The following is a 72,089-nucleotide window of genomic DNA, read 5'->3' on the forward strand; positions in this document are numbered from 1 at the left end:
TCTGGGCTATGGGGCTGGCGATGGGCAGGAGTGTTTCCTGTCCACCAGGATGGTGGCTGTGAGCGGACACCCCCCTTTTCTTGGGAAGTTGTGGTGTTTAGTGAATTTTCTCAGCCACTGTATTATTGCCTTTTGTCTCAGAGCTCTCCTAGTTCTGCTCTTGACTTGACCTGCCCAAATTGCAGGTCTTTGAAGCTTTCTGTATTGGGCTTCTTAGAATAATTGTTTTAGAAAAAGAAAAAAGGATTAAAAAAAAAAAAAAAAAACGGACCCTCCTCAGAGATCTAATGGGTTATTGAAATGCTAAGAGATAAAGCAACCAGGGCCATTAAGGAAAGGTCCACAGGGCAGAGAGATCAGCTTTTCTTCGGGATTTGCATATGCGCCTCAGGGCCTGAGCTCGGGCCTGGGCTCTGCCCTTCCCCCTTCTATGTTCACCAGAACTCCAAAAATCCTCCGCTTTTATTTTGGAGTTTTTCGTGTTGTTTTTTTCTATGCCTGTCTCGTCTCTGCTGGGCTGGCTGCTTTCAGATTCTCTGGTGTCTGGTCTCCGTCTATCTATGGTTGGAGTTTGGATCAGCAGAATGAGTTTCCGATAAGGGCTGCCACTGCAGTTCTCCCTTCTCCTTCCTGGAGCTGGCAGCCCCTCCTCCCACGGGACTGAGCCTGGCAGGGTGGGGCACGGGTCCCCTGGCCGCAAAAACTTACAGATTTCGCTGATCTCAGCAGTTCCACGTTTTCATGAGTGTTGTATGAAGTATGCCCAAAGTCAGATTGCTCTGTGGTGTCCAGTCCACGCAGTTCCTGGCTTTCTACCTACTTTCCTCCTGACTGTGTTTTAAAACTTCAACTTCCATGTGAGACCAAGGGAAAAGATATTTATTTGGTGTAGGATCTATAGTTTCTAAACAATATAACTTCTACAGTTTGTTCAAACAGTACAATTACATGGAACTTTGAACAGGAAGTGAGTCATGGTAGGTCTGTATAGATTAGGATGAAATAGCAACACATCCTATAGTAATTTGGGTGGAGAATACAAATATGTATTCGGGGCCCCCCTGAAGAGCTGGGGGAAAATTCAGGGGTGTTGGACTTCCTCACCTGGATTGTTGCTGATGTTTTCATGAATATTGGGGATTGATGGCTTGTTGTGCTAAGCCCTCTGTCTTGGAGCTGGCCCCTATGAAGCTTAGTGCTGCAATGAGAGTCTGGGCCTGCTTATTATAATTGTGCCAAAGAGTCTCCCCCTGAGTGCCTCTTTGTTGCTGAGATGTGGCCCTCTCTCTCTAGCTAATCCACATTGGCAGGTGAAATCACTGCCCTCCCCCCATGTGGGATCTGACCCCCAAGGGTGTAAATCTCCCTAACAACATGGGATATGGCTCCCAAGGATGAATCTGGATCCCAACATCATGGGATTGAAACATCTTCTTGACAAAAAGGGGATGCAAAATGAAATAAAGTAAAGTTTCAGGGACTGAGAGATTTCAAATGAAGTCAAGAGGTCACTCTGATGGGCACTTTTACACACTATATAGATAACCCTTTTTTAGGTTTTAATGTATTGGAATAGCTAGAAGTAAATACCTGAAATTATCAAACTGCAATCCACTAGCCTTGACTCTTAAAGACAATTGTATAACAATGTAGCTTACAAGCAGTGACTGTGATTGAGAAAGCCTTGTGAATTACACTCCCTTTTTCTGGTGTATGTATGGATGAGTAGAAAAATAGGGACAAAAACTAAATGAAATTAGGGTGGGGGGATGATTTGTGTGTTCTTTTTTTAGTTTTATTTTTTATTCTTATTTTTACTTTTTCTGGTATAAAGAAAATTTTCAAAAATAGACTGAGATGATAAATGCACAACTATATGATGATACTGTGAACAGTTGATTGTACACCATGGATGATTGCATGATATGTGAATATATCTCAATAAAACTGAATTTTAAAAAAAGACATTTTAAGGAAAATAGGAAAAAATGAAATGTTTAATTGTATCATGAATAAATGGAAACAGATTTGTCTGTCAAAAATTAAATAGCAATATTGTTTAATTAATATCAAAATTGAATCTAAAATAGTTTTAACCATTTGATACAGGTAACACCTGTGCTTAAATATAATTTTGTCTCCCTGTTCTAGCATGACTGTTAGTTACCTACCCAATGTATTTTAACATTTTAGTTAATAAATATGTCAAGCTTTTACCATGGTGTTCTTTTTGCAGTGTTGTGAATTTGTAATTAGTTTTAGATTTACAACATGGTGGCAGACAGTGCTGTACAAATAGAAGTTAAACACACAATTTACATATTAATTTCATGATTCATTTATTCAATGATTTATGTGGGTATAGAATTTATTTAATCTCTTTGCTGTAGTTGTTTCAGGCATGATGAACAGAATCACTATACCAGCAGAGAAGTAATGATGTCTGTATTGAACTACAAGAAGTTAAGGAGAAAATAAGAAAGGTTTAGAAATGCAATGATTCATTATCTTTAATACTCTCCATGAGGCAAGTAAAAAGCAATAATGGATTTTTAAAAGGAAAACATCTGACAATACTGAGTGTGGGGAAGGAAAGGAATTAACTGGCTAGCACAGTGCCTTTCACTAAAATAGTTGTTAAATTTGAAATGACTTGCAGTTGAGGATCATAATATATTTTTAACACTGCATAAAACTTAAGTTAAACTGTGAGATGCTTTAAGCAAATCTCTTTTAACTGATTTGTATTAATTGGCCTTGTTTCCTCATGAAAAGTCCCACATTTAAAAAATTCTATTCTTATTCATTCCTGTAGTTTCAGTTGATATTCTTGTCCATATTTATGTAAAGTCAGACATAGATTACAGTAAATTAGAGTTTTTATGTTTATTTTTATAGAGACATGATATACATGAAGGATTGAAATAGTCTATTTCGTGTAATGAAAAAAACCCATCAATTTTGTAGTGGACATAGGTCAGCTTTAAATTGATCTAATTAAAGTTTTCATAATACTTCAAAAATGATCTATACAAATTAGCTAAATGCTTATAATACCTCATCTTTTTTTTATGGTACCACACCTTATTATTAAGCAGTTTAAATCAAGCAAAACTTCTTACATGCAAAACTTATTAGTTACCATGCTATTCCTGGAGCAATTGTGGTCTTCAATCTGACCTCAGTTTTCCCCTTTTAAACAGCAGTTATTGTGGGGAATCCTTAATTCAGTGCCTGAAGGTTGACTTCCTCATTATGTTCTTGAGAAGGAGATCATGTCCTACAGCCTCACATTCTCAAGAACCTCTCCTATGTGAATGCACAGATATAAAACCCATTAATGCTTAACAAGGACTGTGGAATACTTTCACAAGCCACTGAGTTAGGTAGTCCCGGTAGGTAAATATCTTGGCATTAGGCATTTATTTGTTCAAATCATTAGGGTTAACATTCAGTGCAAGACAACTGGAATTTTTAAAATGGAATTTTTGTGGCTTAAAATAATCCCAAAACTCAGCCACCATTTATTTAATTGCTACATTATATCAGGTGTACTCAAAGGATCTCGTTAGTCCTCACATACCCCACAATGAGGTACTAGTAAGTTCATTTTGCAGATAAAAAATATGAACCTCTGAAAGGTTATATGGCTTGATGGAGGGCCAGTTTATGAGGATTTGAGCTCAAATGTGTCTAGTTACAAAGACTTACCTCTTCTTACATGTCATGCTGTTTCCTGTTAAAGGAAGGAGTTAATATATTTGCAAATGTACATAAAGTATCCCAAGAAGTAAGAGTTGAGGATCTAAGCCAAGCTGCTTAATATACACTTTTGGGAACATTGGTTCCTCTCATACTCAATGTTGCCCAATCTAATAGTGTCTATGATGATTCCAGTAGTTTTAGCTGCTTTAGTTAGTAGACACTCTTGATGACTCAAATGTTGCTTGTGATGCTTTTTATCAATGGTTTGACTCCAACTGTTTGTCATGTTCAGAGCTCCTATATACATTAGAAAATTCTAAGAGCCAAGGGGTTTGACTAATAAGTAAATATTCACACCGTTTCATAATTTTTCACTCAGTAGTGTCTCAATATTTTTCTCTAATGTAGCATTTACATGTTATTTCACTTGAAAGAGAGCAAAACCTATTTCCAGTGAAGATAAGTTACAAATCTATGACATACATAGTGCTCCTGAATTAATCTAATGACATAATATAGGAAATTTAGTGGAAAATAGTGCCATAGCATCAATACAATTGGTGGTAAAGCAAACAAAAATATTCTCAAACCAATCTTCCATTCTTCTTTCCCCAAAGCTTCTTATTCCCTTTCTTCTCCACTCCATTTTCCAGGTCATGCTGCTTTCCAAAAAGTGAGGCAGGAATTAAGACTTGACTTCATCTGAAGATATGTTCTGTCTATTTAAAATTCACAGCAAAACTGGTGGACAGAAAATGGTCAAGAATGATTGACTAAGGGTGGAGAATGGAGGGGAATTCCTGAGAGGAAAATGCTTAAAGGAGTATATTGCATTTTTGGGCCCATTATTAAAATGATAACTATACCAACTTGTTGAGCACTTATTAGGAACTTTTAAAATTGAACAAATGAAGGTGAAAGAAACAGGTTCCTTCCCACTGTGAAAAGTTAGGTTATTATAGTCTTTTGCTCTGTGAACTGTGAGCAGTGCCATCAAGAGCATGTATATCAGAGGAAAATTGAAGGAGAGTGAATGAACTGATCATTTTCAACAGTAGTTTGTCTAGTAAAAGGCCATATTATGATTGAATAGGCAGGTATTCTAGGCTAGATTTCAAATATAGTCTCAAAAATAAACACTTGAAAGCTGAGAGCAGGTTAGCATGCTGAGGCATAAATATTCTTCTACCATGTAGACCAACAAAACTTAATCAATTGTATTTTCATTTGTTTAAATAATTTGCATATCAGCATTGTATTCTCACCTTGGTTTATGGGTGGGTTCTTTTTTCTCATTAGACATAGAGTGAAATCTTACTTTTAAATTCCTTGAAATATAATATGATGAGTAGCTGATTATAGGGAGCAGATGCCAAAGAATATTTAAATGACATCTTCAAAAAAATAAATATTGAACCACCCTGTCACTTTGGTGAGAGAAAAATCTGCTCAAAAATCCCATTCATTGAGTATCTACTCTGACATTTTTTCTTCAGGAATTATTTGCAGTTTATCTTCTGAACTGGAGCCCTTTATCAGCACAGCAGTTGAATAATAGTGTAAAAAATGGTAATTGAGTGTTTTATTAAACACTTCTAACAAAATAGACTTTGCAAGTTGTAAATGAAGACTAAAACCGTTGCTGGCAGGGATGAACAAATTGAAATGATTTATTATCTGAAATATCAATATGTCACTGTTATGAAATAAAATAAAAAGAAACAACCCAGCTTCCCTCCACATTAACACACCCCTCCCCCTCCACACTCTGATACTTCTGTACCCAAAGCACCCTTAGTGGTAGTCAAAGCAGTGGAAGTTAAGTACATTTTAATTATTTGTGCTAGCAAGACCCCTAAAGAAAAAGGTAGTAGGAAAAGCATCATAATAATAGGCCAGCTGCTGCAGGACATTATGTAAGGAAAAGAGACAGCAATAAAAGAACCATGTCAAAAGAAAGCAACTATGAATGTGTACTTCAGTGCTCCTGATTATCAAAGGATGATTAAATATAATAAATGGGGCAATTTAGAAAAGTGAATTCATTGCTTATTTTTAACACTTAAGTAGCCAAGACTTTTAGAATGGGCTCTATCTCACTTATCCAAAATAACTTTAAAGAATGTTGTTAGAAGAAAATTCATTGTAGGAGTATTTTGTCTTAATTAGTTTAACTTTGGAATGATTTGGATTAAATGCAGCATGTATTTGTATTCAGACTTCAGCTGCAAAGTAGACTAAAGAATAGGAAAATTGTTTGTATTGAAATTTCTGTGATTTTCTTCATTTTATAAAATTTAATATTAAGGGTTTTTGAAGGAAAAATGTTAGAAATAAGTTGAGTAAAATTCCCCTTTTTTGTGATAGTACAAGCTGCTAAAATTGTATCTTAACTTTAGGGTTGTCATTGAATAAGAATACTTAGCTTGGTTCCAGGCTGTCAGCAGGATGCCATTGTCTTTGCTGTTCATTCTCTGTGTGAATCTATGCGTTTGCTATCCATGACAACTCATTAAATACAAATCAAATGAGTTTACATAAGATAAAAACCCAGGCTGGGACCTTCATAAGGCATTTGAAAAACAATTAAGTACAGCTCTTTCATTTGGATAAAGCTTCATTCTCTTATCTTTCCTTATTGTCCCAAAGCTTCCATTGCTTTTAGGTCTTTTTATTGTAAAATACAAGAGGGAATTGGTTGTTACATGTCAAACCTTTTATATATATAATTTTATAAAGAAGTCACAGATGATTGAATGATATTTTAAAAATCTAAGAAATCTTCTCTCTTGCTTTTTCAATTTACACGGAAAGCAAATGATTAAATGTAAGTTTAAAATATTTCTCTGGTTCAGATGTTGCAAGCAAGTTGAAAAACTGGTTTAATCTAAATAGGTGCACCTAGATTTTAACGAAGTTGACAAATTTGTATAACAAAACAAAAGGTAAAATCAGATGTACTAACTTGGACTTGGGAGAGGATAGTTTGAATTAATGAAAATTTGAATTACAGGATATTTTTAAAGTTTGCATTATTTCATATAGATTCTGTAACCAGTGTAGCTACCCTAGACTATTATAATGAATAGATATTTGCACACATTTATTTTGGGAATATCCTCAAGTAGCTTGCTCTGTCAGGTCAGTTCAATCAACTCAGCCACCAGTTTATTTGCACCTGTAATAAGCTTTGCAAACTCATTGTTATTAGATAGTACAAAGATACTCAGCATTTTATGTGTGAACACTGGAGATGAATCCTCTATAATAAGACCTGATATCTCCATTAGTCCTGTCCAATCCAGATTAAATGGGTAGTTCAAACTCATTCACAGGCTTTTTAAAACCTAAAGATTTTACAAAACTGTTCTCTTACATTTGAACCAAAACATTTTACTATGTGATGTGTGTCTATTTGTGTGACGATGCCAAATATTGCCCAAGATTTATAGTGTCTTTTTTTTTTTTTAAAAAACTGGGAATATTACAAACAGTTTTTTTTTTTTAAGCATGGCATTATGGTGTTATAAAAGGACTAGTTGGATGGTCATCATATGTGGGTTCTGCTGCTAACTGGCCATGTGACTGGAGTAAGCTAACCTTTCTAGGCTTCTGTTTTCTAATTTGTAATATAAGAAAAATTTGTTAGATTATTCCCTTTAACTCTTATCAATTTGGGACTTGCCTGAAACTTGGACTAAAACCTTGGTCTCCTGTTCTACAGTTCATGGTACTATGCTATAGACTTGTCCGTCACTTCAAAAGCCAATCAAGCAAGATGGCAGACTGGTGAGCTGTAAGTTATAGTTACTCCTCCAGGAAAGTAGGTAGAAAGCCAGGAACTGCGTGGACTGGACACCACAGAGCAATCTGTCTTTGGGCATACTTCATACAACACTCATGAAAATGTCGAACTGCTGAGATCAGTGAAATCTGTAAGTTTTTGCGGCCAGGGGACCCGCGCCCCTCCCTACCAGGCACAGTCCCGTGGGAGGAGGGGCTGCCAGCTCCGGGAAGGAGAAGGGAGAACTGCAGTGGCAGCCCTTATCGGAAACTCATTCAACTGAACCATACTCCAACCATAGATAGACTGAGACCAAACACCAGAGAATCTGAGAGCTGCCAGCCCAGCAGAGAGGAGACAGGCATAGAAAAAAAAAAACAACATGAAAAACTCCAAAATAAAAGCAGAGGATTTTTGGAGTTCTGGTGAACACAGAAAGGGGAAGGGCGGAGCTCAGGCCTTGAGGCGCATATGCAAATCCCGAAGAAAAGCTGATCTCTCTGCCCTGTGGACCTTTCCTTAATGGCCCTGGTTGCTTTGTCTATTAGCATTTCAATAACCCATTAGATCTCTGAGGAGGGCCTTTTTTTTTTTTTTTTAATCCTTTTTTCTTTTTCTAAAACAATTACTCTAAGAAGCCCAATACAGAAAGCTTCAAAGAATTGCAATTTGGGCACGTCAAGACAAGAGCAGAACTAAGAGAGCTCTGAGACAAAAGGCAATAATCCAGTGGCTGAGAAAATTCACTAAACACCACAACTACCCAAGAAAAGGGGGGTGTCTGCTCACAGCCACCATCCTGGTGGACAGGAAACATTCCTGCCCATCGCCAGCCCCATAGCCCAGAGCTGCCCCAGACAACCCAGTGTGACGGAAGTGCTTCAAATAACAGGCACACACCAGAAAACTGGGCGTGGACATTAGCCTTCCCTGCAACCTCAGCTGATTGTCCCAGAGTTGGGAAGGTGGAGCAGTGTGAATTAATAAACCCCTATTCAGCCATCATTTCAGCAGACTGGGAGCCTCCCTACACAGCCCAGCAGCCCAGAACTGCCCTGGGGGGACGGCACTCACCTGTGACATAGCACAGTCATCCCTCAACAGAGGACCCGGGGTGCACAGCCTGGAACAGGGGCCCACTTGCAAGTCTCAGGAGCCATACGCCAATACCAAGGACTTCTGGGTCAGTGGCAGAGACAAACTGTGGCAGGACTGAACTGAAGGATTAGACTATTGCAGCAGCTTTAAAACTCTAGGATCATCAGGGAGATTTGATTGTTAGGGCCACCCCCCCTCCCCGACTGCCCAGAAACACGCCCCACATACAGGGCAGGCAACACCAACTACACACGCAAGCTTGGTACACCAATTGGGCCCCACAAGACTCACTCCCCCACTCACCAAAAAGGCTAAGCAGGGGAGAACTGGCTTGTGGAGAACAGGTGGCTCGTGGATGCCACCTGCTGGTTAGTTAGAGAAAGTGTACTCCACGAAGCTGTAGATCTGATAAATTAGAGATAAGGACTTCAACTGGTCTACAAACCCTAAAAGAACCCTATCAAGTTCAGCAAATGCCACGAGGCCAAAAACAATAGAAAATTATAAAGCATATGAAAAAACCAGACGATATGGATAACCCAAGCCCAAGCACCCAAATCAAAAGATCAGAAGAGACACAGCACCTAGAGCAGCTACTCAAAGAACTAAAGATGAACAATGAGACCATAGTACGGGAGACAAAGGAAATCAAGAAGACCCTAGAAGAGCATAAAGAAGACATTGCAAGACTAAATAAAAAAAATGGATGATCTTATGGAAATTAAAGAAACTGTTGACCAAATTAAAAAGATTCTGGACACTCATAGTACAAGACTAGAGGAAGTTGAACAACAAATCAGTGACCTCGAAGATGACAGAATGGAAAATGAAAGCATAAAAGAAAGAATGGGGAAAAAAATTGAAAAAATAGAAATGGATCTCAGGGATATGATAGATAATATGAAACGTCCGAATATAAGACTCATTGGTGTCCCAGAAGGGGAAGAAAAGGGTAAAGGTCTAGGAAGAGTATTCAAAGAAATTGTTGGGGAAAACTTCCCAAATCTTCTAAACAACATAAATACACAAATCATAAATGCTCAGCGAACTCCAAATAGAATAAATCCAAATAAACCCACTCCGAGACATATACTGATCACACTGTCAAACACAGAAGAGAAGGAGCAAGTTCTGAAAGCAGCAAGAGAAAAGCAATTCACCACATACAAAGGAAACAGCATAAGACTAAGTAGTGACTACTCAGCAGCCACCATGGAGGCAAGAAGGCAGTGGCACGATATATTTAAAATTCTGAGTGAGAAAAATTTCCAGCCAAGAATACTTTATCCAGCAAAGCTCTCCTTCAAATTTGAGGGAGAGCTTAAATTTTTCACAGACAAACAAATGCTGAGAGAATTTGCTAACAAGAGACCTGCCCTACTGGAGATGCTCAAGGGAGCCCTACAGACAGAGAAACAAAGACAGGACAGAGAGACTTGGAGAAAGGTTCAGTACTAAAGAGATTCGGTATGGGTACAATAAAGGATATTAATAGAGAGAGGGAAAAATATGGCAAACATAAACCAAAGGATAAGATGGCCGATTCAAGAAATGCCTTCACGGTTATAACGTTGAATGTAAATGGATTAAACTCCCCAATTAAAAGATATAGATTCGCAGAATGGATCAAAAAAAAATGAACCATCAATATGTTGCATACAAGAGACTCATCTTAGACACAGGGACACAAAGAAATTGAAAGTGAAAGGATGGAAAAAAATATTTCATGCCAGCTACAGCCAAAAGAAAGCAGGTGTAGCAATATTAATCTCAGATAAAATAGACTTCAAATGCAGGGATGTTTTGAGAGACAAAGAAGGCCACTACATACTAATAAAAGGGGCAATTCAGCAAGAAGAAATAACAATCGTAAATGTCTATGCACCCAATCAAGGTGCCACAAAATACATGAGAGAAACACTGGAAAAACTAAAGGAAGCAATTGATGTTTCCACAATAATTGTGGGAGACTTCAACACATCACTCTCTCCTATAGATAGATCAACCAGACACAAGACCAATAAGGAAATTGAAAACCTAAACAATCTGATAAATGAATTAGATTTAACAGACATATACAGGACATTACATCCCAAATAACCAGGATACACATACTTTTCTAGTGCTCACGGAACTTTCTCCAGAATAGATCATATGCTGGGACATAAAACAAGCCTCAGTAAATTTAAAAAGATTGAAATTATTCAAAGCACATTCTCTGACCACAATGGAATACAATTAGAAGTCAATAACCATCAGAGACTTAGAAAATTCACAAATACCTGGAGGTTAAACAGCACACTCCTAAAGAATCAGTGGGTTAAAGAAGAAATAGCAAGAGAAATTGCTAAATATATAGAGACGAATGAAAATGAGAACACAACATACCAAAACCTATGGGATGCAGGAAAAGTAGTGCAAAGGGGGAAATTTATAGCACTAAACGCATATATTAAAAAGGAAGAAAGAGCCAAAATCAAAGAACTAATGGATCAACTGAAGAAGCTAGAAAATGAACAGCAAACCAATCCTAAACCAAGCAGAAGAAAATAAATAACAAGGATTAAAGCAGAAATAAATGACATAGAGAACAAAAAAACAATAGAGAGGATAAATATCACCAAAAGTTGGTTCTTTGAGAAGATCAACAAGATTGACAAGCCCCTAGCTGGACTGACAAAATCAAAAAGAGAGAAGACCCATATAAACAAAATAATGAATGAAAAAGGTGACATAACTGCAGATCCTGAAGAAATTAAAAAAATTATAAGAGGATATTATGAACAACTGTATGGCAACAAACTGGATAATGTAGAGGAAATGGACAATTTCCTGGAAACATATGAACAACCTAGACTGACCAGAGAAGAAATAGAAGACCTCAACCAACACATCACAAGCAAAGAGATCCAATCAGTCATCAAAAATCTTCCCACAAATAAATGCCCAGGGCCTGATGGCTTCACAGGGGAATTCTACCAAACTTTCCAGAAAGAACTGACACCAATCTTACTCAAACTCTTTCAAAACATTGAAGAAAATGGAACACTACCTAACTCATTTTATGAAGCTAACATCAATCTAATACCAAAACCAGGCAAAGATGCTACAAAAATAGGAAAACTACCGGCCAATCTCCCTAATGAATATAGATGCAAAAATCCTCAACAAAATACTTGCAAATCGAATCCAAAGACACATTAAAAAAATCATACACCATGACCAAGTGGGGTTCATTCCAGGCATGCAAGGATGGTTCAACATAAGAAAATCAATCAATGTATTACAACACATTAAAAACTCGAAAGGGAAAAATCAATTGATCATCTCAATAGATGCTGAAAAAGCATTTGACAAAATCCAACATCCCTTTTTGATAAAAACACGTCAAAAGGTAGGAATTGAAGGAAACTTCCTCAACATGATAAAGAGCATATATGAAAAACCCGCAGCCAGCATAGTACTCAATGGTGAGAGACTGAAAGCCTTCCCTCTAAGATCAGGAACAAGACAAGGATGCCCGCTGTCACCACTGTTATTCAACATTGTGCTGGAAGTGCTAGCCAGGGCAATCCAGCAAGACAAAGAAATAAAAGGCATCCAAATTGGAAAAGAAGAAGTAAAACTGTCATTGTTTGCAGATGATATGATCTTATATCGAGAAAACCCTGAGAAATCGACGATACAGCTACTAGAGCTAATAAACAAATTTAGCCAAGTAGCGGGATACAAGATTAATGCACATAAGTCAGTAATGTTTCTATATGCTAGAAATGAACAAACTGAAGAGACACTCAAGAAAAAGATACCATTTTCAATAGCAACTAAAAAAATCAAGTACCTAGGAATAAACTTAACCAAAGATGTAAAAGACCTATACAAAGAAAACTACATAACTCTACTAAAAGAAATAGAAGGGGACCTTAAAAGATGGAAAAATATTCCATGTTCATGGATAGGAAGGCTAAATGTCATTAAGATGTCAATTCTACCCAAACTCATCTACAGATTCAATGCAATCCCAATCAAAATTCCAACAACCTACTTTGCAGACTTGGAAAAGCTAGTTATCAAATTTATTTGGAAAGGGAAGATGCCTCGAATTGCTAAAGACACTCTAAAAAAGAAAAACGAAGTGGGAGGACTTACACTCCCTGACTTTGAAGCTTATTATAAAGCCACAGTTGCCAAAACAGCATGGTACTGGCACAAAGATAGACATATAGATCAATGGAATCGAATTGAGAATTCGGAGATAGACCCTCAGATCTATGGCCGACTGATCTTTGATAAGGCCCCCAAAGTCACTGAACTGAGCCATAATGGTCTTTTTCAACAAATGGGGCTGGGAGAGTTGGATATCCATATCCAAAAGAATGAAAGAGGACCCCTACCTCACCCCCTACACAAAAATTAACTCAAAATGGACCAAAGATCTCAATATAAAAGAAAGTACCATAAAACTCCTAGAAGATAATGTAGGAAAACATCCTCAAGACCTTATATTAGTCGGCCACTTCCTAGACTTTACACCCAAAGCACAAGCAACAAGAGAGAAAATAGATAAATGGGAACTCCTCAAGCTTAGAAGTTTCTGCACCTCAAAGGAATTTCTCAAAAAGGTAAAGAGGCAGCCAACTCAATGGGAAAAAATTTTTGGAAACCATGTATCTGACAAAAGACTGATATCTTGCATATATAAAGAAATCCTACAACTCAATGACAATAGTACAGACGGCCCAATTATAAAATGGGCAAAAGATATGAAAAGACAGTTCTCTGAAGAGGAAATACAAATGGTCAAGAAACACATGAAAAAATGTTCAGCTTCACTAGCTATTAGAGAGATGCAAATTAAGACCACAATGAGATACCATCTAACACCGGTTAGAATGGCTGCCATTAAACAAACAGGAAACTACAAATGCTGGAGGGGATGTGGAGAAATTGGAACTCTTATTCATTGTTGGTGGGACTGTATAATGGTTCAGCCACTCTGGAAGTCAGTCTGGCAGTTCCTTAGAAAACTAGATATAGAGCTACCATTCGATCCAGCGATTGCACTTCTCGGTATATACCCGGAAGATCGGAAAGCAGTGACACGAACAGATATCTGCACGCCAATGTTCATAGCAGCATTATTCACAATTGCCAAGAGATGGAAACAACCCAAATGTCCTTCAACAGATGAGTGGGTAAAGAAAATGTGGTATATACACACGATGGAATACTACGCGGCAGTAAGAAGGAACGATCTCGTGAAACATATGACAACATGGATGAACCTTGAAGACATAATGCTGAGCGAAATAAGCCAGGCACAAAAAGAGAAATATTATATGCTACCACTAATGTGAACTTTGAAAAATGTAAAACAAATGGTTTATAATGTAGAATGTAGGGGAACTAGCAGTAGAGACCAATTAAGGAAGGGGGAACAATAATCCAAGAAGAACGGATAGGCTGTTTGGCGTTCTGGGGATGCCCAGAAATGTCTATGGTCTGTTAATTTCTGATGGATATAGTAAGAACAAGTTTACAGAAATTTTGCTATATTATGTAACTTTCTTGGGGTAAAGTAGGAACATGTTGGAAGTTAAGCAGTTATCTTAGGTTAGTTGTCTTTTTCTTACTCCCTTGTTATGGTCTCTTTGAAATGTTCTTTTATTGTATGTTTGTTTTCTTTTTAACTTTTTTTTTTCATACAGTTGATTTAAAAAAAAAGGGAAAGTTAAAAAAAAAAAGAAAAACAAGGAAAAAAAAAAGATGTAGTGCCCCCTTGAGGAGCCTGTGGAGAATGCAGGGGTATTCGCCTACCCCACCTCCATGGTTGCTAACATGACCACAGACATAGGGGACTTGTGGTTTGATGGGTTGAGCCCTCTACCATAAGTTTTACCCTTGGGAAGACGGTTGCTGCAAAGGAGAGGCTAGGCCTCCCTATATTTGTGCCTAAGAGTCTCCTCCGGAATGCCTCTTTGTTGCTCAGATGTGGCCCTCTCTCTCTGGCTAAGCCAACTTGAAAGGTGAAATCACTGCCCTCCCCTCTACGTGGGATCAGACACCCAGGGGAGTGAATCTCCCTGGCAACGTGGAATATGACTCCCGGGGAGGAATGTAGACCTGGCATCGTGGGACGGAGAACATCTTCTTGACCAAAAGGGGGATGTGAAAGGAAATGAAATAAGCTTCAGTGGCAGAGAGATTCCAAAAAGAGCCGAGAGGTCACTCTGGTGGGCACTCTTACGCACACTTTAGACAACCCTTTTTCAGTTCTAAAGAATTGGGGTAGCTGGTGGTGGATACCTGAAACTATCAAACTACAACCCAGAACCCATGAATCTCGAAGACAGTTGTATAAAAACGTAGCTTATGAGGGGTGACAATGCAATTGGGAAAGCCATAAGGACCATACTCCACTTTGTCTAGTTTATGGATGGATGTGTAGAAAAATAGGGGAAGGAAACAAACAGACAGAGGTACCCAGTGTTCTTTTTTACTTCAATTGCTCTTTTTCACTCTAATTATTATTCTTGTTATTTTTGTGTGTGTGCTAATGAAGGTGTCAGGGATTGATTTAGGTGATGAATGTACAACTATGTAATGGTACTGTGAACAATCGAAAGTACGATTTGTTTTGTATGACTGCGTGGTATGTGAATATATCTCAATAAAATGATGATAAAAAAAAAAAAGCCAATCAACTTGGTTTCTTTTGGATGGGAAGAAAAGAATTCCCAAGTTCTCAGCTTTCAGACTGAAACATCTTTTATCATGGATTTTGCTGAAATATAAACCTAGAGTAGGGTAACAAGAGGGCTGTAAATAAAATCTCTGGTCACAAATGTACATGAGGAGTTGGGAGGGAGAGAGTAATCTCTATGGCCATTAGGTTCAAATTCTTAGAGGTTTAAATTAATAAGCTTAGTATTATAATATACAGAGAATCAGTGTGTATTATGAAGAGTAAGTGTAGCAGTTCCTTGAACTTTCCATTTTCCAACAGAAGCAGTTCCTTTTATAAATAATTGTACATAGCGTCAGAAATAAAGTGGTACTTGTAAGGGAACAAACGCTCACTCGGTTCTGGAGGAGAAAAGAATTTATTTATGATCTTGCAAGATAGGGCGTCTGGCCAAACACGTGGTAGGCTGGCGCGCCAGAGGAAGAGAATGGCGATCTTTAAATCTCCTACTCCTAATTCGCAAGTCCCTCCCCTGTTTCCCCATTGACTGGGTACTACAGAGGTTACAGCCTATCCAAGAACACTAACTAATTCATCTTTTGAGATTTTAATTTGTACAGCCTATCCAAGAGAGCCAACTAGCTCATTATTGAGATTTTGAACTGATCAGCCTGTCCCAGAGAGTTCATTTAGTTAAAAAAAATTTTTTTTTTTTGCTGTGAGTTCCCGCCTCTGATTTTACCTCATATTCCAGTAACCATGGTTACTTTTCCATATAAGGAGCAGGCAGATTCCCTCTTTCTTCTCTTTATCATGCTGTCTCTATGTGAAAGCTAAACTTATCCCTTTCTTACAGATTCCCTCCTCTTTCTTTTTTTAAACCCTTTTAGTTTTCACATTTTAGATTCTCAAATTTGCTAAGGGCTTTTTCACATCCCTCATCATAGGGATCTTTCTTATTTTTGATTCTAGTGGTTTTGATGGGTTTTTGAACTAGCCTCTGGGCACACGGGATGATGTAGCACCCAGCTGTTATAAACATTTTGGCTGGAATCATAAGGAAAATTAAAATACATGTTGCAATTCCCTTTCCATTTCTCAAACCAATTTTCCAACCATTCTGTGAGTGGGTTGTTAATGCTAGAATTTTTTGCTAGTTTCTGAAATAAGGCTGTTAAGCCTTGTAGGGCTTTGGTGATAGTTCCATCAGGTTCTGTATTATTGGGGATGAATGTGCAACAATTTCCCCCAACTATAGCACAGATGCTTCCTTTTTCAGCTAGCATCATGTCTAGGGTCATTCTGTTTTCCCATGCCATTCGGCTAGTGGCATCTAACTGTTCTGCTATTCCTTTAATTACATCCCTGGTATAGTTGATAAATTTTAGCTGATGATTGACATTTTTATTGATGGTGACCCACCAGAATAAGGATGATTCAAATTCTGCAGCTACTTGATTTTTAGCTTTAAACTCATTAGGAACTTTCTGGGGAACCCCTATACTATCTACAAACATTTTTTTATTGAAGGAACTAGGTACATTTTGTACATTTTTCTTTTCTCCTTTGCCTTGGGTTGGTACTTTCTTATTACTTTCAAATTCCAGGGTAAATGAGATAGCCAATTGAACCAGAGCACAGGTTCCTTCCCACCTTTTAGGTAGTGTTGGCCAGAGGATGCCCTTCCCACACTACCACCAGAGGTCTGCTCGGGGTATGGTTAGGCTGGAGAAGTTGCCAGTACTATCCTTGCTCACATTCCACACCTGTGTACACAAAGCCATGGTACCAAGATCCTGGAGCCCTTCTTCCCATCTGGAGAGACAGGCAGAGTGGTTTCCAGGACCAAGGTGAGACGCCGGTATGGCTTTGACACTTCCCTTCTGGACTGGAGGGAAAAGGGAGGACAGTGTACTACAACTTTCACCAGGAGCAGCATTTTGAAAGAGTAGTGTTATACATTTAAACTCCTTTTCATGCTTTTTCATCCCCAAGGGGAAGGGCATAATCTGAACAGTGGGTTGTTTGGTTGCACAAGCATAACAGTCACTTCTGTTTAGACTCTGGATGGTATATTTGCCCCATTCTACCCAGGCATTTGTATTTCCATAACCTGTCTCTATTTCTGTGGTTTGCTTTAAGTCTTTGGCCTTAAGTATTCTAATGACCTTGGGGTCAATTTGAACTGGAGAGTTAAACTCCAGCCAAGTTTCCCTTAATGGTTTTTCCTCCAACCTGGGTAAGACCCATCCCTCATACTGTGTGGTCCACCAAGCAGTGTTCCAAGAATAACAGGGGTCAGGTGACTCATAAGTTATACTCTCAAATGTTTGCCCCCCAACAATCTTGCTTTCTATTTGAACAGTCTGCTTACATAAATGCTTATATTCCTCCCTCAGTTGTTGCTGATGTTTTAGATTTTTAGAGCTCATTACTTGACAAATGTCAAACTGTACAGTTTGAGACTTTAAGCCTTTGACTACACTTATAACCAGCTTAGCAGAACCTGTTACTCCTTGAATATAGAACATTATGATCAGTACAAGCAATTTCATCATTAAGCTATTGTGCTGGTTTGAGTGTATTGTGTCCCCCAAATGCCATTATCTTTGTGGTCTTGTGTGGGGCAGAAGTTTTGGTGCTGGTTGGATTTGATTGGAGTGTGCCCCACCCAGCTGTCGGTGATGATTTTGATGAGATGTTCCCATGGAGGCGTGGCCCCGCCCATTCAGGGTGGGCCTTGATCAGTGGAGCTATATAAATGAGCGGACTCAAAGAGAGGAAACTGAGTGCAGCTGGGAGTGATGTTTTGAAGAGGAGCAAGCTTGCTACAGAGGAATGTCCTGGGAGAAAGCCGTTTTGAGGCCAGAGCTTTGGAGCGGATGCCGGCTGCCTTCCTAGCTAGCAGAGGTTTTCCGGACGCCATTGGCCATCCTCCGGTGAAGGTACCTGATTGTTGGTGTGTTACCTTGGATGCTTTGTGGCCTTAAGACTGTAACTGTGTAGCAAAATAAACCCCCATTTTATAAAAGCCTATCCATCTCTGGTGTTTTGCATTCTTCAGCATTAGCAAACTAGGACAGCTATACACAGAGCACATGCAAACACAGGGTTTAATCCAGCCCTTCCTCCCTCCTAGTATGTTCTTTCAACTGTTGTCTATTCAGAGTGATCCTTAGGGGATCTGAGGTGGGAGTCACTTTCCAGGATTCAGGTTGAGTTGCTGGATACTTATCATCTGGTTCAGGCACTGGTCCCTTTACTCATGTGTAATGAGTCCAGCCTCTTTCTGCTGTTAGGACTGCCATCTCAGTTGTCAGTAAGACTTGATAGGGTCCCTCCCAGATTGGTTGAAGTTTGGATTCTCTCCATGACTGGATCAGAACACAGCTGCCAGGCTGATGTTGATGGGCAGCAAATTCAAGAGGCGGGGTCTGAGCCAGCAGTCCACGGTGCCTGAGAGATAATAAAGTAGAAGACAAGGGCAGTATATAATTCTTAAGAAAAAGATCCGTTGTGTCTAGGGAGGGGAGCTCTCCAGTCCTCCTGGGGAAAGGCAAACCAAAAAGCATTTCATAAGGGGAAATTCCCAGTTCTTTTCTAGGGGCAGTCCTGATTCTTAGTAGAGCTATAGGTAAGCACTTGATCCAAGGTAACTTTGTTTCCAAAACTAATTTAGAAAGGTGTTTCTTTATGGTTTGATTCATTCTTTCCACTCTCCCAGAGGATGGTGGATGCCAGGGAGTGTGAAAGTCCCAAGTGACACCCAGGCTTCTCATGACATTCTGCAACACATGGGAGGTAAACTGACTGCCATTATCAGAGTCTATGTTTTCCACTAACCCATAACAGGGAATTATTTGTTCAAGGATAACTTTAGAAGTTCCCAATGCTGTAGCTGAGGATAGAGGGTAGGCTTCCACCCATCCAGTGAGGTGGTTGACAATTACCAAAATATACTTTAAATGACCAATTGGGGGCATTTCAGTGTAATCAACTTGAATGCTCTGGAATGGTCTCAGGCCCAGCTCTCTTCCCCCTTGTACCTGTTTTCTTAAAACCTTTTTTATTAATTTTCTGACAAGTTATGCACCATTCACAGATTTGTTTATCAACTGTATAAAGGCCTACACATCCAAATTGTCTAAGTACTACATCACCCATGACTTGTACCCCCCAATGACTCCCCTGATGTAGGACTGCTAATATCTCCCTCATTATTTGTTTATTTAACATTTGTCTGCCATCTGGGAGAAACCATTTCCCCTGATCATTTAAGGTTGCTCCTAATTGTTTCAAGTTTTTACTTCTTTGGCAGAGAATGTAGGGACCCCAAACTCTTTAGGGATATAAGGTATTAGGACCATTATTTTTAAAGGGGGACAGAGAGCACCCTCCTTAGCCTTTTTATCAGCCAACCTATTGCCTTTTGCCTCAAAAGTAGGGCCCTCTGATGTCCATTTATATGCACCACTGATATTTCTCTAGGTAAGAGTAGATTGGTTAATACTTGTTTCACCAATTCCCCATGAGCCAGTTCTTTTCCTTTGCTATTGATTAATCCCCTTTCTTCCCAGATCTTTCCAAATGTGTGGACTACCCCAAAGGCATACTTAGAGTCAGTGTATATTGTACCATCCTTTCCTTCTAATAATTTGAGGGCTTAATTTAGTGCATACAACTCACAAGTTTGAGCTAAACACTTATTGGGCAATCGGCTAGCTTCTTTTACTTCACAAGTTACCCCATCTACAACTGCATAGCTATTGTGTCTTTCTCCTTCTAGGACTTTGGAGGATCCATCTATGAACAATCTTTCCCCCGAGTGCAGGGGAAGATCCCTCAGGTCAGGTCGGACTCAGGTTTGGTATTCAATTAGGTCTAAACAGTCATGCTCAGGGGTCTCTACTTGCTCAGGCCCCTTCCAGAGGAAGGAGGCCGGGTTTAGGCTATGATCTGTTGTCAAGACAAAATCATCTTTTTCCGTTAGGATTGCCTCATATTTCAAGATTCAGGAATCAGTTAACCATCTCCCTGCCCTTTGAGACAGAATAGTCCTCACTTGATGAGGAGTACTAACTACTAATGCCCCTCCAAAGGTCAATTTCCTACTTTCTTCTACTAAAAGGGCAGTTGCTGCAATGGCTTGAACATACCCAGGCCACCCCCTAGAGACTGGATCTAAAACCTTTGAAAGGAAAGCTACCGGCTTTCTTTGGCCTCCCCAGATTTCGGTTAGGACCCCTAAAGCTGTTCCCTTATCTGCTGTAACAAACAGGTGAAAGGGTTTTTTGAGGGAAGGAAGTGCTAGAACGGGAGCTTGCACCAGTGCCTGCTTGAGCTCATTTAAAGCCTTTATTTCCACTTCCTCCCATTTTATCTTGTCAGGCTCTTCCTCTAGTAATTTTTGGCATAGCTCTTTAGTTCAAGATGCAAAAGAATCTATCCACAATCTACAGTACCCTATCAATACCAGGAATTTTCTTAGCTCTCTTTTTGTTTGAGGAAGAGGCAACTCTACTATGGCCTGGATTCTTTCTGGATGGATTTTTCTTTTTCCTTCACTTATGAGGTGGCCTAGGTACTTAACTTCCCTTGCTACAAATTGTAGTTTACTTTTAGATACCCTTAATTCTTGTTCCCCTAAAAAGTTCAGTAGATTTTTCGTAGCTTGAGCCACCACTTGCCTTTCTTTACCTGATATTAATAGATCATCTACATATTGCAGAAGGGTGATTTCAGGTGGGACTGGAAATTTTTTCAGTACCCTCTCTAACTCTTGCCCAAAGAGACTGGGGGACTCTGTGGAGCCCTGAGGTAAGACCATCCATCTGTATTGCTGCTTTTGCCCATTGAAGGGATCTTCCCACTCAAAGGCAAACAGGTCTCTACTTTCTGAATCAAGGGGACAGGCCCAGAAGGCATCCTTTAAATCTACTACACTAAACCACTTATGATGGAAGGGAATTTTTCTCAGGAGAGTGTAAGGATTAGGAACTACAGGGTGTCAAACCTGGAGAATTTTATTAATGGCCCTTAGATCCTGCACCATTCTCCAGCTACCATCTGGTTTCTGAATGGGGAGAATGGGAGTATTAAAAGAAGACATACAGGTTTCCAAGAGTCCATCTTGAAGGAGACCCTCAATGATAGGTTGGAGTCCCTGTCTTCCTTTAAGAGGAATAGGATATTGTTTCTGGCACATGATCTCCCCTTCCTTTTTTAACTTGATTTTAATTGGGGGAATTTGCAACCCTCCCCTGTTTCCTTCTTTTACCCATACCTCCTCCTTAATGTCTTTTTCATCTTCTTCAGTGAGCAGGGCCAAAACCTCAATCCGTCCATTCCTTACCTCTAAATCCAGTCCCATAGGTATTATTAGGTCTCTTCCTAATAAATTACTCCCAGCTTCTGGGATGTGCAACAAGGGAGCTATGATTTGATTATTTTCCCAACAAATGTTAGTAGGTTCAAGAATGGGAACTTTAAATACCTCCCCTTTTACCCCGGTGACAGTGAGGGAACTGCCAGAGAGCCTGGCCCCCTTTGGAAGATGATTTACAGAGGAGCAAGCTGCTCCAGTGTCTACCAAGAATGTAATTTCCTCTGGATATGGGCCCACCTTTAAATTTACTAAAGGCTCCCAGTGGGCTTCTGAGATGAGGAGCCTCTGACTCTCCTAGTCTTCAAAATTCATTAGAGGTATAACTCGACCCTCCTTCTGTAAGTCTGGGCACTCCCTTTTGAAATGGCCAGGTTTTTCACAGTGATAACACCCTGAAGAGTTCTGCATTTTCCTTGCTCCTTTACTTAAATCAGCCCAGCCCACTCCCCTATCTCACCTCTGTCTGCTTCCTCCATTTCCTGCTTCTAATCTTTTCTTGACCAAGTGGTCAACAGTGGTTATCATGACTTTAGCCTGCTGCTTTTGTTTTTCATCCTCCCTTCTTACAAATACTTTCTGTGCTTCCCTTAATAACTCCTCCAATGGCTTATTCATCCATCCGTCCATTTTCTGGATCTTTTTCTGAATATCAGGCCAAGATCCCTTCACATAGCTGACCTTTAATATTCCCTGGGCTACAGGGTCATCAGGGTCCATACCTGAATATTTCCTTACTTGTTCTCTCAGTCTTTGTAGATAAGCAGAGGGAGACTCATCTTTCTCTTGATTCACCTCAAAGGCCTTATCCAAATTTTGAGATTTGGGTACTGCCAATTTTATTCCCTCTATAATGAGGTCTCTAAGATCCTTCATTTGTGCCCTATACTCTTTATCATTTTTATCCCAATCGGGGTCAGTACTTGGAAATTTTTGCTCTGCTGCCATCACCCCTTGCCCTGGTGGGTGTTGCCTTTCCCATTCTTTCATAGCAGGCCCTCTTATCATTCCTCTCTCCTCTTTCCTATAGAGGATGTTTAATATGGACATAAGTTCAGACCACGTGTATAGGCTAGAGCCTAGGAACTGATCTATTTGCTCAGCCAGCCCCATTGGGTCCTCTATTAGAAATTTCATCTCCTTCTTAAAATTTCTTACTTCTGCACTTGTTAATGGAGCATTTACATACCTGACTTCTTTTGGCCCCATAGGCACCTCCCTCAAGGGGTAAAGGGATCTAACGGGGTGATGTTCCCTTACTCTCTTTCTTCAAGAGATTTTGGAAATGGAAAATTCTGTACATCCCTTTTGCACTGTGTTAATTCTTTCCTCAACCATTGATGGGTCATATCTGGTGGGGCAGTTGGTGCTGATGGGCCTCCTGGTTCCCCTGGAACCTTTGTGGACTTTATTAGGTCCTCAGACTCTAACAATCTCTGCCCAGGGGGAGGAGGGGAATAGTAGGGAGGAGGAAGGCTTAATAAGGGGTCCCAGGGTTTAGATTCTACCAACTCATCTTCAGAGTTTGGATTTTTATCTTTCACAGGGTACAGGGGAGTTTTTTTGTTCTTTAGCCAGCATGTGGCATAATCAGACTCCTCCTTAGAAAAGGGTTTCTTCTCATTAACATAAATTACAAGGTTGGCACAGAGCCAGTCCTCCTCTGTCCCATACTTTGGCCAGAATACATCTGGTGGTGAAATGCTTTCTTCAGTCCAAATGTAACAACAATATTTAATCATTTTCTTTTTGTCCTTTCCCTTGGTCCGATCGCTATCAGTCCAATATTTTAACATCTTGCCTAGTGGACTATCTGGAGGGATGTCCCAGAGGGACTCTATAGGTGCCACCTTTTCTTCTTCCCCAGCTGGCCAACTGCCTCTATTTCCCATTCTGAGTCTTGTCTGGGCTTCTTTCTCTCAGTTCCTTTCGCTTCATCCATCTCTGGCCCTTTCCCTCGCGGGAGAAGGGAACCGCAGATTGGGACTCCACACTCGCTTCGTGCAGTATGTCGCACTTCTCAGTCACACCCAAGCAGCTCCAGACTCATCATGAATTCCCGACCACCAAGGTAATATATTTCTTTCCTTACCTTGGTCCGTGCATGGAGTTGCCTGGTCAACCAGAGGCAGGCTTTTCCTTTTCCCCCTTTTCTCATCCACAACCGGCAGATCCAAACATCTGGTCTCGGGCCCTTTAGCTGCTGGAGATGGGCCCCCAATGGCGGAGTCTGAGACCGCTCAATCAGCGGGGTGTGCCTTCCCTTTGTCCACCTTTGGGGTCCCCCTCTGAAGCTTCGGATCCCAGACGAGCCCCCAAGTTGTCGGAAATAAAGCGGTACCTGTAAGGGAATAAACGCTCACTCGGTTCTGGAGGAGAAAAGAATTTATTTACGATCTTGCAAGATAGGGCATCCGGCCAAACATGTGGTAGGCTGGCGCGCCAGAGGAAGAGAATGGCGATCTTTAAATCTCCTACTCCTAATTTGCAAGTCCCTCCCCTGTTTCCCCATTGACTGGGTACTACAGAGGTTACAGCCTATCCAAGAACACTAACTAATTCATATTTTGAGATTTTAATTTGTACAGCCTATCCAAGAGAGCCAACTAGCTCATTATTGAGATTTTGAACTGATCAGCCTATCCCAGAGAGTTCATTTAGTTAAATTTTTTTTTTTTTTTGCTGTGAGTTCCTGCCTCTGATTTTACCTCATATTCCAGTAACCATGGTTATTTTTCCATATAAGGAGCAGGTAGATTCTCTCTTTCTTCTCTTTATCATGCTGTCTTTATGTGAAAGCTAAACTTATCCCTTTCTTACACATAGGCAATACTATTGTGGGATGAATGAGAAGTTAAACATATTCTCTCAGTCTCTCTAGAGTGTGGGAATCTCTACACTCTAAGGAAGCCTCTATATTTACCTCAAATCACACATATTGTATTAACTTTCTAAAAGACTAGTGTCACCTCTTGCATTCTAAAAGACTTGTTACCATTTTTATTTTCTTTCAGTTTCTGACATATATACAGAGCAAAGATAAAGCATAAAGTTTTTCAAAAAGAGAAAACATTACCTAATTTTTGCCTTTAGTAATTGAAGATTTTTAATTCAACCTTGAAACAGAATCTGAGTAACACTAATGTTACTATTTTAGCTTTATGAAAAATACTATCTGAAGAAAGGAAGGTAATCCTGTGGGTGCAACCTATCTTTGACTCAAGCTTTTGAATGTTGAGCCAGTATATTTGCACACACTAGAAAGTCAGAGAATAAACAAAGCACTAATTGTACATCCCTATTTCTTTAGTCAGCACTTTTCTTAGAGTTTCAGCAACTTTGCATTTTGTTAAAGATGTAGTGTCTGTTAAACTGTATTCCAAAGTTACAGATATCAGAGAAAATGAGAAGGCATTACATTATTTTAAAGAAGTTTTGTGGAGGAGAGATTTTCTTTTTAAGAGAAGATGAGGCTGGAGATTGCAATGGAAATAGGTCTCAGGTAGGGCAGAACTAACTACATAATATGTATAAATTATATGATCATACCCATATGTGTGCCCACACACATATGCATAGATGTGTGTATTTGGGAATAAATGAACAGAATACTTTGTCATTTTGTGGATGAAACTGAAGGAATTTCAACTACCAAAATAAACTTGTCCAAAGCTTTAACTTGAGTTTAGAGAAAAAACAGATTCTACACTAGTGATTTTCAAACTTTATCATGCATCAGAATGGTGTAGAGGACTTCTTAAAACAGATTTCTGGACCCTGTGCCTTAAGTTTTTGATTTGATATGTGAAGGGTGGGACCAAAGAATTTACATTCTAACAAGGTCCTGGGTGGTGCCAATGCTACAGGTCTGGGGACCACACTAAAAATCACTGTTCTAGAACAGTTCTACTAGATTTCACCCCATATGCAATCCATCTTAACTCTGTAGGAAACAAGGGTAAACATTATTGTCAGCTCCATCATAGATAACTAAGTGATCTTAAACAAATTCTAGAAGCCCTTGGACCCTAGTTCCCTTCTTCATAGAATGAAGAAATTAGGCATGAGATATATAGAAGAGATATAAGAGTCATATGTAATATGCCAGTGCCTCTAGAAGTTGTTTGGTTTACAGGACATGATTAGTTAGAAGTTAGATTACTTTCACATCATATTTTTCTGTAATCCTATAACATTAATTCCTCAGTATTCATTTATTTTGATGCTTCAAAACCACAAGCCAGTAATCAAATCCTTTCACCCTTACACTTCCACATATTTTTGCAAATTTTCTTCAAACTCATTGATTCTTACTCTTATCTAGTACATTGTTATATCTGGATAATAGGAAGACAGGGTATAGATTCAACAGTATTTGAAAAATAATTTCTCCATCAGATTTGATAGTGTGCCAATTTCCTCTGTGTTTCACTTTGAACACGTGAATGAATGCAGATATCCATTTTTGGGTGTTCATAGTTCCTAAAATGAGGGTGATGTTTCATTTTTTAAAAAGTCTAAAAATTTCCATTTGAATCAATCAATGAGCTATTTATTGGCTGTCTATCATGTGCTCACCCTATATTAGGTGTTGCAGTGGAATTTTATAAGAAATATAAGGTGTTTTAGTACTCACAGAGCTTATAGTGTCTTGAGGGAATGAAGACACACTCACACAAAAATTAGAATATATGACATTACAGAAAATAAATGCAAAATCATGTACTCTGGAGAATATGTTATACAGGATCAGAGAAGAGAGGTGATTGGTATTAGATAAGTCCATCAAAGCCCTTAAAAATTAGCTTGTTTGATTGCTGGAGAAGACATGGAGAGAGAGCTATACCTATTAACTGTTGGTAGGAAAGTAGAATGGTGCAGCCCCTCTGGAGGGCAGTGTGGTGGTTTCATAGGACAAGTATAGGGTTCCCATAAGATCCTGCAACCCCAATATTTGGCATATACTTGGAAGACATGAAAGCAGGGATACAAATAGACATTTGTAAACTGGTGTTTATGGTTCCAGTATTCACAATTTGCAAAGGATGGAGGTGGCATAAGGGTACATTGACTTGTGAATGGAAAGGCAAACTGTGGTGTATACATGCAATGGAATATTGAGAGGCTGCAAGAAGGAATGAATTTGTGAGACATGCAACTATGTGAAAGAACCTTGAGGACATTTTGTTGAGTGAAATAAGCCAGCAGCAAAAGGACAAATAATGTAAGGCCTCACTAATATAAACTAAATATAATGAGCAAATGTTGAGAATTTAATTCTAGAGCATAGGTTATCAAGGGATAGAACATGAGCAGAGATTGGGCAATCCATAATACAGGAGTACAGAATGTTCAATAATGCTTGCCCCAAAGGTTCCTAGATAGGAAGCTCTTATAGCTGTCACATCTATTCCTGAGTTTTAACTGTTATTTAGGAGATGTTTATTTGGTACAAAAGTTATATTCTCTGTAGCACACTTTCTAAACTGTATGGTCAGTTTATTTAAACAACATAATTACATGGAGCCTAGACTGAGGAATGTTATCTTGTTATTCCATACAGGTTAATGTAATACCCCAATACATCCCAGAGTATTTTTGGCAGAAAATGAAAAAAATGTTATTGCAAAGTCCCCTTGAGGGACTGGAAGAAAATGTGGAAATATTAAACTTCTCCACCTGGGGAAGTCCTGATATTCCCGCAAGCATTAGGGAATCGTAATTTAATAAGTCAAGCCCTCAAAATCTTGGGGCTTAACCTTATGAAACTTATTCTTACAAAGGAGAAGTTAAGCCTACTTATAATTATGCCTAAGAGTCACCACCAGAGAACCTCTTTTGTTGCTCAGATGTGACCTCTCAGCCAACTCTGCAAATAAACTCACTACCTTCCTCCCTACATAGGACATGACTCCCAGGGGTGTAACTATACCTGGCAACATGGGACATGATGCCCAGGGATGAGCCAGGCCTGGCATCATGGGATTTAGAATGCTTTCTTGACCAAAAGGGGGAAAAGAAATGAAACAAAATAAAGTTTTAGCGACTGGGAGATTTCAAATAGAGTTGAGAGTTCATTCTGAAGGTTATTGTTATGCATTATCTAGATATTCCTTTTTAGTTTCTAGTGTACTAGAATAGCTAGAAGAAAATACCTGAATCTGTTGAACTGTAATCCAGTAGACTTGTTTTTTTGATGATTATTGCATAATTATGCAGCTTTTTTCATGTGACCGTGTGATAGTGAAAACATTGTGACTGATACTCCTTTTATCCAGTGTATGGGCAGATGGGTAATAAAATAAAGACAAATATCTATAAATAATACAGGGGATAAGGAGTATGGGATGTTTTGCCTGTCGTTTTTTATTTTTATTTTTTTTCATTATTTTGGAGTAATGAAAATGTTCTAATATTGATTGTGGTGATGAATGCACAACTACATGATGATACTGTGAGCCACTGATTGTAAATTTTGGATGGATATATGGGGTATGACTATATCTCAATAAAATTCCATTTAAAAAATATATACCATAAAACAAAAAAGAATAAACTAAAACAAAACAAAAATGTAGGCAAGACTAATCTATGTTGTTAGAAGTCAGAAGAGTACTCCTGGGGGTAGGAAAGTGAACTGGAAGGTGCCAGGGTAGGGGGGCTTCCAAGGCTGGTAATTTTCTGTTTCTTGAACTCAATGCTGGTTATATGGATATGTTCACTCTGAAAATTTATAGAAGCTCTACACTTATGATTTTTGTACCTCTCCATATTTGTCATGTATCAATAAAAAGTTTACTGAAAAACAAATGAGATTGTTTGAATAAATGAGCCCATTAATGCTGCTTTGTAGATCATCTGCTTAATTTTCCTGCTCCAGCCCCTACTCAAATTTTTAATTGTAATATTTCAAGGCTAATTCAAAGGCCACTTTTTCCATGAGTCCCTGTAGTTAGATTTTATATTTCTCCTTTCCATGATATTATGGCATGCTATTTCTATTATTTTATTTGCCAAAAGAGCTAGCACAGTGCTTTGCACATAATAGAACCTCAATAAATATTTATTCAATGGCATTGTTAGTAAAGGTGGGGATTTTATAGAAGATGAGCCATGAAAGATTAGTAGGAATTGGCTGTGTGGAGAGAAATAAGGAGTACAGTCATGGTAGAAGCAGTAAGAAAATTGCATTCTAAAATGCAGATTTTAATTTGGTTACATTTGAGGCATTTTTAAACATTTCATTCTACTCTCCAGAACCTATCCAATTAGAGTCAGCCACCTTTTTGTTAATGGATTTTTCCCACTTAAATTGCAGGTTTTATTTCTCACAATCCCAGCAAAAGTGCAGGGTTCCCATAATCCTAGCCTATAAGAACAAGTTTTGGATGGTTATGATGGGGCTTCTGTGCTTTTAACAGATTTTAATGCAAGAGATAAAATATGCTGCATTAAATACTGTCATGCCCTTGTTAAATAGTTTTATAAATATTCTGTGTATTTCCAATCATCCTTCTTAAAATTAATGCCTTCTGTGTTAAATATATTATTTTAACAGAAGAGAGAATTTTGTGGAAAATGGGGAAAAAGTCAAAGAAGACAAAATTTAACTCAGATTCAGAAAGAACTGAAAAGTAAATAAGAAGGTCATGAAGTTCAATTGTAGAGGTAGCTTTTCAAAAGAAGCTAGAGTTCAGAGGTGAAACAACAACAAACAAAATGTGGAAAAGAGTTTTATGTGAGGATTGTTAAGGTAATTTTGAATTGGGATAGATTAGACAACCAATTAAATGAACAGAGAGAGCTCTTGTCCTTTATGATAGAGTGAAAATGGCATAAACCAGTAACACTGAAGACCAACTAGGTTTAGATTGCTGTTGAGTTGAGTTTTAAGGATCAACTTAGAAGTCAACTCAAGTGTGGTGGTGTACATCAGAGTAAACAATTCTCTATAAAGGTTTACTTGACTCAATTATTATGATTATTGGAAAGTCTTTTTTGAATAAAGGAAATCTTTCCCTGACATTGTAAATATTGCTAGATCTCTCAATGGGGTAATGAGGGTTTATCAATATATAAGCAGGTCTGTGGTTTTCTTTTTTGGTGTATCTGTTGACTGCATTGCAAGCATTTTCTGTATGTGGGGAGGGGAGACTAAGGCTTTTCAATGCTGAGAGGCCCATAAATCAGCTATTTTTTTCTCTAAGAGATTGTCTCCCTCTATAACAAAGATGATATCTAAATGGGGGACATGCAAATATCCCTGTCACTCAATAGACAAACCAATTATTTAATAGGGTGGCTTTCAAAAAACTGTGCATTCATTTCTCTATTACCCTTCATAGAATTTTTAGTAGTAATCCAGTTATCTATATATGTATTTTTAGGAGAACAAAGTGGTAGAAACAAAAAGTTAAATATTTTTATCACTATTCTATAGATATGTCTGTTTTTCAGAAGGTCTTTCTTCATTTTAACTTTCAATTACCCCTAGATATTAATTCCTTATTTGTGTTATGCAATTTTATTGAGATATATTCAAATACCATAAAATCTTCCAAAATATACAATCAATTGTTCACAGTAGCATCATATAGTTGTGCACTCATGACCCCAATCAATTTTTTGAACATTTTCTTTACTCCAAGAAATAAAAATATATTAAAATAAGAATAAAATAAAAGTTGAAAAAGAACACCCCAAACATTTTATACTCATTTTCCCCCATATTATTCATTTAGTTTTTGTCTCCCTTTTTCTACTCATCTGTCCATACACTGGATAAAGGGAGTGTGGGCTACAAGGTTTTCACAATCACACAGTCATCCCATATAAGCTATATAGTTATATGATCATCTTCAAGAATCAAAGATACTGGATTGCAGTTCAACAGTTTCAGGTATTTCCTTCTAGCTATTCAGTGTATTGGGTATATATTAGGTATTTCCTTCTAGCTATTCAGGTATATTTCTAGTGTATTAGAATACACTAAAAACTAAAAGAGATATCTATATAATGCATTTGAATAAATTCCAGAATGCCCTCTCAACTCCATTTGAAATCCTTAAGCCACTGAAACTTCATTTTGTTTCATTGCTCTTCCTTCTCTGAAAGAAGGCTTTCTCAATCCCACAATTCCAGGTCCAGGCTCATCCCCAGGAGTCATATCCCATATAGGGGAGAGGGCAGTGAGCTTACCAGCAGTGTTGGCTTAGAGAGACAGGCCATATCTGAGCAATGAAAGAGGTTCTCTGGGGTGACTCAGACACAATTATAAGTAGGCTTAGCCTCTCCTTTGCAGTAATAAGCTTCATAAGGACAAGCCCCAAGATCAAGTGTTTGGCCTACTACCATGGTAGTCCCCAAGCTTGCAAGAATATCAGGAATTCCCTGGGTGGGGAAGTCTGACATCTCCAATTTTTCCTCAGTCCCTCAAGGGAGCTTTGCAAATACATTTTATTCTCTGCCAAAATTACTCTGGGATATATCAGGGTTTCATGCTAACCTGTACAAACCAACCAGATCTCACCCCCATTCAAGATTCCATGTAATTATGGTGTTTGAGTAAACTGACCGTATAACTTACATTATATAGCATGATAGAGAAAATACAGATTTTCCAACAAATAAACATTTCATCCTTTGGTCTCACACAGAATTTGAAGTTTTAAAACATGGTCAATATCATTCTTTTCCTTTTAGTCTGGTTTACCTTAGTCCTAACCAAGCCCATTGTGTTCATACCTCTAATAAATGTCTGATCTCTCTTTCAGCTTTTTAACATTTGCTGTATGGGGTAATGCTGAAATTCATACATGCTGAACTCTGGCTCTGAGTCTCAGGTGTCACACAGATACCAAAATTTCCAGGGACTGACCAGATTATACACCAACACCTCATCAACTCAATATTTAGAAATAATAATTACCACTCATATATAGATGTGACTGCTGTAAAAGCTTACAATCTAGGAATATTTACCATAAGCCTTCCCCTGATAATCTGTGCTCTGAGATTCAATTCTCAGAGTTTGCACACTATCATTAGTCTATATTAGTGAGGTGTTATAATGTTTGTCTTTTCAATTCTGGCTTGTTTCACTCAATATACTGTCCTCAAGGTCAATTCACCTAGTTGCATACCTCACAACTTCATTTTCTCTTGCTGCTGAATATTCCATTGTGTGTACACATCACAGTTCACTGTTTTGTTTATTGGTCGATTGCCCTAAGGTCACCTCCATCCATTGCAAATCATGAATACTGGCACCATAAACACCAGAGTGTGATGTCCACTAATGTCCTTGCTCTCAGTTCTTCCAAGTATATACCCAATAGGGTAACAGGACTATATGGCAACCCCATAGTTAACTTCCTGTGGAATCACCACACTATCTTACAGATAGGCTGTCCCATTCTACTTCCCCACCAATAGCGAATAGGTACAACCCCCTCCACAAACTCTCCAGCACATGTATCCCTGTTTATATTTTTAACAGTTTTATTCACACACCATACAATCCATTCTAAGTAAACAGTGATTCCTAGTATAATCATATATTTATACATTCACCAGTACAATCTATATGAGGACATTTACATTTCTTCTGCAAAGAAAGAGGAAAAAGAGAAAAAATGGAGGAGAAAAATAAAAATAAAGTAAAATACAATGAAAAGGTCAGACAACAACAACACCACCAGGAATCCCATATCACTCCCTCATATCCCACATTATAGACATTTAGCTTTGGTATATTGCTTTTGTTACAATTAATGGAAGCATCTTACAATGTTGCCATTAACTATAGACTCTTGCTTGCATTGATTGTATCTTCCCCCATAACATTTATTTTCAACACCTTACAATGTTAGCATTCATTTGTTCTACCTCATTTAAAAACATTCTTATACTTGTACATTTAATCAACATCATTGACCACTCTATGTTTCGTGAAGTTATAAAATCCGAGTCTTTATCTTCTATCTTTCCTTTTGTGTCATACCTGCCCCTAGCCTTCCATGTTCAACCATACACTCATGTATGTTCAGAGTACTTAAAATATTGTGCTACCATCACACAGTATTATGTAATCCATTTCTGGATCTATACAATCAATCCTGTTGAGCCTTATGTACTCCTTAAGCATCAAATGCCAATTTTCTAACTTCTTTCTATCTCCTGACAAACTGTATTCTCAACTTTAACTCTAAAATCTCACTCATCAATGTTAGTTCATATTAGTGAACCTATAGAGTATCTGTCCTTTTGTTTCTGGCTAATTTCACTCAATGTAACATCTACTATTTACCATTTTGTCTTTTGGATTTTATATGTCATATCTTATTTTTATCTTTTCTTTCTGTCTCTCTTTTTACTCTTACTGGTAATCTTCATTTCTACTCTCTTCTCCAAACATCTTGCTCTTGTCTTTTCATATCTGCCTGTAGTGCTCCCTTTAGTATTTCTTGTAGAGCAGTATTCTTTTTCAAAAACTCTCTCAGTGTCTGTTTGTCTGAAAATATTTTCAACTCTCCCTCATTTTTGAAGGACACTTTTGCAGGATATAGAATTCTTGGTTGGTACTTTTTCTCTTTCAGTATCTTAAATATATCATGCCACTGCCTTCTTGCCTCCATGGTTTCTACTGAGGAATCCACACATAGTCTTATTGAGCTTCCTTTGTATGTAATGGATTGCCTTCCCTTGCTGCTTTCAGAATTCTCTCTTCGTCTTTTGACATTTGATAATCTGATTGTTAAGTGTCTTGGAGTAGGTCTATTCAGATCTCTTCTGTTTAGGGTACATTGTGCTTCTTGGATATGCAATTTTATGTCTTTCATAAGAGATGGGGAATTTTCAGTGATTATTTCCTCTTTATTCTTTCTGCCCTTTTTTCCTTCTCTTCTCATTCTGAGACACCCATGACATGTATATTCATGTGCTTCATGCTGTCATTCAACTTCCTGAGGCCCTGCTCATATTTTTCCATTCTTCTCACTATCTGTTCTTTTTTCTGTAGGATTTCAGATGTTCAGTTTTCTAGTTCCTGAATTCTTTCTTCTGACTCTTCAAATCTGCTATTGTATTTCTCCATTGTGGTTTTCCTCTCTTCTGTTGTGCCTTTCATTCCCATAAGTTCTGTAAATTGTTTTCTCAAATATTCAAGTTCTTCCTTATCTTAGCCCAATGTCTTCTTTATATCCTTTATCTCTTTTGCTATATCTTTCCTCAACTTTTTGATTTGATTTTTGAGCTGATTTAGCATATTTGTATGAAGATCTTTAATTAGTTGTTTCAACTCCTGTATCTTATTTGAAGTGTAAGTTTGTTCCTTTGTCTGCACTATATCTTTGTTTTTTCTAGTGTAATTCATATTTTTTGTTGTCTGGGTATCTGGTTTCCTTGACTACTCCAATTAGATTTTCCCAGGCCACATGGGCCCAGGTCTCAGGAAGATGGTATAATCAGTATCAGGGTTTCCTGATGATGAGATCCATAAAGTTGTCAGACTTTCCTATGAGGCCTGTAGACATTGTGCTTTTCCTATACTGCCCAGCAGGTGGTGCTTGTCAGCCCAGAGCTCCCCACTGGTGTAAAGAGGTGCATTGCCTTTAATTCTCAATAGGCCTTGTCCTTGCCAGGGGCTGAGAGTGCCAGAAGTCAAGCTTAAGCTGTTTCTGTTTTTATTTTCCCCCATGCCTTAGGGTATGAATTCTCTGAAGGAGGGAAGCCACTTTAGCTGGGGTCTGCCTCTCCATTTTCTTAGGGAAGAAAAGCCCTTTAGGGATTTATCCCCTACACTTGAATTTTTCCTTTAAGTCTCTAATTACCTTACCTCTACCCTGGCCTGGGTCAGCACTGACAATTTAAAATGCCTGAGGCTTTCTCTGACAAGCTACTTAGAATGAGAGAAAAAAAGGAAAATAGAAAGAAATCACCTTTTCAGAGCTAGTCCCCAGCCTCCCTGTTACCAGTCAAGAACTGGAGTTTGTGCCCAGTTCCATGTGCCCTTTCTCTTTTCCAGTATTCTGAGCTCAATCAATTCCAAATATCTCTCTTCATTTTTTTTCCATCATCTCTGCCTCTTCTCTGCTGAGAAAAATCTCTGGTTTCCTTTCCTGCTTTCTCTGGGTTTATCTGTGCTTGTAGCTTGTATTCAGTAGTACAAATTTGTTAATTAAAACTGCATTTGGACAAGAGATCTAAGATGGCAGCATAGAGAAGAGTGGGAGGTAGTTAGTCCCCCTGGAACAACTAATAAACAACCAGGAACAACTAGTAAATAATCCAGAATAACTGCAGGGGAACAAATGTGACCATCCACTCATCATACACCAACCAGAATTGGGAGGAATGCCCAAGATCACAGCATAAAATCTGTAAGTAAAAACTGTGGATCCAAGCTGGGAGACCCCTCCCCACACAGCCCAAGCTGCAAAGCCTTGTGGTACTAGAGAGAAGCTCTCTCCCAGCAAGCAAATATAGCTCATCCAAAGTTCCAACTGGGGTTTTAATTAACAAGTGTGGACTGTTTGCTATGAGCTATGAATCCCAAATAAGCAGACAGGGGCTTTGGGTGATGGCTGACCATGGAGATCCAGAGGGTGGCCACAGACTGGCCATGAAGGGGGCTTTCTGTCCCTGTTTTAGCTCAGGGGAGAAAGCCTCAGCCATTTTCAGTTTCCAGCACTCTGACCCAGAAAAGGGTGCAGATAGGACAGGCAGAGTCTATACAAATGGTAATGACCTCTCCCTAGGAAGGTTATCTTCCCTAAGAGGAAAGGGGTGGGGCCCAGCTCTACTACCTGCCTTCCATTCAGAACCAGACCCCAGAGCCTGCAGGAAAACAGCCATGGGCCACACCTCCTTATACCAGTCTGGAGTTACAGACTGACAAGCACCACCTGCTGGGCAGAAAAGGACAGTGATCTGAAGCATCACAAGGTGTACCAATATTCTAAGACACACCCTCAGGGAAACCAGATACCAAATATTTCTTCCTTCTGGGACCTGAACCCATTCTGGTCTTGGAAAACCTGATTAGGGTAACCAAGGAAACCATGCCTAAACAGAAAACTACAACCTAAACTAAGAAAAATGAAGTTATGGCCCAGTGAGAGGAACAAACTTACACTTCAACTGAGATACAGGAATTGAAACAACTAATAATAAGTCAATTCAAAAAGTTTAGGGAAGATATGGCAAAAGAGATGAACATGTAATGAAAACACTGAGCATAAATACGGCAGAAATTGAAAGTTCAAAAAACCAACTGGCAGAATCTATGGAAACAAAAGGCGCAACACAAGAGATGAAAGACACAATGGAAACATACAACATCATGTCTCAAGAGGCAGAAGAAAACACTCAGGAACTGGAGAACAAGGCACCTGAATGCCTACACACAGAAGAACAGATAGAGGAAAGAATGGAAAAATATGAACAATGTCTCCAGGAACTTACAGACAAAATTAAAGCAAGAATGTACATGTCATTGGTGTCCCAGGAGAAGAGAAGGGAAAAGGGGCAGAAGCAATAATAGAGGAAATAATCAATGAAAATTTCCCATCTCTTACGAAAGATGTAAAATTACAGATCCAAGAAGCACCGTGTGCCCCAAACAGAATAGATCTGAACAGGCCTATGCTAAGACACTTAATAATCAGATTATCAAACATCAAAGATAAAGAGAGAATACTGAAAGCAGCAAGAGAAAAGTGATCCATCACATACAAAGGAAGCTTGATAAGACTATGTGTGGATTTCTCAATAGAAACCACAGAGGTGAGAAGGAAGTGGAGTGATATATTTAAGATACTGAAAGAGAAAAACCACCAACCAAGCATCATATACCTGGCACTTGCTGAAGGTGTGTGAAGGTGGTGGAAAGGGTAAGCTCAGTGTAACATATGTCACCAAAAGGAAAGTTGGAGGATAAAATATGGGAATGTATAAAACAGTGAATCTTGTGGTGGACAATGTCCATGATTAACTAAATAAATATTAGAAATCACTCTCATGAACTAGAACAAATGTATGTCTCTATAATTAGAAGTTAATAATAGAGAGACATATAGGAAGAAATATATACCTATTGCAAACTATATACTACAGTTAGTAGTATTTTAACATTCTTTCCTCAACAGTAACAAATGTACTATACCAAAACTATGAATCAATAATGGAGGGGGTTGTGGTTAGGGGTATGGGAGGATTTGAGTTTCCTTTTTTGTCTTCATTTCCTTTCAGGAATAATGAAAATGTTCTAAAAATTGAAAAAAAAATAATTGTGTTGATGGATGCACAGCTGTATGATGGTACCATGGGCAATTGAATGCACACTTTGGATCTTTGGATAGTTGTATGGTATGTGAACAATCTCAATAAAAAAAAACTGCATATGGAGTTTAGTTGATCTACCTTCTGTTCCTCCTAATAGACTGCTTCTTTTTCCCACAGGGAAGTCTTCCAACTCTGCCTGCCATACCAGTGGGGGAAGGGGGGCCAGCTCCACAATTTGGGGATGTTTACTTACAGTTCTTATGCATTGATCTCAGCAGTTACACCCATTCCAGACTGGTGTACAATGTTTGTCTGATCAGATATGTCCCCCAACAGTTGTTCCAGACTATTTACTAGATTTTCCTGGCTATTTGCTAGGTGTTCCAGAGGACTAACTAAATTTCACACCTCCCTATGGTGCCATCTTGCCCCACCTCTCCCTAATTTGTTTTTAAATGAATGGGCAGTTCTTTTTTTTCTGAAATCTCACAGTGTATTTGTCTATGATACCCAGCCAATTCTCCTATGATTTCTATGACTTTCTGGTTGTTAGTTACATTGTGGTTTACTCTTTCTGGCCTCTGAATGCTACTTAGCACACTGATTCTTATATATTAAGTGATGCCTTACTAAGTGGTCTGAAAGAGTATATGTACTCCCATTGGTCCTAACAAGAATGCAAACTAGGGGTAATAGAAAAAAAAGACTCCTTAGAAACAAATTTTCCATCAGCTAAAGTGAAAGCTATTAAAAAGAATTTCAGCATATGACCATTTATGTTTTCTTCAGATTAAAAACAAAAGTATGTTTCAGATACACATTTAGTCAATAAGGGCAATGATGATTTTGAGAGATCTATAGTATTATGGTACTGTGGGAAATAAAATAAGTTTACCTGAAAATAATCCAGGCTACTGGTATAAGTAACCTTTGGGAAAATCAGAAATATTTAGCATTTCTAGATTTTATGATTCTGGTCTAATGGTGTTGCACCCACATTCCTATTTAAGAGCTTCCAGGTGGGTTATTGAAACAATATGCATATTCCTTTCACAATGGATTTTAATGTCCAGAATACTTTCTTTTGATTTTTAAGAATGTACATTCTAGATCTACATATCCTATTTAGGAGTTTTTATATTTTTCCTTTAGGGAACATTATTCATGTGCATGCTTTGCTAGAAGCCTCAAGGTCAGCATTTCACGCACAGTTGTAATAGTCCCAGCAGAAAGATAAAAAACATATTGACTAAGGCTGGATTTCCAGTTCTTTTAGTTGCTGAAGGTCAACAGCCTCCTAGAGGCACTCTCCAATCTTCACATATCTTCACATATCTATAGGTTAAATCACTGATGAATCACTGCACTTTTCCAAATGGAGGAAATCTACATTGTACTGGGAGGCAGTATCTGTTGACTGATGTAATTTTAAACAAGATGGGAAGCAATTCAATCCAGGCCTAGGTCCAAAATTTTATGGAAATAGCTGTAAACTGAACACTCAGGCTGAATGTGCTGGCCAGCAAAAAATATCTAGAGGAACCATTACTTTTGCAACTCAGAGTTTTTACACCGTCTGTTCTAGTTTGCTAATGCGGCTGGAATGCAAAACACCAGAAATGGATTCACTTTTAAAAAGGGGGGTTTATTTGTTTACAAACTCACAGTCTTAAGGCTATAAAGTGTCCAAGGTAATGCATCAACAATCGGGTACCTTCAGTGGAGGATAGCCAATGGTGTCTGGAAGACCTCTGTTAGCTGGGAAGGCACATGGCTGGTGTCTGCTCCAGAGTTCTGGTTTCAAAATGGCTTTCTCCCAGGATGTTCCTCTCTATGCTGTACCTTCTCTCCAAAATGTCACTTTCAGTTGCTTTTGGGGCATTTGTCCTCCCTTAGCTTCTCCAGAGCAAAAGTCTGCTTTCAAAGGCCATCTTCAAAATGTCTCTGTAAACTGCCATTCCTCTCTCAGCTCCTGTGCATTCTTCAAAGTGTCCCTCTTGGTTGTAGCAAGCTTGTTCCTTCTGTCTGAGCTTATATAGTGTTCCAGTGAACTAACCAAGGCCCACACTGAATGGGTGGGGCCACACCTCCATGGAAATTATCCAATCAGAGTTACCACCCACAGTTGGGTGGGTTGCATCTCCATGGAAACACCCAAAGAATTACAATCTAATCAACACCAATATGTTTGCCCACACAAGATTGCATCAAAGATAATGGCATTTTGGGGGACACAATACATTCAAACTGGCACATTGTCTTAGGATGAATTTTGAATCAACTGACACTTTAAATTCTACATCATATTAATATAAACTATGTTGATATTGAAGGCATATAATACTACTAAGATGAGGGTTTCATGGGAGGAATTAATTTTAAAAATAAAAGGCATCACAGAAAAGACAAATATAACAGTCATCTTCAATGACTAGAAAAGGATTTGAAGCATGAGGTAGTCATATAACACAGAGAATTGGAAGCAGCACAGCAGGACATAGTAAAACTAAATGAGAAACTTGGTGTGCTGGTTTGAGTGTATTGTGTCCCCCAAATGCCATTATCTTTGTGGTCTTGTGTGGGGCAGAAGTTTTGGTGCTGGTTGGATTTGCTTGGAGTGTGCCCCACCCAGCTGTCGGTGATGATTTTGATGAGATGTTCCCATGGAGGCGTGGCCCTGCCCATTCAGGGTGGGCCTTGATCAGTGGAGCTATATAAATGAGCGGACTCAAAGAGAGGAAACGGAGTGCAGCTGGGAGTGATGTTTTGAAGAGGAGCAAGCTTGCTAGAGAGGAACGCCCTGGGAGAAAGCCGTTTTGAGGCCGGAGATTTGGAGCAGACGCCAGCTGCCTTCCTAGCTAGCAGAGGTTTTCTGGACGCCATTGGCCATCCTCCGGTGAAGGTACCCGGTTGCTGAGGTGTTACCTTGGATGCTTTGTGGCCTTAAGACTGTAACTGTGTAGTGAAATAAAACCTCGTTTTATAAAAGCCAATCCATCTCTGGTGTTTTGCATTCCGCAGCATTAGCAAACTAGGACACTTGGCTTTGCAGATTTCCCTGGCATATTTTAGAGAATATTATGCCTGAGGGTTAGGGTTGAGGGTAATAAAAGGCAGAATAAAGAAGTATGCATTGTGAATGCTTATTTTTCTCTCCTGGTTTACATATAGTGAAGCAATATACCACAAGGGATTTATATCAGAAATTGTATTGTGTAACTTAAAATTTCTTTGTAGTTCAGTAATCTTTCTATTACAGTAAGTTAAGGCTATAACAATGTTCTGATACTATCTTTTCAGAAATGTTTCATGTGTAGTGCTTAAATTTTAATTATAGTTTGATACTGATTTAGAATCATTTAATTAAAATCTTGGATGGAATAATAATTTAAGGTAATGCTTTTTTTAACCAAAAGTTATATGTGAAAGTTATGTGAATTATCTTAAATTAATTCATGAGTTATTTGTTATAATTTGTGACAAATGTCAAATAAAAGTCAAATTTAATCTTTATTAATAGTAGATCATATGTCCATGTTTTCCAATAAAAATGTAAGAATCAATTGTGGTATCTTCCATAAATTTTTCTCAGAAGAATATTATCACTCTTTTTTCATTAAACTGTCATAAGATCTTCCATGTTACTGTGCTTTTCTTTTGGCTTGTCTATAAGCTGTATAGATATGGAAACTTTTTGGAAGTCAAATGAATTTTAATATTTAGAAATATGTATCTGATTGAATAAACATCATTCTTAAAGGGATTGGGTGAAATTGATATGTGTGTGTTGGAGTTACAGTAACATTTTACTAGGCTTAGTCATTTTGCTATAGTAAATCATTCCTGAAAACTCAGGTTGTGAGGGATTGTACAGACTGCTCAAAGATGATAAACTAATAGATGTTATTGGCAGTATCCTGTAAGATAATAAACTAGGAAAATGGATGCATGACATATCCACACACACATTCCGCAGCATACACACACATATACATATATGAAAACATAATTTTTTTCTGGTTTCAGAGTCATAAAAAGAAGCATATTATAATTAGAATAGCCAAGGCAATGAAAAACACTACAATTTCTCAATACAAACTGTCAGTCTGGTAACCCTATAATAAAGTGGTGAGTAGTTCAATTTTCAGAATGTTACAGAATTGAGAAAAAAAGAGATTTGGACTTCTTGAGTACATTTTTTCTGAAGACCAAGTTAAAACAAGATCAAGTTCGCAGTCTGTGGGTCACATTTTGCTCCCAATATGATTTTATATAACACCCATCACTACCTCATGACAGCAAGCGCCTTTCTGCTTTTTAGTGTAAAAAAATTATTTGTCAGTTGCATTTCTCTGTGAGCATAGCAGCACTAAAGACTATAGTAGCTCCGTCATAGGAAGTTACTTGTACTAGGATGGGTGGCCTTGTTATTATTTGATTTCATTTTATATAAAACATTTCAGAAGTCTTCTAAATGAAACCTCTTCTCTGACAAAATTAGTGACCAAAAAGATAACTTCTTGGAATTCAGTCAGATTATGAGGCTGTTAAATTACTTTACTGCAAAAACTGAAAAGGGTGAATCAGGGACTAGGTGTGTTAAATTGTTGTTGGCTGAATTGAGAATGATAACACTCAGTGGTCACACCATATTAGGTTGGCTTAGAAAATTTTTTGACTCTACCCATACTGTTGTTGGAAGAGCAATCCTTGGTAAAGGAGACAGTGAAGGCATTTTCTCAAGTAGATAATTTTAGATATTTTATATGGTCAATAGACTATTAAGAAGGGGACCATAAAATTTATCTTATGAATGGGAACATTTTTGATAGAGAAAGGGGGAACTGTTAATAGTTACATCAGAACGAAATGCATAAACCAGGAAGGACTGTTTGAGGAAAACTGGGATATATAGTTACTCTAAGAATGAGATATAAAACTTTACAAGAGAGTTCCACAGGTGGCCCAGGCCCTGGCCAATAGTGACATTGTCATCTGCCCAATGCTGAAGTGGTATCTGTACAAAGTAGTTGATTTCCAGGTGATAGGTATCCATTTCATAACATGAAGTTATAATACAGTTCCTGAGCATGCTGTGTGTATGTATACATTTTCCTTCTGAGCCCTAGAACAGTTTGAATGTGGTCAAGTGTTACAGCCTCAGTATTGGAAATGCCTGATACAATGGCTGCCTTCCAAAATGATATAATTCCCTAATTTACACTAGTGTTTTGAACTTCTTGGCCTACTTCCAGTTTCTATTTCCTTCCCCTTAGAATTTCTGTTTGAGGATGATTTCCATTCTAACAAAACATGCTATATTTTATTTGCTTCCTCTTTGAACTTACTTTTTTTTCTGCACAACTGACTAACATGGAAATTGTAGCTTCAAGGAAATACTCATAATTCTCCTGTTTGGTCTGATAATATTTCACTGTGTCTCCTTAGACAAACTATTGAATGGTTTTGCTGATAACTTTATGAAGTTCTTAAATAAACTGTGTGAGGTACATGTTATTCAGCTTAGTTAGGTTTTCAGCTGAGAGACAATACAGCTACATGAAGTAATAAAACACATCATCTATAATTCTATATTTCCTTGTACAAAATGTTGGAAAGAAGATTTTTCCAATTTTCAAAATGGCCTGATAAGATTAACCATTCAAGGTGTCTTGGTTATTTTCATAGAGTAAGGTTCCACAGTTCAGGTGGAACTTGTAAAATGATGACAAAACTTATTTCACTTGTTGACTGCTTGGCTAATTCCTATTCCTTTCCTTTCTGCAGGTTTGATGTATTACATAGATTTACATAAGCCTCATACTTTTTTAAGGAAAACAGTTATGTTAAAATTTTTATTTTTGTGCCTGTGAAATCATGCTGTTGAGAGATAAGGACACTCCACACTGCTCATTGGCCAAGAAGAAATATAATTATCAATGTATTCTCTTAGTGAAGTCCATTGTCAAGTTTCATTCTTTTTCTTAATTCTATTTTAATGGAATTTTATTGAAATATACTCACACACCATATCCTCCATCCAAAGTATACAATGACACACATTATCATCGCATAGCTTTGCATTCATTGCCACAATCAATTTTTGAATATTTTTATTATTCCAAAATAAAGAAAAATATAAAAAAAAGAAATAAAAGAACAACCATCCTATACCCCTTATCCTCCCCTCTTATTAAAATATTATGATCATTATTTTATTACACATTTGCCCATACAATGGTTAAAGGGAGTGTCAGTCACCAGGTTTTCACTATCACACAGTCACATGATAAAAGCTATATAATTATACAATTGTTATCAAGAATCAAGTTTACTGGATTACTGTTCAACTGATTCAGGTATTTCCTTCTTGTTATTCTAATACACTAGAAAGTAAAAAGGAATATCTATACAATGTCCAAGAAAAACATCCAGATTGGCCTCTTGACTGAGTTCTCTCAGTCACTGAATCTTTATTTTGTTTCATTTCTTTACCCCCTTTTGGTCAAGATGACATTCTCAATCCCATGATGCAAGGGCCAGGCTCATCCCTGGGAGTCCTGTCCCTCATTGCCAGGGAGACTTACACCCCTGGGAGTCATGTCCCAAGTAGGAGGGGTGGTCAGAGGGGCAGGGAGAGTAGTCAGTTTAGTTGCAGAGCTGGATGAGAGAGGCCATATCTGAGCAACAAATGAGGTTCACTGGTGGTGACTCAGGCATAATTATGAGTAGGCTTAGCTTCTCTTTTGCAAGAATAAGTTTCATAAGGCAAGCCCCAAGATTGAGGGCTTGGCTTATTAAATTGGGATTCCCTAATGCTTGCGGGAATATCAGGAATTCCGCAGGTGAGGAATAATATTTCCACATTTTCCCCCAGTCCCTCAAGGGGATGTTGCAAATACATTTTTATCTTCTGTCAAAAGTTCTCTGGGGTGCATTGGGGTATCATATTAACCTTTACCAAATAACATGATCTCATTCCCCATTCTAGATTCCATGTAACCATGTTCAAATAAACTGACCATATGGATTATACTAGAAAGCATGCTACAAAGAATATAAACTTTGTATGAAATAAATATCTCTTAAATAACAGTCAAAACTCAGGTATAGATGTGACTGCTGTAAGAGTTTACAGTCTACAAACCTTTACAACATCTTGTTGAGCACTCCACATTCCTGCATTGTTGTTTGCCCAGTCTCTGTCCACATTCTATCCCATGGTACCCATCCTCTAGAATTCAATTCTCAGCATTAAGTTGCATTATTTCTTAATTTGTATCTGTAGATTCTGAGATATTTACTCTGTCAACACTTTTGTTTCTTTTTAAATACTTGCCCACTTTGTACCCAAATATTTTAGTATACTCAAACTTTACTTTTGTAAGCTACACAACAGTTATTCATGTGTATCCATTAACTTTTTAATGTCAATTGCATTTTATAATTAAGTTATGCTGGATCAATTTTCCTTTATAAATAATGGGCAATTTTATCATGATTTTTGTGCATTGGAGTTCTCCTTCTCTTTCCTTCCTCCTCCCGCCTACCCACGCAACATGGGGACTTTCATTCTATGTCTATCTTCTTATATCTAGTGATAGGTGCATATAATGATCACATTGAACTCTGAAGTGATTATCAAGGTGCTCAACACAAAGTAAATGCTCAATATCTCTTTTCTGGATATATTTTGGTCATCAATTTATTATATCTCACAAATATTCATGTGCTGAGATAGGATTACCTCAGGGATATTCAGGACATCTAAGTGTTGTGACATGTGCTTTAGGCTAGGTTTTGTTTTACCTTATAGTGGGACAAAAAGGGTGACTAACTCCTGAAAATTTACTTCACATTCAGAAAAGTCTAGTTATTCCATAACTTGAAAAAGATGCCAATAGTGGTGCAAATGAAGAAGCAAGTGTTCTCAAATAGTTTGTATCCTTTGCTTAAAATGAGGGCTGTATGGCATCCTCCATCTGTCAGCTTTATGAGGAAGGTCTGTATCTTTTCACATAAGTAGTCTTTTCATAAAACTTAGAGTTTGCTGACAGCAATAACATAAAACCTATTAGAGATTTTCATTCCATAATTTTCTCTACAGAGTAACCCCATGTAGAAGACATAATGAAGAAGCCTGAAGAAAGTAAAGTTTACTTCTTTGTGAAAAAATATTGCCTTACAGTGACTGAGAAAAAGTTATCTCTAATTCAGTATTGAAAATCATGGTTTTTAATGGGATTTCACTTTACTGGTAGAATTTCCTACTTTATGGTATTCTTATTTTAATTGTTAAAAACCCTTATTTTAAAAAAGTTTCTCCAGAATGCCAGTTATTAATTTTTTCTATCACAATGAAAATAACCAAAATAAAATCCATCTGGTTCATGTTAATTTAACTTTTCCTTGGCTTTATATTTGAATTCTTGACTACATGAGGTATAGTAATCTTAGGATATAGTACATGAAAATTCCATTTTTCTAGCTTTTCTGCTCATTCCATTTTTATGATTTAAAAATTATTAAAATGGAACAAATATTTAGCCTCAGCTAAGGAAAGCTTTCTTTCAAACTGAAAACATGAAATGCCAATGTCATTATTGTGAATAAATGTACTATGAAGTGGTTTCCTTTAGAGGTCCATACATTGAGGAAGGTAACTTAAAGGAGTGGGAATACAATACATGTCTTACATGTGATCTATCTTGCCCTTAGAATATTGAACTAACACACTGGCTTCAAAAATGGTAAGATGAAGTATTACCATCAAACATATCCAAGCATACATTATTAGTGGCTGTGCTTGTTTGAAGTTGTTATGAATCCCAGAAGAGCCATGATCTTTTAATCCAATCTTGTGAGGTGGGACCTTTAGATTGAATGTTTCCATGGAGATGTGACCCACCCAACTGTGGGTGAGATCTTTTGATTTGATTATTTCCATGGAGGTTTGAACCCACCCATTCAGGGTGGGTCTTAATTAGATCACTGGAGTCCTTTATGAGAGGTCACAGAGAGAAGGATCTCAAAGAAGCTGAGAGAGACATTTTGGAAAGAAGCTAAGATATGTAATCCAGAGTTTGCCTCCAGGAGAAGCTAAGAGCTGACCAAACCCATACACTTGGAGATGCAGACAGACAGACATTTGGACATGGTAAGCTAAGAGATGAAGCCCAGAGTTTGTCCCAGAGAAGCTAGGGGAGGACTCTCAGTTGCTTAGAGAGAAACACCTCAGGAGAAACAAGCAGATAGCTGAGAGAAACTAAGAGAAATAGAAGTCCAGAGACATTTTGGAGAAAACCATTTTGAAAAGCAATCCAGGAGCAAAGGAGCAGCAGATGCCAGCCACATGCCTTCCCAGCTGACAGAGGTGTTATGGATGCCATTAGCCTCTCTTCAGTGAAGGTATCCTTTTGTTGATGCCTTAGTTTAGACTCTTTTATGGCCTTAAACTAAATTTGTAACCTAATAAATCCCTTTTATAAAAGCCAATCCATTTCTTGTATTTTGTGTAAAGGCAGCTTTAGCAAACTGGAATAGTGGCTTTGTGTTATTACAGTCATGGAAGAACTGGATGTGGGAGAGAAAAGTAATGAAATTATTCTATATGTTCTATACTGTTATATTCTGCTAACAAAGAACATCATAGAAATTTCTTAGCCAAAGTTGTCACTGCTACACAATGGACTGGGCAACAGATAAATGTAATTTTGTGGAAGTTTCTTTATTTTTAAGTAGTGTCAAATATAGATTAATTAATATATTATTGGAGGTATTTTCAATTTTAAAAACTTGTCTACCTGCTTCAGCCTAAAAAAATTATTCTTGAAATATGTAGAAATTATCCTGTAGTCAATGATAGTCTTAACTACCTGTCAGTCAAAAGCAGAAATTTTTGAAATATTTAATTAGAAGATAATGTAGTCATCTAAATGTCATTGTGGTAACTGACAGCTCCTTTTGAACTGAAAGCCTGAAACTACCTCCCTTGAGGTCAGAGATATTCAGAGGTTAACTTAGTAATGACAAGTCCTTTATTATCCCCTGATGACATTGAAGAAAATTCCAATTATACTAATAAATTAATAACAGTAATAAAATGACAGTTATAATTGCATAGTATACAAGTTGTCAACTGCTTTTTTTGTTACATGGTTGGAATTTTTATCTTCTCAGTATTACTGAATTACATTAACTTTTGTCAACATGTCATAAACACAGAAGGATTTCTGAAATTTTCAAAAGCCATGTCCATATTTATGAAAGGCCAGTGAATCCATGTTTTTTGATCCCACTTACTTTCATCCCACCTTTTTCTACTCTACTGTTTTACAAAATCTTAAATAATAATTAGTAATTACTATCTGGCTCAGTGTTAACATCCTTAAGACTTCACAAAGCATTGTCTTCTGTCTTCAGAAAAATACGGCTCAAATATCTTCTACTTAATACATCCAGAAAAACAGGGAAAATGACTTGGTTTTACATATTTTTATTTTATACTGTAACCCTCCTTACACTGTGAAAGAACACATTGTGTTTAGTCAAACATTCAGCAAAAATTTTCATCCACATGTTATGTTAAAGTAAACGATATCAGCAATTAGTTCTAAATACCCATAAACACAGTCTATGCATTTTGATAAACTTATATAGCTCTAGTCACAATCTTTAATTTCCTAATTTTTCATAAGTGTAGAAAGTAGATCTCTTATTTTTTTTTTACTCATCATTTTATTGAGATATATTCACATACCACGCAATCATACAAAACAAATCGTACTTTCGATTGTTTACAGTACCATTACATAGTTGTACATTCATCACCTAAATCAATCCCTGACACCTTCATTAGCACACACACAAAAATAACAAGAATAATAATTAGAGTGAAAAAGAGCAATTGAAGTAAAAAAAGAACACTGGGTACCTTTGTCTGTTTGTTTCCTTCCCCTATTTTTCTACTCATCCATCCATAAACTAGACAAAGTGGAGTGTGGTCCTTATGGCTTTCCCAATCCCATTGTCACCCCTCATAAGCTACATTTTTATACAACTGTCTTCGAGATTCATGGGTTCTGGGTTGTAGTTTGGTAGTTTCAGGTATCCACCACCAGCTACCCCAATTCTTTAGAACCTAAAAAGGGTTGTCTAAAGTGTGCATAAGAGTGCCCTCCAGAGTGACCTCTCGGCTCGTTTTGGAATCTCTCTGCCACTGAAGCTTATTTCATTTCCTTTCACATCCCCCTTTTGGTCAAGAAGATGTTCTCTGTCCCAGGATGCCGGGTCTACATTCCTCCCCGGGAGTCATATTCCACGTTGCCAGGGAGATTCACTCCCCTGGGTGTCTGATCCCACGTAGAGGGGAGGGCAGTGATTTCACCTTTCAAGTTGGCTTAGCCAGAGAGAGAGGGCCACATCTGAGCAACAAAGAGGCATTCCGGAGGAGACTCTTAGGCAAAAATATAGGGAGGCCTAGCCTCTCCTTTGCAGCAACCGTCTTCCCAAGGGTAAAACTTATGGTAGAGGGCTCAACCCATCAAACCACAAGTCCCCTATGTCTGTGGTCATGTTAGCAACCATGGAGGTGGGGTAGGCGAATACCCCTGCATTCTCCACAGGCTCCTCAAGGGGGCACTACATCTTTTTTTTTTTTCCTTGTTTTTCTTTCTTTTTTTTTTTTAACTTTCCCTTCTTTTTAAATCAACTGTATGAAAAAAAAAAGTTAAAAAGAAAACAAACATACAGTAAAAGAACATTTCAAAGAGACCATAACAAGGGAGTAAGAAAAAGACAACTAACCTAAGATAACTGCTTAACTTCCAACATGTTCCTACTTTACCCCAAGAAAGTTACATAATATAGCAACATTTCTGTGAACTTGTTCCTACTATATCCATCAGAATTTTTTTTTTTTTGCTCTGCAATTTACTTGTTTATTTATTTATTTTTTTTTAAATTCAGTTTTATTGATATATATTCACAAACCATACAGTCATCCATGGTATACAATCAACTGTTCACAGTATGATCATATAGTTATGTGTTCATCACCACAATCTATTTCTGAACATTTTCCTTACATCAGAAAGAATCAGAATAAGAATAAAAAATAAAAGTGAAAAGAGAATACCCAAACCATCCCCCCATCCCACCCTATTTGTCATTTAGTTTTTACTCCCATTTTTCTACTGATTTTTTTTCAATTTTTTAACTTTTGTTTATCAAAAAATTAAAAACAAACAGGCAAACAACAACCAAAAAAACCCCACAACATTTCAAACAAAGCAATGGATTAAGGAAAACAAATAACCTAAAATAACTACTTTGCTTCCAATATGTTCCTACCATACCCCAAGAAAATTAATAAACCATGTCCAAACAGAGGAGTAAGAAAAACAAATAATCTAAAATAACTACATTGCTTCCAACATGTTCCTACCATACCCCAAGAAAATTGACAACCCCTAAGAAAACAAAGGAATAAGAGAAAAAAAAACCTAAAATAACTCTATTGCTTCCAACATGATCTTCCTATATCCAAGAAAGTTTACAAACCATAATCATTCCTGAGCATTCCCATAACATTGAGATTACCCTCCATAGTTTATCTGTTCTTATTAGATTATCATTCCCCCTCCACTAATTGGTATCTCTAGGTCCCCTACATTCTACAGTATAAAACATTCTACATTTTTCACAGAATTCACATTAGTGGTAACATACAATATCTCTCTTTTTGTGCCTGGCTTATTTTGCTCAGCATTATGTCCTTTTTTTTTTTTAATCTTCATTTTATTGAGATATATTCATATACCACGCAGTCATACAAAACAAATCGTACTTTCGATTGTTCACAGTACCATTACATAGTTGTACATTCATCACCCAAATCAATCCCTGACACCTTCATTAGCACACACACAAGAATAACAAGAATAATAATTAGAGTGAAAAAGAGCAATTGAAGTAAAAAAGAACACTGGGTACCTTTGTCTGTTTGTTTCCTTCCCCTATTTTTCTACTCATCCATCCATAAACTAGACAAGGTGGAGTGTGGTCCTTATGGCTTTCCCAATCCCCTTGTCACCCCTCATAAGCTACATTTTTATACAACTGTCTTCGAGATTCATGGGTTCTGGGTTGTAGTTTGATAGTTTCAGGTATCCACCACCAGCTACCCCAATTCTTTTTTTTTTTTTTTTTTTTTTTTTTTTTTTTTTTTTCTTTTTTAAAGCTTTTTATTTTGAAATAATTATAGAGTCACAGGAAGTTGCAAAGAAATGTACAGAGAGGCCCCACTCATCCTTCACTCAGCTTCCTCCAATGTCAACATCTCGCCTAACTGTAGTAAATATCAAAGCCAAGAAATTCGCATTGAAATAGTCCACAGAGCTTATTCAGAGTTCAACAGTTATACAGGCACTCATCAGTGTGTCTGTACATAGTTCTATGCAATTTTATCACATATGAAATTTTATGTAACTATACGACAATCAAGATACAAACATAAACCATTACTACAAAGCTCCCCAGGGCTACTACCCCTTTATAGCCACAACTATGTCCCAGGTTCCCCATCTCCAACCTTTGAAACTGCTAATCTGTTCTCCACCTCTATAATTTTATTATTTTGTTATTTCAAGAAGGTTATATAAATGGAACCGTAGAGTATGTAACCTTTCGAAATTGTTTTTTTTTTCCTACTCAGCACAATGTCCTTGAGATCCATCAAGTTGTTGCATGTATCAAAATATATTCCATTTTACTATGATTCTACTTCCATTAAATGGTATAGATAACTGTTAACCTCATTTGGGTAATTTCTAGTTTTTGGCTATTATGAATAAAGCTGCTATATATTCTTGTACATAGTTCTGTATGAACATAAGTTTTCATTTCTCTGGGATAAATACCTAAGAGTGCAATTGCTGGGACTTATGGTAAGTCTGGTATTAGTTTTAAAAGAAACTGCCAAACTATTTCCCTGAGTGGTTGTACCATTTTACATTACCACCAGTAAGGTATGAGTAATCCAATTGCTCTACCTTCTTGCCAGAATTTAAATGTTGTCGTTATTTTTTATTTTAGCCATTATGAATAGTGTGTATTGATATCTCATCATGGTCTTAATTTGCATTTCCCTGATGGTGAATGATGTTAAATATCTCTTCAAGTGATTGTTTGCCAGCTGCATATACTATTTATGAAATGTCTCTTCAGGCCTTTCACCAATTTTCTAATTGGATTGCTGTTGGTTTTTTTACTGCTGAGTACTGAGAATTCTTTATCTATTCTTTTTTTTTTTTTTTTTTTTTTTTTTTTTTTTAAATCATCATTTTATTGAGATATATTCACATACCACGCAGTCATACAAAACAAATTGTACTTTCGATTGTTTACAGTACCATTACATAGTTGTACATTCATCACCTAAATCAATCCCTGACACCTTCATTAGCACACACACAAAAATAACAAGAATAATAATTAGAGTGAAAAAGAGCAATTGAAGTAAAAAAGAACACTGGGTACCTTTGTCTGTTTGTTTCCTTCCCCTACTTTTCTACACATCCATCCATAAACTAGACAAAGTGGTGTTTGGTCCTTATGGCTTTCCCAATCCCATTGTCACCCCTCATAAGCTACATTTTTATACAACTGTCTTCGAGATTCATGGGTTCTGGGTTGTAGTTTGATAGTTTCAGGTATCCACCACCAGCTACCCCAATTCTTTAGAACCTAAAAAGGGTTGTCTAAAGTGTGCATAAGAGTGCCCACCAGAGTGACCTCTCGGCTCCTTTTGGAATCTCTCTGCCACTGAAGCTTATTTCATTTCCTTTCACATCCCCCTTTTGGTCAAGAAGATGTTCTCCGTCCCACGGTGCCAGGTCTACATTCCTCCCTGGGAGTCATATTCCACGTTGCCAGGGAGATTCACTTCCCTGGGTGTCTGATCCCACGTATGGGGGAGGGCAGTGATTTCACCTTTCAAGTTGGCTTAGCCAGAGAGAGAGGGCCACATCTGAGCAACAAAGAGGCATTCAGGAGGAGACTCTTAGGCACAAATACAGGGAGGCCTAGCCTCTCCTTTGCAGCAACCGTCTTCCCAAGGGTAAAACTTATGGTAGAGGGCTCAACCCATCAAACCACCAGTCCCCTATGTCTGTGGTCATGTTAGCAACCATGGAGGTGGGGTAGGCGAATACCCCTGCATTCTCCACAGGCTCCTCAAGGGGGCACTACATCTTTTTTTTTTTTTTCCCCTTGTTTGTCTTTTTTCTTTTTTTTTTTTTTTTTTTTTTTTTTTTAACTTTCCCTTCTTTTTTCAAATCACCTGTATGAAAAAAAAAGTTAAAAAGAAAACAAACATACAATAAAAGAGCATTTCAAAGAGACCATAGCAAGGGAGTAAGAAAAAGACAACTAACCTAAGATAACTGCTTAACTTCCAACATGTTCCTACTTTACCCCAAGAAAGTTACATAATATAGCAACATTTCAGTGAACTTGTTCCTACTACAACCATCAGAAATTAACAGACCATAGTCATTTCTGGGCATCCCCAGAACGTTAAATAGCTTATCTGTTCTTCCTGGATTATTGTTCCCCCTTCCTTAATTGCTCTCTACTGCTAGTTCCCCTACATTCTACATTATAAACCATTTGTTTTACATTTTTCAAAGTTCACATTAGTGGTAGCATATAATATTTCTCTTTTTGTGCCTGGCTTATTTCGCTCAGCATTATGTCTTCAAGGTTCATCCATGTTGTCATATGTTTCACCAGATCGTTCCTTCTTACTGCCGCGTAGTATTCCATCGTGTGTATATACCACATTTTATTTATCCACTCATCTGTTGAAGGACATTTGGGTTGTTTCCATCTCTTGGCAATTGTGAATAATGCTGCTATGAACATTGGCGTGCAGATATCTGTTCGTGTCACTGCTTTCCGATCTTCCGGGTATATACCGAGGAGTGCAATCGCTGGATCGAATGGTAGCTCTATATCTAGTTTTCTAAGGAACTGCCAGACTGACTTCCAGAGTGGCTGAACCATTATACAGTCCCACCAACAATGAATAAGAGTTCCAATTTCTCCACATCCCCTCCAGCATTTGTAGTTTCCTGTTTGTTTAATGGCAGCCATTCTAACCGGTGTTAGATGGTATCTCATTGTGGTCTTAATTTGCATCTCTCTAATAGCTAGTGAAGCTGAACATTTTTTCATGTGTTTCTTGGTCATTTGTATTTCCTCTTCAGAGAACTGTCTTTTCATATCTTTTGCCCATTTTATAATTGGGCTGTCTGTACTATTGTCATTGAGTTGTAGGATTTCTTTGTATATGCAAGATATCAGTCTTTTGTCAGATACATGGTTTCCAAAAATTTTTTCCCATTGAGTTGGCTGCCTCTTTACCTTTTTGAGAAATTCCTTTGAGGTGCAGAAACTTCTAAGCTTGAGGAGTTCCCATTTATCTATTTTCTCTTTTGTTGCTTGTGCTTTGGGTGTAAAGTCTAGGAAGTGGCCTCCTAATACAAGGTCTTGAAGATGTTTTCCTACATTATCTTCTAGGAGTTTTATGGTACTTTCTTTTATATTGAGATCTTTGGTCCATTTTGAGTTAATTTTTGTGTAGGGGGTGAGGTGGGGGTCCTCTTTCATTCTTTTGGATATGGATATCCAACTCTCCCAGCCCCATTTGTTGAAAAGACCATTATGGCTCAGTTCGGTGACTTTGGGGGCCTTATCAAAGATCAGTCGGCCATAGATCTGAGGGTCTATCTCTGAATTCTCAATTCGATTCCATTGATCTATATGTCTATCTTTGTGCCAGTACCATGCTGTCTTGGCAACTGTGGCTTTATAATAAGCTTCAAAGTCAGGGAGTGTAAGTCCTCCCACTTCGTTTTTCTTTTTTAGAGTGTCTTTAGCAATTCGAGGCATCTTCCCTTTCCAAATAAATTTGATAACTAGCTTTTCCAAGTCTGCAAAGTAGGTTGTTGGAATTTTGATTGGGATTGCATTGAATCTGTAGATGAGTTTGGGTAGAATTGACATCTTAATGACATTTAGCCTTCCTATCCATGAACATGGAATATTTTTCCATCTTTTAAGGTCCCCTTCTATTTCTTTTAGTAGAGTTATGTAGTTTTCTTTGTATAGGTCTTTTACATCTTTGGTTAAGTTGATTCCTAGGTACTTGATTTTTTTAGTTGCTATTGAAAATGGTATCTTTTTCTTGAGTGTCTCTTCAGTTTGTTCATTTCTAGCATATAGAAACATTACTGACTTATGTGCATTAATCTTGTATCCCGCTACTTTGCTAAATTTGTTTATTAGCTCTAGTAGGTGTATCGTTGATTTCTCAGGGTTTTCTAGATATAAGATCATATCATCTGCAAACAATGACAGTTTTACTTCTTCTTTTCCAATTTGGATGCCTTTTATTTCTTTGTCTTGCCGGATTGCCCTGGCTAGCACTTCCAGCACAATGTTGAATAACAGTGGTGACAGCGGGCATCCTTGTCTTGTTCCTGATCTTAGAGGGAAGGCTTTCAGTCTCTCACCATTGAGTACTATGCTGGCTGTGGGTTTTTCATATATGCTCTTTATCATGTTGAGGAAGTTTCCTTCAATTCCTACCTTTTGAAGTGTTTTTATCAAAAAGGGATGTTGGATTTTGTCAAATGCTTTTTCAGCATCTATTGAGATGATCAATTGATTTTTCCCTTTCGAGTTTTTAATGTGTTGTAATACATTGATTGTTTTTCTGATGTTGAACCATCCTTGCATGCCTGGAATGAACCCCACTTGGTCATGGTGTATGATTTTTTTAATGTGTCTTTGGATTCGATTTGCAAGTATTTTGTTGAGGATTTTTGCATCTATATTCATTAGGGAGATTGGCCGGTAGTTTTCCTTTTTTGTAGCATCTTTGCCTGGTTTTGGTATTAGATTGATGTTAGCTTCATAAAATGAGTTAGGTAGTGTTCCATTTTTTTCAATGTTTTGAAAGAGTTTGAGTAAGATTGGTGTCAGTTCTTTCTGGAAAGTTTGGTAGAATTCCCCTGTGAAGCCATCTGGCCCTGGGCATTTATTTGTGGGAAGATTTTTGATGACTGATTGGATCTCTTTGCTTGTGATGGGTTGGTTGAGGTCTTCTATTTCTTCTCTGGTCAGTCTAGGTTGTTCATATGTTTCCAGGAAATTGTCCATTTCTTCTACATTATCCAGTTTGTTGCCATACAGTTGTTCATAATATCCTCTTATAATTTTTTTAATTTCTTCAGGATCTGCAGTTATGTCACCTTTTTCATTCATTATTTTGTTTATATGGGTCTTCTCTCTTTTTGATTTTGTCAGTCTAGCTAGGGGCTTGTCAATCTTGTTGATCTTCTCAAAGAACCAACTTTTGGTGATATTTATCCTTTCTATTGTTTTTTTGTTCTCTATGTCATTTATTTCTGCTTTAATCCTTGTTATTTCTTTTCTTCTACTTGGTTTAGGATTGGTTTGCTGTTCATTTTCTAGCTTCTTCAGTTGATCCATTAGTTCTTTGATTTTGGCTCTTTCTTCCTTTTTAATATATGCGTTTAGTGCTATAAATTTCCCCCTTAGCACTGCTTTTGCTGCATCCCATAGGTTTTGGTATGTTGTGTTCTCATTTTCATTCGTCTCTATATATTTAGCAATTTCTCTTGCTATTTCTTCTTTAACCCACTGATTGTTTAGGAGTGTGTTGTTTAACCTCCAGGTATTTGTGAATTTTCTAAGTCTCTGATGGTTATTGACTTCTAATTGTATTCCATTGTGGTCAGAGAATGTGCTTTGAATGATTTCAATCTTTTTAAATTTATTGAGGCTTGTTTTATGTCCCAGCATATGATCTATTCTGGAGAAAGTTCCGTGAGCACTAGAAAAGTATGTGTATCCTGGTGATTTGGGATGTAATGTCCTGTAGATGTCTGTTAAATCTAATTCATTTATCAGATTGTTTAGGTTTTCAATTTCCTTATTGGTCTTCTGTCTGGTTGATCTATCTATAGGAGAGAGTGATGTGTTGAAGTCTCCCACAATTATTGTGGAAACATCAATTGCTTCCTTTAGTTTTGCCAATGTTTCTCTCATGTATTTTGTGGCACCTTGATTGGGTGCATAGACATTTACGATTGTTATTTCTTCTTGCTGAATTGCCCCTTTTATTAGTATGTAGTGGCCTTCTTTGTCTCTCAAAACATCCCTGCATTTGAAGTCTATTTTATCTGAGATTAATATTGCTACACCTGCTTTCTTTTGGCTGTAGCTTGCATGAAATATTTTTTTCCATCCTTTCACTTTCAATTTCTTTGTGTCCCTGTGTCTAAGATGAGTCTCTTGTATGCAACATATTGATGGTTCATTTTTTTTGATCCATTCTGCGAATCTATATCTTTTAATTGGGGAGTTTAATCCATTTACATTCAACGTTAAAACCGTGAAGGCATTTCTTGAATCGGCCATCTTATCCTTTGGATTATGTTTGCCATATTTTTCCCTCTCTCTATTAATATCCTTTATTGTACCCATACCGAATCTCTTTAGTACTGAACCTTTCTCCAAGTCTCTCTGTCCTGTCTTTGTTTCTCTGTCTGTAGGGCTCCCTTTAGTATCTCCAGTAGGGCAGGTCTCTTGTTAGCAAATTCTCTCAGCATTTCTTTGTCTGTGAAAAATTTAAGCTCTCCCTCAAATTTGAAGGAGAGCTTTGCTGGATAAAGTATTCTTGGCTGGAAATTCCTCTCTCTCAGAATTTTAAATATATCGTGCCATTGCCTTCTCGCCTCCATGGTGGCTGCTGAGTAGTCACTACTTAGTCTTATGCTGTTTCCTTTGTATGTGGTGAATTGCTTTTCTCTTGCTGCTTTCAGAACTTGCTCCTTCTCTTCTATGTTTGACAGTGTGATCAGTATATGTCTCGGAGTGGGTTTTTTTGGATTTATTCTATTTGGAGTTCGCTGAGCATTTATGATTTGTGTATTTATGTTGTTTAGAAGATTTGGGAAGTTTTCCCCAACAATTTCTTTGAATACTCTTCCTAGACCTTTACCCTTTTCTTCCCCTTCTGGGACACCAATGAGTCTTATATTCGGACGCTTCATATTATCTATCATATCCCTGAGGTCCATTTCGAGTTTTTCAATTTTTTTCCCCATTCTTTCTTTTATGCTTTCATTTTCCATTCTGTCATCTTCCAGGTCACTGATTCGTTGTTCAACTTCCTCTAGTCTTGTACTATGAGTGTCCAGAATCTTTTTAATTTGGTCAACAGTTTCTTTAATTTCCATAAGATCATCCATTTTTTTATTTAGTCTTGCAATGTCTTCTTTATGCTCTTCTAGGGTCTTCTTGATTTCCTTCATATCCCGTACTAGGGTCTCATTGTTCATCTTTAGTTCTTTGAGTAGCTGCTCTAGGTGTGTCTCTTCTGGTCTTTTGATTTGGGTGCTTGGGCTTGGGTTATCCATATCGTCTGGTTTTTTCATATGCTTTATAATTTTCTGTTGTTTTTGGCCTCGTGGCATTTGCTGTCCTTGATAGGGTTCTTTTAGGGTTTGTAGACCAGTTGAAGTCCTTATCTCTAATTTATCAGATCTACAGCTTCGTGGAGTACACTTTCTCTAACTAACCAGCAGGTGGCGTCCACGAGCCACCTGTTCTCCACAAGCCAGATCTCCCCTGCTTAGCCTTTTTGGTGAGTGGGGGAGTGAGTCTTGTGGGGCCCAATTGGTGTACCAAGCTTGCGTGCGTAGTTGGTGTTGCCTGCCCTGTATGTGGGGCGTGTTTCTGGGCAGTCGGGGAGGGGGGGTGGCCCTAACAATCAAATCTCCCTGATGATCCTAGAGTTTTAAAGCTACTGCAATAGTCTAATCCTTCAGTTCAGTCCTGCCACAGTTTGTCTCTGCCACTGACCCACAAGTCTTTGGTATTGGCGTATGGCTCCTGAGACTTGCAAGTGGGCCCCTCTTCCAGGCTGTGCACCCCGGGTCCTCTGTTGAGGGATGACTGTGCTATGTCACAGGTGAGTGCCGTCCCCCCAGGGCAGTTCTGGGCTGCTGGGCTGTGTTGGGAGGCTCCCAGTCTGCTCAAATGATGGCTGAATGGGGCTCTGTTAATTCACACTGCTCCCCCTTCCCAGCTCTGGGACATTCAGCTGAGGTTGCAGGGAAGGCTAATGTCCACGCCCAGTTTTGTGGTGTGTGCCTGTTATTTGAAGCACTTCCGTCACACTGGGTTGTCTGGGGCAGCTCTGGGCTATGGGGCTGGCGATGGGCAGGAGTGTTTCCTGTCCACCAGGATGGTGGCTGTGAGCGGACACCCCCCTTTTCTTGGGAAGTTGTGTTGTTTAGTGAATTTTCTCAGCCACTGGATTATTGCCTTTTGTCTCAGAGCTCTCTTATTTCTGCTCTTGACTTGACGTGCCCAAATTTCAATTCTTTGAAGCTTTCTGTATTGAGCTTCTTAGAGTAATTGTTTTAGAAAAAGCAAAAAGGATTTAAAAAAAAAAAAAAAAAAAAAAAAAACGGCCCTCCTCAGAGATCTAATGGGTTATTGAAATGCTAATAGACAAAGCAACCAGGGCCATTAAGGAAAGGTGCCCTGGGCAGAGAGATCAGCCTTGCTTCGGGATTTGCATATGCGCCTCAAGGCCTGATCTCCGCCCTTCCCCTTTCTGTGTTCACCAGAACTCCAAAAATCCTCTGCTTTTACTTTGGAGCTTCTCGTGTTGTTTTCCTTCTATGCCCGTCTCCTCTCTGCTGGGCTGGCTGCTCTCAGAGTCTCTGGTGTCTGGCCTCAGTCTATCTATGGTTGGAGTTTGAATCAGTAGAATGAGTTTCCGATGAGAGCAGCCACTGCAATTCTCCCTTCTCCTTCCTGGAGCTGACAGCCCCTCCTCCCCCGGGACTGAGCCTGGCAGGGAGGGGCGCGGGTCCCCTGGCCGCAAAAACTTACAGATTTCGCTGATCTCAGCAGTTCCACGTTTTCATGAGTGTTGTATGAAGTATGCCCAAAGACAGATTGCTCTGTGGTGTCCAGTCCACGCAGTTCCTGGCTTTTTACCTACTTTCCTGGAGGAGTAACTAAAACATACAGCTCACCAGTCTGCCATCTTGCCCCGCCTCCTACCCCAATTCTTTAGAACCTAAAAAGGGTTGTCTAAAGTGTGCGTAAGAGTGCCCACCAGGGTGACCTCTCGGCTCCTTTTGGATTCTCTCTGCCACTGAAGCTTATTTCATTTCCTTTCACATCCCCCTTTTGGTCAAGAAGATGTTCTCCGTCCCACGATGCCAGGTCTACATTCCTCCCCGGGAGTCATATTCCACGTTGCCAGGGAGATTCACTCCCCTGGGTGTCTGATCCCACGTAGAGGGGAGGGCAGTGATTTCACCTTTCAAGTTGGCTTAGCCAGAGAGAGAGGGCCACATCTGAGCAACAAAGAGGCATTCAGGAGGAGACTCTTAGGCACAAATATAGGGAGGCCTAGCCTCTCCTTTGCAGCAACCGTCTTCCCAAGGGTAAAACTTATGGTAGAGGGCTCAACCCATCAAACCACCAGTCCCCTATGTCTGTGGTCATGTTAGCAACCATGGAGGTGGGTTAGGCGAATACCCCTGCACTCTCCACAGGCTCCTCAAGGGGGCACTACATCTTTTTTTTTTTCCTTGTTTTTCTTTCTTTTTTTTTTTTTTAACTTTCCCTTCTTTTTTAAATCAACTGTATGAAAAAAAAAGTTAAAAAGAAAACAAACATACAATAAAAGAACATTTCAAAGAGACCATAACAAGGGAGTAAGAAAAAGACAACTAACCTAAGATAACTGCTTAACTTCCAACATGTTCCTACTTTACCCCAAGAAAGTTACATAATATAGCAACATTTCTGTGAACTTGTTCCTACTATATCCATCAGAATTTAACAGACCATAGTCATTTCTGGGAAGTAGATCTCTTTAGAATGCAACTTTTCTCTGCTAAGTCTGCCAGTTAATCTAATTTCAGAAAGGATAGACTCCTCTAGTAGATTAATAATGGACTTATGGGTAAAGTCATCTAGTGATGAGTTTGCACTTAATGGTTGATATTTGTTTAGATAGAAAAACTGAAAAAAAATTTCAGTGGCTATTGTTTCCATTGACCTGAATTGCAGAGAATTAACTGGATGCTTTTACAGACTTTCCCCTGGGATGAAAGAGGATCTTTGATAATTGTGATCTTTCTTTTATTTTTAATTCATATTTATTTAGATATATTCACATACCATGCAGTCATGCAAAAAAACTGTACATTCAATTGCTTACAGTACCATTATATAGTTGTGCATTCATCACCAAAATTAATTTTTGACATTTTCATTACCACACACACACACAAATAATAAGAATAAAAATTAAAGTGAAAAAGAAAAATTAATGTAAAAAAGAACACTGGGTGCCTTTTTCTCCTTCTTTTTTTCTTCCTCCATTCTCCTACTCATCCATCCATAAATGAGACAAAGGGGAGTGTGGTCCATATGGCTTTCCCAATCACATTGTCACCCCTCATAAGCTACATTTTTATACAATCATCTTCAAGATTCATGGGTTCTGGGTTGTAGTTTGATAGTTTCAGGTATTTATGCTAGCTATTCCAATTCATTAGAACCTAAAAAGGGTTGTCTATATTGTGCATGAGAGTGCCCACCAGAGTGACCTCTCAGCTCCTTTTGGAATCTCTCTGCCACTGAAGCTTATTTCATTTCCTTTCACATCCCCCTTTTGGTCAAGAAGATGTTCTCCATTCCATGATGCCAGGTCTAGTTTCCTCCCTGGGAGTCATATTCCACATTGCCAGGGGGATTCACTCCCTTGGGTGTCAGATCCCACATAGGGGGGAGGGCAGAGATTTCACCTGCCAAGTTGGCTTAGCTAGAGAGAGGGCCACATCTGAGCAACAAAGAGGCATTCAGGTGGAGACTCTAAGGCACAATTATAGGGAGGCTTAGCCTCTCCTTTGCAGCAATAGTCTTCCCAAGGACAAGTCTTGTGGTAGGGGGTTCAGCCCATCAGACCACCAGTACCCTGTGTCTGTGAGCACATCAGCAACCATCAAGGTGGGGGAGACCATCACCCCTGCATTCCACACCAGCTCCTCAGGGGCGCTCTGCATATTTTTTCATAGTTTTTTTTCAATTAACTCTTTTTTTAAAATCAACTATATCAAAAAAAATTAAAAAAAAAACATACAATAAAAAAAGTTTTCAAACAAACCATAAGAAGGAACTCCAAAATGTTCCTACTCTACCCCAAGAAAATAACCTAATATAGCAACATTTCTGTGAACTTGTTCCCACCACACCCGCCAGAAACTAACAAACCATGGTGATTCCTGAGCATTCCCAGAATGTTAAACTCACCCATGATAGCTTATCTGTTCTTATTGGGTTATCGTTCCCCCTTCACCAATTGTTCTCTATTACTAGTTCCCCTATATTCTACATTATAAACCATTTACTTTAGCAGTGTGTTGTTTAATCTCCAGGTGTTTGTGAATTTTCTAGGTCTCTGATGGTTATTGACTTATAATTGTATTTCATTGTGGTCAGAGAATGTGCTTTGAATAATTTCATTTTTTTTTAATTTATTGAGGCTTGTTTTATGTCCCAGTATACGGTCTATTCTGGAGAAAGTTCCATGATCATTAGAGAAGAATGTGTATCCTGGTGATTTGAGATGTAATGTTCTATATATGTCTGTTAAATCAAATTCATTTTGATTTATCCAATTGTTTAGGTTTTCAATTTCCTTATTGGTCTTCTGTCTGGTTGATCTATCTATAGGAGAGAGTGATGTGCTGAAGTCTCCCACAATTATTGTGGAAACATCCACTGCTTCCTTTAGTTTTGCCAGTGTTTGTCTCATGTATTTTGTGGCACCATGATTGGGTGCATAAACATTTATGATTGTTATTTCTTCTTGTTGAAATGCCCCTTTAATTAGTATGTAGTGGCCTTCTTTGTCTCTCATGACATCCTTGCATTTAAAGTCTATTTTATCTGAGAATACTATTGCTACTCCTGCTTCCTTTTGGCTGTACCTTTCATGAAATACTTTTTCCCATCCTTTCACTTTCAATTTCTTTGTGTCCCTATGTCTAAGATGAGTCTCTTGTATGCAACATACTGATGGTTCATATTTTTTGTTCCATTCTGCCAATCTATATCTTTTAATTGGGTAGTTCAATCCATTTACATTTAATGTTATTACTGTGAAGGCATTTCTTGAATCAGCCATCCTATCCTTTGGTTTATGTTTGTCAGATATAATTTTCCCTCTCTCTCTTATTGTCCTTTAATGAAACAATATTGAATCTCTTTAGTACTGAACTTTTCTCCATATCTCTCTCTCCTTTTTTTTTTGTTTCTCTGTTGGTAGGGCTCCCTTTAGTATCTGAAGTAGGACTTTTATTAGCAAAATTTCTCAGTATTTGCTGTCTCTGAAAAATTTAACTCTCCCTCAAATTTGAAGGAGAGCTTTGCTGGATGAAGTATTTTTGGTTGGAAATTTTTCTCTCTCCGAATTTTAAATATGTCATGCCACTGCCTTCTCGCCTCCATGGTGGCCACTGAGTAGTCACTACTAGGTCTTATGTTGTTTCCTTTGTATGTGGTGAATTGCTTTTCTCTTGCTGCTTTCAGAACTTGCTCCCTCTCCTCAGTATTTGACAATCTGATCAGAATATGTCTTGAAGTGGGTTTATTTGGATTTATTCTATTTGGAGTTTGCTGGGCATTTATGCTTTGTGTATTTATATTGTGTAGAAGGTTTGGGAAGTTTTCCCCAACAATTTCTTTGAATACTCTTTCTGGGCCTTTACCCTTCTTTTCCCCTTCTGGGACACCAATGAGTCTTATATTTGAATGTTTTATTTTATCTATCATATCCCTGAGGTCCATTTTGATTTTTTCAATTTTTTCCCCATTCTTTCTTTTGTTCTTTCATTTTCCATTCTGTGGCCCTCGAGGTCACTGATTTGTTATTCAGCTTCCACTAGTCTTGTACTATAAGTATCCAGAATCTTTTCAATTTGGTCAACAGTTTCTTTTATTTCCATAAGATCATCTATTTTTTTTTTATTTACTCTTGCAATTTCTTCTTTATGCTCCTCTAGGGTATTCTTGATATCCTTTATATCCTGTGCCATGCTCTTCTTCATGTCCTTTATATCCAGTGCCATGCTCTCATTGTTTGTCTTTAGCTCTTTGATTAATAGCTCCAAGTACTGTGTCTCCTCTGATCTTTTGATTTGGGTGTTTGGTTTTGGGTCATTCATATCATCTGTTTTTTTCATGTGCTTTAAAATTTTCTGTTGTTTTTGGCCTCTTGGCATTTGCTTTACTGGATAGGGTTCTTTTAGGATATGTAGGATTATTCAAAGACTAATCTCTAATTTGTCAGATCTACAGCTTGATGGGTACACTTTCTCTAACTAACCAGCAGATGGCATCCATGAGTCACCTATTCCCCTCAAGTCAGTTCTCCCCAGCTTTGTCTTTGTGGTGTGTGGGGGTCTGATTCTTGTGGGGTCTAATTGGTGCACCAAGTTTGGGTGTGTTGTTGGTGCTGTCTGCCCTGAATGTGGGGCATATGTCTGAGCAGTTAGGTAGGTAGGGCAGGTGTTCCTGGAGATTTAAGTCCATTGCAAGAGTCTAAACTTTCATTTCATGCTTGCCACAGATTGTCTGTGCTGCTGACCCACAAGTCCTTGGTATTGGCATATGGACCCTGGGATTTCCAAGTGGTTCCCTCTTCCAAGCTGTGCCCTTCTAGGGCCTCTGCTGAGAGAAGGTTGTGCTATATCACAAGTGTGCACCATCCCTCAAGGGAAGTTCTGGGCCACCAGGCTGTGTATGTGCATTCCCTGCCTGCTGTAAGGATGGCTGTATGGGGCATGTTAATTTATCCCTTTTCACACAGCTCTGCCTTCCCAGCTCTGGAGCAATTAGCTGTGGGTGCGCAAAAGTCTATTGTCCATGCCCAATATTGTGACGTGTGTGTGTTCCTGGAAACACTTCCTATCACATTGGGTTTTTTGGCACAGCTCTGGGCTGTGGCTCCAGCACCAGGCAGAAGCATTCCCAGCCTGCTGGGAAGATGGCTGCAAGGGGCATGGTTATTTTCCCCTTTTGGCTCACCTCTGCCTGCCTCACTCTGATACAATTAGCAGCTGGTGCATGAAAGGCTATCTTCCATTGCCAGGACCAAACTTTAATAAACTGTTAAAAGATCAGATTTGTTTGAGAGAAGTTTGAAAGTAGTATACAATAACTTACAGATTATTCTGTATATATACATACATAAATATATATAAAACATGTATATAATACACACATATATGTATATATGTCCAGGAAACTTATGTTTTTTTTTTTTTTTTTTCATTGGTAGAGAAAAGGAGTGCACCAGAGTCAAATATGTTTCAGGGGAGATTAAAGAGTCTTAGGAAACTAATGATAAGGTGGTGGATGGCAGTGCTTTGCAAAGTTGAAAAGATTACTGATAATCATATTAACCAATATTTATTGAGTGAAGTTTACTATGTTGCAAGCACTGTTTTAAGAGCTTTATATATATTTTCACATACAATCTTCTAAAAATTGTGTGACAGAATTATGATTATTACCTCCATTTTGCAGATGAAGAAACTGTGGCATAGATATGATAGTAACTTCCCTCTGGTTATACAGCTTTTACATGCTAGAGGCAGGATTCAAACTCAGTCTGGCTCCAGAGCCCAGGTTTTTGAATCATTAAAAGTTTTGTGGTACAATATATTGTAAAAGATCACTGGAGTGGGAATCAGGAGACCTGAATTCTAGACTTATTTTGTCTTTACTCCATAGTCCTGTGATCTTGTACAACTCTTTGGTCTCTAGTTTATTATCTGCAAAATGGAAAAGTTCAGAAGTTTGTTATCTGGGGTAATGAGACAATTGCAGACAAACTCTTTTTGCATCTACTCTGCATTCAGAGCTTTCTGCTTCAATGTGTACCATTGCATTTGTTATGTTGATGCTAAGGGGATGAACTTAAAGAAGAAGAGATGTTGATCCAAATATAAAGTAGAATTTACCAGTTTAAAGATGTTTAAAGATGAAATAGGCTTATTTAAGCACATAGTGTATTTACCATCAATGAAGATATTCAAGCAGAAGGTAAATGACTACTTGGTAGGATGCTTAAAATAGGACTCAAGCATTAATTGGGGCCTGAGATAGACTGGATGACTTTTAATGTTTTCTTTAACTGAGATTTTATGACTCTACAAATCTCAACAGCTCATTCATTCATTTAACAAAAGTAGTCAATCTACAACAATATCTAAGTGCATATACATGATTATGTGAATATATGCATTTTTCTCTGCCCAAGATACTGACTTTGAAGAGTGAATCTTGCATGAATTTCATCTACTAAAAATTTGATGCTATAATTCTAAAGTTAAATTTTAAGCCAATTTTGCTTATTTTTTATTTTTTATTTTTAAATTAAATACCATTTTATTGAGATATATTCACATATGATACAATCAATTAGGGTGTACAATCAACTGCTCACAATACCATCATATAGTTATGCATTCATCACCACAATCTATTTTTGAACATTTTCCTTACACCAGAAAGAATCAGAATAAGAATGAATAATAAAAGTAAAAAGAACAACCAAATCACCCTCATATCCCACCCTATTTTCCATTTAGTTTTTTCCCCATTTTTCCACTCATCCATTCAACAATGGGTAAAGGGAGTGTGATCCACAAGGTTTTCACAATCACACTGTCACCTCTTGTAAGCTACATTGTTATACAATTGTCTTCAAGAGTCAATGCTACTGGGTTGGAGTTTGATAGCTTCAAGTATTTACTTCCAGCTATTCAAGTATGTTAAAACCTAAAAAGTGTTATCTATATAGTGTGTAAGGATGCCCAACAGAGTGTTCTCTCAACTCCATTTGAAATCTTTCAGTCAATGAAGCTTTATGTCATTTCATTTCACAACCCCTTTGGTCAAGATGTTCTCAATACTATGCTTCTCCAGAGTCATCCCCAGGAGTCATATCCTCCATTGCCAGGGAGATTTACACCCCTGGGAGTCAGGTCCCACAAGAGGGGAGGACAGTGAGATCACCTGCTAAGGTGGCTTAGTTAGAGAGACAGGGCCACATCTGAGCAACAAAGAGACACTCAGGGGGAGACCCTTAGGCACAATTACAAGCAGGTTCAGCCTCTCCTTTGTAGCAACAAGCTTCATAAGGGCAAGCCCCAAGATAGAGGGCTCAGCATACCAAGCCTTCAGTCCTCAACATTTGTGAGAACATCAGCAACAATCCAGGTGAGGAAGCCCAACACTTCCACATTTTCCCTCAACTCCTCAGGGGTCCTGCATACATATTTTTATTCTCCACCCAAATTACTTTGGGATGTGTTTCTATTTCACTCTAACCTATACAAACCTACCATATCTCACTTTCTATTCCAACTTCCATGTAATCATGGTGTTTGAAGAAATTGACTGTAGATGTTATATAGTTTAGAAAACATAGATCCTACACCAAACAAAGATCTCTTTCCTTGGTCTCACATGGAAGTTAAAGTTTTAAAACACATTCAGTTTCAACCTTTACCCTTTCACCTGATTTGCCCTAATCTTAACCAGATCTGCTTCATTCAGATCTCTAATTGAAGTCTGGGCACTTTTCCAGCTTTTTTTCTTTAACAGATGCTGTATGTGTTGATACTGACATTCATATTTGCTGAGCTCTAGCTCTGAGTTTCAGGTGTTGCACAGATGATATCCAGTGCTCCAGAGACCAATCAGGTTATACACAAAGGGATCAATATCTCAGAGTTTGGAGATAGCCATTAAAATTCAGGAATAGATTTGACTGCTGTAAGAGCTTACAATCAAGGGAACATTACAATAATGCTTTCCCTGTTAGGCTGTGCTCAAAGATTCAATTCTGAGTTTACACATTGTAGTTAGACCATATTGGTGAGACATTATAGTGTTTGCCTTGGTTTCCGGCATACTTCACTCAAAATGCTGTCCACAGGATCCACTCACCTCATTGCATGTCTCTCAGCTTTACTCCTTCTCATAGTTGCTCAGTATTCCACTGTATGCATACACCACAGTTCACCATTCTGTTCCTCAGTCAGTGTACCCATAGGCCAACTCCAACCATTGCAAATCATGAATACTGCCTCCATAAACACCAGTGTGTGAATGTTAATTCATGTCTCTGCTCTCAGATCTTCTGAGAAGATACCCCATAATGAGGTTGCAGGACATTATGGCCCCCACATACTTAGCTTCTTGTGGAACCACCACACTGACCTCAAGCAAGGCTACAGCATTCTACCTCCTCATCAACATTAAATAGGTATATCCCTCTCTCGATGTTTTCTCCAGCACTTTTACCCCATTTATATTTTTTCCTACAATTTTATAGAGATATATACACATACCATACAATTATCCACAGTGTGCAGTAAGCTGTTCATGGTATCATCATATAGTTGTACATTTATCACCACAGTTATCACTTGAACATATTGATTACTATGAAAAAAGTTTCTTTTGGTGAATAATAAAAAGAATAAATAAAATGTCATACAATAAAAATGATAGTAAGGACAGAAAACAACACCACTACCAGGAATCCCATATCCTTCACTTATACCCTTCTCTCGTACACATTAATTTTGGTATATTGCCTTTGTTACATTTAATGGAAGCATATTACAATGTTAATGTTGACCATAGACTCTGGTTTGCTTTAAGTATGCTTTTTTCCCAAATATCATCCCCTTTTCAACACTCTGCATAGTTGACATTAATTTGTTCTCCAACATGTAAAAATATTTTTATATTTGTGCATTTAGCAACAGTCATTGGCCACTCTAGTTTTTGCCAAGTTATATAGCCCCAGTCCTTCTCATCTATCTTTATCTCTGGTGAAATATATTCCCCTATCCCACCTCTTTCAGCTTTACTCACATACATCTTTGTTCAGTGCACTTACAATTTTGTGCTACCATCACACAGTATTATGGTATCTATATCTGGATCTTTACAGTCAATCCCGTGGAACATTCTGTAGTCTTTCAGCATCAGATGCCATATCTCTACCCTCTTTCTATCTCCTGGTAGCCTTTGTTATCAGCTTTTAACTTTCAAAGTTTGCTCATTAATGTTAGATCATATTAGTGAGACCATACACTATTTGTCCTTTCGTTTCTGGTTAACTTCACTCAACATAATGCCCTTAAGGTTCATACACATTATTATATGTTCCATGTCTTTGTTCTGTCTTACAGCTGCATAATATTCCATCATGTGTGTATGCCAGAGTTTGTTTATCAACTCATCTACTGAAGGACGTTTGGGCTGGTCACATCTCTTGGCAATCATGAATAATGCTGCAATAAACATCAATTTACAAATGTCTGTGTCTTAACTTTCAATTCCTTTGAGTATATACCTAGCAATGGAATAGCTAGGTCATATGTCAAATCTATACTTAGCTTCCTGAGGAACCTCCACACTGTCTTCCAGAATGGTTGTACCATTCTACCTTCTCACCAACAATGAATAAGTGTTCTTCTTTCTCCATATCCTCTCCAGCACTTGTAATTTTCTGTTTTTTGGATAGTGGCCATTCTGGTAGGTGTGAGATGATATCTCATTGTGGTTTTAACTTGCAATTCCTTAATAGCCAGTGAAGTTGAGCATTTTGTCATATGTTCTTGAGCCGTTTGCATTTCCTCTTCAGAAAACTATCTGTCCATGTCTTTTGCCCATTTTTTTAATTGGGTTGTTTGTCTTTCTGTTGTTCAGTTGTAGGATCCCTTTATTTATTTGGGATATTAAACCCTTATCTGAAATGTGGTTTCCAAATATGGTCTCTCATTGTGTAGGCTGCCTTTTTACTTTTCTAACAAAGTTCTTTGATGTACCAGTGTGTTTGATTTTGAGGAGATCCCATTTGTCAATTTGTTATTTGTTTCCTCACACTTTGGGTGTTATTTCTAGGAAACCAAATCCTATCAAAAATCTTGAAGATATTGCCCTACATTTTCTTCTAGGAGTCTGATGGTCTTAGCATTAATATTTAGCTCTTTGATCCATTTCAAGTTATTTTTTGTATAAGGTATGAGATAGGGTCCTCTTTCATACTTCTGGAAATGGATATCCAGTTCTCCAAACACCATTTATTGAAGAGGCTGCTCTGTCTCCTTTGCTTTGTTGACTGCCTTATCAAAGATCAATTTTCCATAGATGCAAGAGTCTACTCCTGAACACTCAATTTGATTCCATTGGTTGGTATATCTATACTTCTGCCAGTACCATGCTGTTTTGAGCACTGTCACTTTGTAATATGATTTGAAGTCAGGTAGTGTAAGTCCTCCCACTTCATTGCTCTTTTTCAAGGTATTTTGGCTATTTGAGGCACCTTGCCCTTGCAAAAAACTTACTTATCAGTTTTTATACTTCTGTAAAGTAAGTTGTTGGAATTTTACTTGGTATTGCATTGAGTCTATAAATCAGCTTAGGTAGAGTTGATATCTTAATTATATTTAGTCTTCCAATCCATGAACATGGTATGTTCTTCCATTTTTTAAAGTCCTGTTCTATTTCTTTTAGCAGTTTCTTGCCGTTTTCTTGGTATAGGTCTTTTGTTGCCCCTGTTATATTTTTTCTAAATACTTGATTCTTTTGCTTGCATTGTAAATGGAATTTTTTTCTTCATCTTGTTGCACATTACTTGTGTATAAGAACACTACAGATTTTTGTGTGGTGATATTGTAGCCTGCCAGGTTTCTGTATTCATTTATCTGCTCTAGTAGCTTTCCTGTTGATTTTTCTGGATTTTCTACATATAGAATCATGTCATCTGCAAACAGTGAAAGTTTTACTTCTTCCTCTCCAGTTTGGATGCCTTTATTTCTTTTTCTTGCCTAATTTCTCTAGCTAGAACATCCAGCACAATGTTGAATAGCAATGTTGACAATGGGCATACCTGTCTTGTTCCTCATCTTAGAGGGAAAGCTTTCTGTCTCTCCCCATTGAGTATGATGTTAGCTGTGTGTTTTTCATATATTGCCTTTATCATATTGAGAAAATTCCCTTCTATTCCTATCCTTTGAAGCATTTTCATCAAGAAAGGATGTTGAATTTTATCAAATGCCTTTTCTGCATCAATCAAGATGATCCTGTGGTTCTTCTGCTTTGATTATTGATGCGTGTATTACATTAATCGATTTTCTTGTGTTGAAGCAGCCTTGCATACCTGGAATAAACTCTATTTGGTTGTGATGTTTAATTCTTTTACTGTGCTCCTGGATTTGATTTGTGAGTTTTTTTTGTGTGTGTGAATTTTTGCATCTATATTCATTAAAGAGATTCATCTATAATTTTCTCTCTTTTTTTGTAGTATCTTTGTTTGATTTTTTATTAGGGTGTTATGGCTACATAGAATGAGTTGGGTAGCTTTCCATCCTCTTCAAATTTTTGAAGAGTTTGAGTAGGGTTGGTAGTACTTCTTTCTTGAATGATTTGTAGAATTCACATGTGAAGCCATCTGGTGCTGGTATTTTCTTTTTTGGGAGCTTTTTGATGATTGACTCAATCTCTTTACTTGTGATTGGTTTGTTGAGGTTGTCTATTTCTTTTCAGGTCATTGTTGGTTGTTTATGCTTTTCTAGGAAGTTGTCCATTTCCTGTAGGTTGTCTAGCTTGTTTGCATATAGTTGCTTATAGTATCTTCTCATTATCTCCTTTGTTTCTTCAGGGTCACTAGTTTTGTTTCCTTTCCCATTTCTGATTGCATGTATTTGCATCTGCTCTCTCTTTTTTCTTTTCTTTTTTTTTTTTTTTTTTGTTAGCCTAGATAGGGGTCCATCAATTTTGTTGATTTTCTTGAAAAACCAGCTTCTGGATTTGTAGATTATCTCTATTGTTTTCCTGTTATCAGTCTCATTTATTTCTGCTCTAATCTATGTTATTTCCTTCCTTGTACTTGTTTTGGGGTTAGTTTGCTGTTCTTTCTCTAGTTCTTCCAGGTGGAGAGTTAATTCCTCAATTTTATCTCTGTCTTCCTGTGTAATATAGACATTTAGGTCAATAAATTTCCCTCCCAGTACCACCTTTGCTGCATCCCCTAAGTTTAGCTTTGTTGTTGTTTTCATTGTCACTTGCCTGGAGGTGTTTACTAATTTCTCTTATAATTTCTTCCTTCACCCACTGGTTTTCTAAGACTGTGTTGTTTAGTCTCCATATATTTGTGAATTTTACAATCTTCTGCCTGTTATTTCCAACTTTATTCCATTGATCTGATAAAGTGTTTTTTTATCTTCATTTTATTGAGATATATTCACATACCACACAGTCATACAAAACAAATCATACATTCAATTGTTCACAGTACCATTACATAGTTGTACATTCATCACCTAAATCAATCCCTGACACCTTCATTAGCACACACACAAAAATAACAAGAATAATAATTAAAGTGAAAAAGAGCAATTGAAATGAAAAAGAACACTGGGTACTTTGTCTGTTTCTTTGTTTGTTTCCTTCCTCTATTTTTCTACTCATCCATACATAAACTACGCAAAGTGGAGTGTGGTCCTTATGGCTTTCCCAATCCCATTGTCACCCCTCATAAGCTACAATTTTATACAATTGTCTTCAAGATTCATGGGTTCTGGGTTGTAGTTTGATAGTTTCAGGTATCCACCACCAGCTACCCCAATTCTTTAGAACCTAAAAAGGGTTGTCTAAAGTGTGCGTAAGAGTGCCCACCAGAGTGACCTCTTGGCTCCTTTTGCAATCTCTCTGCCACTGAAGCTTATTTCATTTCCTTTCACATCCCCCTTTTGGTCAAGAAGATGTTCTCCATCCCACGATGCCGGGTCTACATTCCTCCCCGGGAGTCATATTCCACGTTGCCAGGGAGATTCACTCCCCTGGGTGTCTGATCCCACGTAGGGGGGAGGGCAGTGATTTCACCTTTCAAGTTGGCTTAGCTAGAGAGAGAGGGCCACATCTCAGCAACAAAGAGGCAT

This window comes from Choloepus didactylus, chromosome X (genome assembly GCF_015220235.1).
Source record: "Choloepus didactylus isolate mChoDid1 chromosome X, mChoDid1.pri, whole genome shotgun sequence".
NCBI classification, from domain to species: Eukaryota; Metazoa; Chordata; class Mammalia; order Pilosa; family Megalonychidae; genus Choloepus; species Choloepus didactylus.